The sequence below is a fragment of the Pleurodeles waltl genome, chromosome 1_1 (genome assembly GCF_031143425.1).
Source record: "Pleurodeles waltl isolate 20211129_DDA chromosome 1_1, aPleWal1.hap1.20221129, whole genome shotgun sequence".
NCBI classification, from domain to species: Eukaryota; Metazoa; Chordata; class Amphibia; order Caudata; family Salamandridae; genus Pleurodeles; species Pleurodeles waltl.
Window position 1 is genome coordinate 914,203,149 of NC_090436.1, and position 72,089 is coordinate 914,275,237.

Here is a 72,089-nt window from a genome sequence, read left to right on the forward strand (position 1 = left end):
ACAAAACTGGGCACCACATTTTTGGGTATACGAACCTTCTTTTCTCCAGCAGGTCCTGTCAGTATGCTGCCACCATTATTGCTGGATTCAGACTGTGTTGCCTTGATCTCCAGCTCCTTGAGACTCAGTTCATGAGCCAACAATAGTTTCTTTTCAGCCAAAGCTCTTTCAGCTTCCACCTGTTTGGCTGCTCTTTCAGCTTCCGCTTGTTTGGCTGCCCTTTCAGCTTCTGCTTGAATCTGTTTGGCTGTTCTTTCAGCTTCAATCTGTTTGGCTGCTCTTTCAGCCTCAGCTTGTTTGGCTTCTCTTTCTGCCCTTCTCTCCTCCTGTTGAGCCTCAATTTTCAGTTTTGCCATTTGCAATTGGAACTCCCTTTCTTCTCTCCTTTCCTCTGCGGTCAGGCTTTGCACAGAGACACTGCTCCCTGGTCTGGAAGGGTGCACAATTGCAGTGGTAACACCATCCACAGATAGTGACAATTCCTCTGAGGGGCCATTTTCTGGCTCCTCTTCCTCATCATCCTCTAAATGGGCTTCTGCCCAGGCCCTCAGCGCCACTTGAAAGTCCTCCTTTCTGGAGGCCCCTTGGGTGGGTACCCTCAATGCCCTGCAGAATCCTCTTAGTTGTTTGACCGTATATGTATCCAACTGGACTAGGTCAAAGTCCCCTGTCTGAGACCCAGTCAGAGACATGTTGAGTGAGGATTTAGTTTTTGAAAATTGTCAGGAAAAAAAACGGATTTGCAAAAAGAGATAAAAAACAAGTTGACCTTCAACTGTGGGTAGGTAGTGAAATACTTAGCTACTGTATGTCACTGCACAAATACAAGTCCTATCCTCACCGCTGATCACCAATGTTAGAAATGGGGTTTTTGGTTGGCAGTCAGGTTGCCCTCTGTCCAAGCAAGAACCATCACTCTAGTTGGGGTAAGTCACACACAATCCAAAATCAGCCTGTGCCCACCCTCTGGTAGCTTGGCACGAGCAGTCAGGCTTAACTTAGAAGGCAATGTGTAAAGTATTTGTGCAATAAATCATACAATACCACCATATAGCACCACAAAAATACACCACACAGTGTTTAGAAAAATATATAATATTTATCAGGATAATTGTAGGTCAAAAAGAATAAAGTTGCAATGGGAAATTGTAGAGATATCACTGAAAATGGATATGAAGGGGGTCATTCTGACCCCGGCAGGCGGCGGGAGCCGCCCGCCTGGAGGGAACAGCCAGAAGACTGTCCCGCGGTCAGAAGACCGCGGCGGTCATTCTGGGTTTCCCACTGGGCTGGCGGGCGACCGCCAAAAGGCCGCCCGCCAGCCCAGTGGGAAACACCGTTCCACGAGGAAGCCGGCTCCGAATGGAGCCGGCGGAGTGGAAGGTGTGCGATGGGTGCAGTGGCACCCGTCGCGAATTTCAGTGTCTGCTGAGCAGACACTGAAATTCAAAGTGGGGCCCTCTTACGGGGGCCCCTGCAGTGCCCATGCCATTGGCATGGGCACTGCAGGGGCCCCCAGGGGCCCCACGACACCCCATACCACCATCCTGTTCCTGGCGGCCGGAACCGCCAGGAACTGGATGGCGGTGAGGGGGTGGGAATCCCCATGGCGGCGCAGCATGCTGCGCCGCCATGGCGGATTCCCATGGGCAGCGGAAAGTCGGCGGTACACCGCCGGCTTTCCGCTTCTGGCCGCGGCTGTACCGCCGAGGTCAGAATGCCCGGCGGAGCACCGCCAGCCTGTTGGCGGTGCTACCGCCGACCCCGGCCCCAGCGGTTTTTACCGCCGGGGTCACAATGACCCCCAAAGTGTCTTAAGTCTTTAGAATATAAACAAAGTCTCTTTCAAGCACAAGTACCTGGTTTAGCGTGGAAAAATCTCCTCAGAGGGCCACAAAAGAAGAGGTGCGTGGAAAAAGGGTGTGTGCGTCGATTTCTCCTCAGCACACACAGACTTGCGCCGTTATTTTCCACGTGGGGAAGTCGTGCGTCGTTTTCTGGCGCGCGGACAGTCTCTTTTCGTGGATCGCGGGGATTACCAGATGTCCCGGGTCTGTGCGTGGATTTTCCTGCTTGTTTTCCGGCTGCGCGTCGTTCTGCGGGGCTGCGCGTCGAAATTACGATCTCACGGCAGGCGTCGCGTCGATTTCTCCTCTAGAGGTCGGGCGGCGTTGTCCTTGCAAAGCCGTGCGTCGGATTTTCGGTCGTCCCTAGAGCGTCGCGTCGATCAGCGTCGGTGTGCGGCGTTTTTCTTGCCGCGGAACAAGCTGTGCGTCGAAATTTTCGCCACACGGAGCGTCCAAGCGAAAGAGGGAAGTCTTTTTGGTCCTGAGACTTCAGAGAACAGGAGGCAAGCTCTATCCAAGCCCGTGGAGAGCACTTTTACAGCCAGACAAGAGTTCAGCAAGGCAGCAGGCCAACTGCAAGGCAGCAGTCCTTTGTAGAAAGCAGACAGGTGAGTCCTTTGAGCAGCCAGGCAGTTCTTCTTGGCAGGATGAAGTTTCTGGTTCAGGTTTCTTCTCCAGCAAGTGTCTGATGAGGTAGGGCAGAGGCCCTGTTTTATACCCAAATGTGCCTTTGAAGTGGGGGAGACTTCAAAGAGTGGCTAAGAAGTGCACCAGGTCCCCTTTCAGTTCAATCCTGTCTGCCAGGGTCCCAGTAGGGGGTGTAGCAGTCCTTTGTGTGAGAGCAGGCCCTCCACCCTCCCAGCCCAGGAAGACCCATTCAAAATGCAGATGTATGCAAGTGAGGCTGAGTACCCTGTGTTTGGGGTGTGTCTGAGTGAATGCACAAGGAGCTGTCAACCAAGCCCAGCCAGACGTGGATTGTAAGGCACAGAAGGATTTAAGTGCAAAGAAATGCTCACTTTCTAAAAGTGGCATTTCTAGAATAGTAATTTTAAATCCGACTTCACCAGTCAGCAGGATTTTGTATTACCATTCTGGCCATACTAAATATGACCTTCCTGCTCCTTTCAGATCAGCAGCTGCCACTTCAACAGTGTATGAGGGCAGCCCCAATGTTAGCCTATGAAGGGAGCAGGCCTCACAGTAGTGTAAAAACGAATTTAGGAGTTTTACACTACCAGGACATATAACTACACAGGTACATGTCCTGCCTTTTACCTACACAGCACCTTGCTCTAGGGGTTACCTAGGGCATACATTAAGGGTGACTTATATGTAGAAAAAGGGGAGTTCTAGGCTTGGCAAGTACTTTTAAATGCCAAGTCGAGGTGGCAGTGAAACTGCACACACAGGCCTTGCAATGGCAGGCCTGAGACAAGGAAAAGGGGCTACTTAAGTGGGTGGCACAACCAGTGCTGCTGGCCCACTAGTAGCATTTAATTTACCAGCCCTATGCACATAAATACACCTTACTAGGGACTTATAAGTAAATTAATAGTCCAATCAGGTATGATTCAAGGTTACCATGTTTTAAGGGAGAGAGCATATGCACTTTAGCACTGGTTAGCAGTGGTAAAGTGCGCAGAGTCTAAAATCCAGCAAAAATGAGGTCAGAAAAAGAAAAAGAGGAAGGCAAAAAGTTTGGGGATGACCCTGTCAAAAAGCCAGGTCCAACACATAGCCTATGCATGGCAATGTTATGATGTGATATGGATGTTGACATTGTTAATGTGTCCTGCTGATGTTGGGTAATGTGTGTTACATTGGATTGCCCTGATAGTCGTATCAGTGTCCTATTTCCTTCTCTGACTGTGCAGGTGTATTTCAGTGACCAGTTACATGTGTCCCCTCCTCAATGCTGTTGTCTGAGCAGTATGACATTTGTGATGTTGCCTTGTTACCCAGGCACAGGATGGACCCTGACATATGCAGCATGGGTGTGTCCTTAGTGCTGTGTCGCTCCTATTGTTGTTTACATTGGCTGATGTTTGTGACAACTATGGGCATTGACATTTGAGTGTACTGGGGCCTTTGTCTTGTTTCAGGAGATTATTGCAGATGTCATCATCACCCCCTAATTTAGGTATGTATGTTCCATGGGGAGGTTACTGCCATTGGCTACTTGAGCTGCACACAGATCAGAGGTGGTAGTGGCAACTGTTGTTGCAGTTACATTGCAGTTGTCGGTTTGGGCAGAGGATTGCTAATAGGGCCCTAGTTAATGTAGGAGGTATGTTGGCTGACGAGTGCCAGGATGTCATTTTGACGTAGTGGCCTTCCCTCCTGTTGTGGCTTTCCCTTTGCTCCATCGTTGGCATGACAGCATGCCCCCATGGGACTGTTGTTGGTGTTGTGTAATGGCGTGCCCCAGCTTATGTTTGTGCAGGCCATGCCCCCATGCCGTGCCCCTTTACCCATGCCACTCCATGTATATGATGACTTACATGCAATTTAGTAGGTATTTCCCCCCACCGGTTGCATTTGACATTATTGCATTTCAATTCCCCATGCGACTTACCCTGCATGTGCATTGTCTCCTGGTAATCTGCGCTGTCCTGTCCTTGAATCCCTGTGACGATCTCCTCAGGGATGACGGCTGCAACCATCTCCTCCATGTGCTCCAGGGCCTCCTGGCGTGCTGGACTCCCCCCTCCAGTCTGCAGTGCTGCCTTCCTGTTCCTGGCCATCTTTTCCTTGGTCCTGCGCTTGCAGTCATGCCAGCGTTTCTTGCACTCGATGACTGTTCTGCGTACTTCAGCCACACTGTTAATCTTGTCGACAATTTGTTGCCATATAGCCTCTCTCCTACTGATTGGCAACTTTGAGGTGACAAACAGTTGGTGCTGGTGTTCCGTCACCTCTTTAACCAGGATTTCCTGCTCCTCTGCACTGAAGCGACACTTTCTTTTCTTCTTAAAAGTGTCCTGGTTCTTGTGTGGGTCCTCCTGGCTGGTTCCTGGTCTGCTGTCATCTTCCTGGGGTCTGTAGTGGCATCTGGGATCCATTTTGGCTCTCCTCTGGTGAACTGCAGTGTTTGCAGGGTTTTTTGACGCTGTTGCGTCAAAAAACGGCGCATATCCGGTTGCGGTGTCGTAAATCGACCCACAGTCATTTCCGCCGCGTTAACGTCGTTTTCCTTTACGACTTGACGCCGCGGTGTGCGTCAAAAAGTATAAATATGGGCCTAAGTGTTATGTCTTCTATTTTGAAATACGGAAGATTGAATGCAACCCACCCAGTTCTAAAAATTGTTATTGTTAAAAGGAAAATGATACTGTATTGCCAAACTAGTTAATGTATCCCCATTCGTCTTGAAATGTCCATCACTCTGGTGCCTGTGTGAACCTGTCTGGGAGGTAAGCTGGAGACTTGAGCTTTCAAAGTTTTGCTCATGCAGGAGAGGACTAGGAGAAGGTCTGTCTATTGTAAAAAGCAGTAGCTGTATTATGCACTAAAGGAAAAGGACAAACAAAACCAAGATGAGCTTCTTGAGGAGTCAGGAGTATACCAAGAAGGCAGAGCAAGAACATTTCTAGATGTTGAGGTAGTCGCACTCTGAGTCCTTCCATCTTCATCCTCCAGATTCAGAGTAACTCCACCCCAGTCCCCCAACCGAGCAAGGTGGACCTGTGAAGTGCACTGCTGCTGAAGAACAAATAGAGAAACATTATTTTGTTGTGTAGATTTGTGTTTGGTAACAAAAGTGGCTGGTTTGTTATGAGGAATCAGAAAAAATGAGTAGACCATGCAGGCAAATTTCACTACTTGTGAAAGGCCAATCACTTTCAGGAACAAAAAGATCACCCATCAGCCCCAAACATTGCAAATCATCAGAAATAAGTTTGCAAAATTACTGAACTCCCTCCCTCACTGTCAACTACCACATACAACAGTCATGACTCACAACTTCACATTCAATCAATATATCACCACTCATTGGTGCAATAGTTACTTAGTAGTTACCTCTTCCAATCCAAGCATGGTTGTTGACCAAAATATCTTCAAATGTGTGCACACTTTGGAATAAGGCATTGGCACTGCCAGTCTTTTAATCAATGTCCTTCTATGGCAGCCCTGCTAAGTGATGTTAAAAATTAGGGTAGGCAATGGCATGTGAGGGAGGCAGGCATCATCTAAATGCACAGAAAAGTATGTGAGGGCTTCTTTACTGCACACTAGGCCAACAAAAATCTGGGCTGTATGTAACTATAAAATCAATGGTTTGGGCAGCATAAGTTCAACACAAACATAATGTTGCACTAGCATTTTTTTTCAAAAGAAGAAAGCTGAGCGAGAAATAACAAAAAAATTCTATGTTGGCACTGGCATACTCAATCCGGGAGGTAGAGTTCATACTCAAACTCTGGTGGTTCTCACACAAGTTGGTCAGCCAACATGCTTGCTTCTGACCAATCATCCTCTGCCTCCTCCTATGGTGTTTCAGGAACGGATTAATCAGGTGATATAAAAAGTTGGTTAATATTGATCATGGTCAGTCTCTCCACGTTTTGAGGCAAGAGACTGGTCCTTATCGCTGTAACAGTACACCAGCTGCAATGAACACACGTTCAGCAGACAAACTGGCTACAGGACAAGCCAGAAATGTTATTGCCAGACTTCTGAGCTCTGCCCGTTGGTGCATCTTCTCACACCATTACACCAATGGGTTTTGTTCCATATACACCTCTTTCGGGTCATCCAGGTGCTCCTGGAACATTCTCTTAAGGGTCATTGGTGCTGCCACCTGCTCAAACACGTTTTCCTTTTGCCTCTGTAATGGACTTATGACCTGCCACTTGAAACCATGCCAATGCAGTGGTTGGTTCTGATTCTTCTGTTGCTGTTCTCACAGTTCTTCTTGTTAGTGGTGTTGACAGATGAGAGACAAGACTGTCCTCATTGGAAGTTGAAGGTGGCACTCTAGTACTGCATAGTAGGACTTTACGTTCCAGACGTTCTTCCAGTTCCCCCGCTTGCTCAACAATCCACCTCTTGTATTGTGAAGCATCCCCTTCAGAACAAAGAATGACAGCAGAACAATATTTGGTAGCATGGACCAAGTAGACCGGCACAGATGTTCTCTTTGGATGAAATGATGTATTTTTGGAGCATTGCATTTCATGTCAAGCGATAGCTTAGGCTATTTATCAAGGAATGCGCTTCTGGCTTTTCATTCGCACCCCCCGAATGCGAACCTTTCAGACACCTTTTTAGCTGCTCCTTTAGCTTATGCAATAACAAGATAGTTTGGCTCATTGTACTGTCCTCTTTGCTAACTTCTCATGTGAAAACCTGAAAAGGGAGCAGCATCTTTGTGAGGAATTGTAACTAGCTACCCATTTGTCTGCATCCAGGGTCATAGCTTTCCACATTGCATCAGTTCCTTCTTGTCCTCTTTGAATGGCATAGGCATTGATCAGTTTATACTGCTCAAACGATGTTGCAAGCCCTGATACAGGATGAGTTCCAGCATGTTGGCACCTTCTGTATCAGGGCTTTAACTGGTACTCCATTATCACACTGAACAGTCTGCAACTGTTTCCATTCTTTAAAAGAATGGCTGAAATGAGTGCAGATGTGTCTGCAGGTGGGCAGTATGTTGCTAACTATGGCCCTGATTACAACTTTGGAGGAGGTGTTAATCCGTCCCAAAAGTGACGGTAAAGTGACGGATTTACCACCAGCCGTATTACGAGTCCATTATATCCTATGGAACTCGTAATACGGCTGGTGGTATATCTGTCACATTTGGGTCGGATTAACACCTCCTCCAAAGTTGTAATCAGGCCCTTTGTCTTCTTTTTGTAAGAAATTCTTGCACAACCAGGTTGATGAAATGCCCCAAGCACAGGTCCCTGAAATAGCCACAGTCTGCATAGCCTTGACTATGTTACTGCCATTGTCGGTGGCAACAAATCCAACTTGAAGACCTCTGGATCACAGAAATTCAGACAACTTTCTATTAAATTCCTCCAAGATGTTTGCAGCTGTGTGTGATTTCTCCATGGCAAACATAGCTACTATTGCATACTGCCGAACGCTCTTAGAAATGTCTTCTGGGCCAAGACCTGCAGATAGCTTTTGATCTACCCCACAAAAGAGATCCAGTGTGCAGTGATGCACATGCAATCAGTCGCCTGACATCTGGTCCACAAGTCTGTCATCAGGTGGATAGTATGAACAACACTTTTCTGCAAATCTTGTCCTACCAATTGCAGCACATAATGATGCAGAGCTGCAACAGCAAAGCTGGCAAAATAGGTCCAGATTGGAACCTTCTATTTAGAGCAGAGTGCTGCCACAAACTCTAAGAATCCCACTCCTTCCACAAAAGAAAAATGGAGGTGGCCCAGCGCTAACATTTTTGCCAGCTTCCATTGTACAATCATGCCATTGGGTGGCTGCGGTCATAGCGCCCCTCCTGCCTAAGCATTCCCATAATTGTAGCCTGGATTTTCTTCTTTTGTGGGGCCACTGTCACTGGCGACCTTTGAGATGTAGGTGGTGGTAGACTCAATGCTTGCCTTTGTGCAGTCAATGTATGCAGTTGTGTCTCCATCCGACTCTGAGTCCTCCTGGGCTATTGTGAGGTCGCTAAGGCAGGTGATTCTGGTGCACAGCTGGAGACAAGGATACTTTACATGAGGACTTCACCTTCTTCTTCCAAGACTTCCACTGTAATTTGACCAGTTGTGGCTGATGTTTCTTGGCCCTCGCCACCCGCAACCATATTGAGCCTAATTTTTAAGGTGCTCCTCCCACTGGATTGTGTGTGATGTTTTTTCACATGGCCTCCAATACCATAATGTGAAATTGGCTTACCTCACAGAACATCATCCTGGCAAATGGAGCATATGGCAATGTTCTCCTCCTGTTTGCTAATTGACAAAAAGTCTCACACTGGGGAGGAGTACTTTCTTATTGGGCCACTGCCAGTGCCAGAAGAAGAACTGGGTTTAGGTGAGTGTGATTGCCTCTCTGCAGTACATACTTCTACTGAGGTACAGGATAGTGCAGGTCTCTGCTGGGGCCTTACAAATATGGGAGCTGGCAGTGCTGCCTGTGAAACATCCCTTGGAAAAGGTTGGAGAGTAATGTTGTACTCCTACGTGCCAGCTTCCACAATGACTGGCTCGGCGTCATCATCCTCCTCATCATCATCCCCTTAAATGATTCTAGGGCTTTCTGGAACTCTTTTTTCCCTTGCCTCTTCTGGCATCCCCCAGACTCCATGTCCCTATCATCGTCATCAAAAGTGGTGCTTGGAGAAGATAGTGGAGTAGTACCCTTCTTTTTTCTTTCTAGGGATCAGCGAGTCAATTATTCTAAAAGAAGAGGTTCTTGCTCATCAGGAAGCTCGACCCCCTGTTCTGCTCCAACTTTGGGAAGATCTGGTTGCGGCTGCTGTCCATTTTGACTGTTTTCTGAAACAATTGGGTACTATTTTGTGAAAGGGACTAATCCAATTCAACATCACTACTCGTCAGCGTCGCCCAGCTGCAGTGACTGCCTCACTAACAGACATGGTCTTGAGCTTGAGTTTAGGTGGTGCTGTTGATGCGAAGTGCTGCACCCAGGTTCCTCACTGTGGCAGGCACACGTCTCCTGGAAAATGTTGCTGTAGGCATGCCACTGGCAGAAAGCGGCTTCTTCTAACTAGCCACTTTCTTGGGAACAAATTTATTTGGGGCCATCTTAAGCTCTAGGTTAGCAGTGGCACTAAGATGCACAGGCGCAAGAGTTTGGTGCCTGTGGACCAAAGTAACTGTATGGCCTTTTTGTCAGTACTACGGGTGTTGTGGGGTCTGTTAGCGCATCAGACCCTAATAAGTAAACTTGCAGGGGGACTCGAATAGGTTGATGAACCTTTTGATTCTAAGAAGTATTTACCATCGCTCTAGTACATAATCAATAATCAATACACAATAATTAACAATCAGTTGCAGTCAATAAGCAATGGAGTCAGTAATTATCACGCACCATGACCTTTCAGTCATGAATAACCACACCTTTATTAAAAGTTTAATACGTTTATTTCCCTACATTAACAATACTAAGGTCAGGTAGATTATTCTCAGAGTCAGGTAGATTAATCTCAGAATCAAATGGAATACATAGACAAACAGCACTGGTTGTCCAAGGCAGTGGAAGTTACGCAATCTAATCAAAGCTTGAACCACAACACATTCCAGAGCTACAGTGCAAATCAAAACCAGAGTCAGTTGCGACAAAAATATAACATACATGGGAATTCAGAAAGGTAATTCATCAATCATCAGTCCCTGTAATTGTCAGTCAATTGTGAGGGCCCTTAGCTAACATCAGAATAGCATCAGCATGCTCGACTTCATGCAAAACAATTTAGAAACACAAATTTGGAAAAACATCTAACTATGGTTCTATCAAAACAGCGCAGTTGGTACCTAGAAAGAAAAGCATAAAATGCATATCGGTCATGTTTCATCATATCTAACTATCCTCGGTATGGGTCAGCAAAGCAGAATCAGTCTTTGTCCTCAGGTCATCAGTCAAACAGCAAAGCATCAGGCTCTTGGTCAAGTAAGTGCCCAATGTCAGTATGAATATCAAATCTCTTGTTTAAAGTTTTTAATCTCTCTCTCTCTCTCCCTCTCTCTCTTTCTCTCTTTCTCTCTCTCTCTCTCTCTCCAATCGAAATTGGTCTCTCTAGCTCTCAAAATCAGGTCTGGATGATTCTCTGTCGCGTTGTTATATCAAAGTCACCTAAACTATCCCCTAATTCCCTATTGGTCAGTTAATTGTACGTTCATACTTTACCCAATAATATTTCTATACCAAATCAATAATTTCTAATATTTCACTCTTCACATTCAGTTGATTGGTCCACTTTACGACGTTCTCATCATCCGGCTAGTCAGGTAACAATATTGTTGCATCTTCAGCTCCAGTCAGTATCTTCATTGTTCTCGTCCTGGGAAAGTATGTCTCACACACATTACACATAAGTTGTTACACTAGTGGAAACATCATCTCATTACAGTCGGTTCTCACGAAAAGCTTCTGTTCAGCACTTTAAACAAGACAATGGACATTTAACAGTTTAATTCACTCTGCCAGCAATTTTTATTAACTGCTAATAAATACAGCTTCTGCATGAGGCCTGGCAAAATAGGCCAAGATACACGCTAAGTTAAGGCCTACAATTAATAAAGCTAGAGCATACTTCATAACCCTTAATATGACATATTACTGCACTAATCTACTACATTTTTTATATTAAGTATTAATCATTATTTAGTACATTTCGTGAATGCTGTTGGCCATTCTTCGAGGTCACATTTTCAAATGTGTGCATTCTTTTTTTCTACGTTATTCATTTTCTGCATCAACTCATTATTCTAAATACACAAACACTCATTAATAAACTTTATTAAAAACACCTGTGCTAGCAGGTCTCTTCTCTTGTGCACCTAAAAACAACCAAGAAAGAAAATCATGTAGTTAGTGAAGTGTGGCATTTTTGCAGGTTGAAATATTAGAGAGAAATACAATCTTAGTGAGGTTGGTTACCTCTGCAATATACCTATTTAGTCAAACATTGTAAAAGAAACCCACACCACATCATTAAAAAATGGCATTTCAAATCAGACAGCACAACAGGCAAATCTAGCTCTTTGCTTCATCTCCATCTGTTAAAAGGAGACACTTACGGTAGTCAGAGAGAGGTGCAAGGGTAAATGTAATAATCCTTTAAATATCCAAGGTGGTCCAGGGGAAATGGAATAATCATTAACAAAATGAATTATGCTTTTGATTTATCTGCCGTGCTCCACAGCCAGGGTGCCCTGGAGGGAACAGAATTACACCTAAAAAAAACAAATGCAGTAGTGCAGCTATACATCTTTGGTAGGTGGATGGATGGATGGAGAAATGGATCGCATGAATGTGGATGGATGTATCAAGATTAAATTAAGTATTAGATGAAATAAAAATAAAAATGTATTATTTTATTTTTAGATGACAATTAAAATAAAAAAACAATAAAAAAATAAAAATAAAAAATCGGAATAAAAAATAAAACAATAACAAAAATAAAAAATACTATAAAAAATAAAGATAAAATATACATTTTAAAATTAAAAAAATAAAAAAGGAAATGAAAAATGGCATCAAAATCAAAATTCAAAATAAACATTTAAAAATAAGAATGAAAAGAAATAAAAATTAGAAACTTAAAAAACAAATAATCAATAATTAATGATGTTTGTATGTAAGGCTATGTCAAAGAAACACTGGCTGCACATACAAAATGGCTGCCAGCCAGCTACACGATCAAATAAAAATAACAAGAGCAAGGAGGAGAATTTGAGAACAAAGAACACATGCATGTCTGTGGCAAGGGGCACTGGCTGGATGGATGAAATGTCTGCCAGCCAGCCAGCCAGCCACATGGTTAAACAACAACAAGGAGCAAGGAGTCGTGGGAAAAAAGAACACATGCAAGCCTATGGCAAAGGGGCATTGGCTGCATGCACAAAATGGCTGCCAGTCACATGATCAAACAACAACAGCAAGGAGGCATGGCAAACAAAGAATATATGCAAACCTGTGGCAAAGGGACACTGGCTGCATTTAGTTGTTGTTGGAGGTGGACAATGGTTATCTTTTGATGTTCTCAGTGGATGGGCATTGCGTTTGGTTGACATCATTTTTTCAATAGTCTTGGATACTTGTTGTGATTCACTAGTTTCTGCTATTTTTTGATTATTTTTTTCCAGGCTTATTTCCATTGTATATGTCTTGTGGCACTTGTTGTTACAATGGTAAAATATTTGATCCTCTTCACCCATCAGTTTCAAACTTTTGTGAACTTCGTCTTGCTGTATCTCTGAAGCATCTCAAACTCTCTTCTCTCCAGCTACAGTTGATGTTAGATTACTTTCAGATCAGTTTGGCATAGGACACATTTTCCTTTGTTGAAGGAGTCCTCAGATTTTATAGTTAGCAACACTCTTTCAGGAGGTAAAAATTATCTGCTACCACCTGCTTCGCTCTAGGTTACGATTTTGATTCAACCGAAAACTGGAAGCAAAAATAAATAAAAATAAATTACCAAAATGATGGCCCAAACACATCATTATACACCACCATTTTGGAAAATGGTAGAAAGGTTGCTCTGAGGAGTTATTTTCTGTCTCTATAAGACTACCTGACCCCCAAATGTTTTGGCATCAAAATGAAGTATATAGGTCCCATGGTTCCTGAAATATTCCATCATCATTGCAACACATTTGTCATTGTTAAAATTGTTGTCCAGAAAAAATTGTCTCAGATTAGCAATGTATACCCAAGCTAAATTATTTCTCTAATGATACAAACGCACAAATCAAAATGAAAATGCCTGGACAACCATTTTTTATGGAGGTATATCAAGGGGTCAGGATTAATCAGCCCGTTGTTCTTTTGAATACGGATCTAAAACTAAATGCTAAAACCCTGGCTATTTGTCTGGAGCACTTACTTTCAGAGTTGCTATATCCCGTTCAAGTGAGTTTTATTCCAGATGAACAAGGGGCAGAAAATATATGGTGGCTCGCTCATCGTGCAGAGAAAACCCGCAAGCAGAAAAAACTCACCCTTCTGATTCCTATGGACACAGAAAAAGATTTGATCAGGTGTATTGGGTCTTTCTAGTTCTCATGAAAATAGAGGCAGGCCAAAGGATGAAAAACAAAATTATGGTGGCTTACACGTCTCTAACAGCAGACATCAGGGTCAATGAGCAAAAAACAGAAATGATTCAACTTTAGAGAGGGAAAATACAGGGTTACCCACTCTCTCCCCTCCTCTTCGCATTGGTGGTAGAACCCTCAACAATAACCATTCAATAGACTGACCCCATCACAGGTATTCCATTTGGAGGCAGAAAACATAAAATCAGCCAGTTCATGGATGGTATCCTCCTTACTCTCACTGACTCACCAGGTTCATAAGTACTAACAGAAGTTGTAGACTGATTTGAGTGGTGTCAAGGGTTAAGATAAATAAATATAAATCAAGCATACTCCATCTTATAAGTAACATCCAGGCCATGCCAGCAGTGAGAGTGCAATCAAACTTTCAGTAGACCACCACATAGATAAGGTATCTCCAGGTTAGCCTCCACCTGGAGGACTGGACTAGGATAAACTGGGGTCCATGTTGCAAAGACATCTTGAAAGACCTCAGGAAATGGAGACCTCTATTTATAATGGTTAGAAAGGATCAACATTATAAAGGTGAACATGCTACCATGACTTCTCTGCCTCTTACAGTCACTACCCACACCCATCCAAACAGTAGGCATTGTCAGTGTGCAAACAATATTACTTTCCTTTGTGTGGAATGAAAGCATCCCTGTGTATTAACCAAACCCCTCATTCTCTCTAGGGACAAAGAGGGCCTTGTATGCCTGAACCTCCTTGATTGCTATTGGGCTGTCCACCTATGATTTATTTCAGAGTGAACTCAGAGAGAGTGAGTGACACTGGTTACAAATGGTGCGGGTAGTCGCCTGTGACTCCTGTAGGGCCCTGCTTGGCTGCTCCGGTCGGCACAGCCAAAGAGTGCTTATGCAGCCATATTCACGAGAACCATGCTGGATATTTATGACTACCTGACTACTAAGAAAGCCTTGCAACTTTCCATTCCCAAACATATTGATGCTTAAAATCCTGCATTCACTCCTGCCCTGGACCCTAGATCCTTCCCGAGCTGGGCAGCGGGAGAAAGTTGAACACGAGACCTATTCCAGGGCAGCAGTATTAAGACATTCGAACAGTGCAAATGGGAGTATCACATTCCATTCTATGCTACCAGCTCAGATAGTAGGCCCTACACCCCACCAACACCCAAGCAGCAGTTTGCAAACTAACAGTTTTTAAATTCATGATACAAAGCTATTCAGGGAGGAAGGGCTTAACCTTCAGAACCTACTAAGTGTTACAGGCCTCAGACCTCCTTATGGAGTATCACCCAGACAGAGTCAGCTTCTAAAAGGATGCTCCAATATTACTTTACCCCAGTGTGCCTGCATAAAATGTTCCCCAAAATCTCAAGGAGATGTGGGCGATATGGACAGGGAGAGGGAATTTCTTTCCATATCTGGTGGGAATGGTCACTTAAACAGATGTTCTATAAGGACATACTTGGCCACATCAAAGCCACTTTTGGGTACCCCATCCAAGCACAAACACTCATGACCCTCCTAGGAATCATGTCTTCCTGTAGGAAAAGAATAACAGGGGCAGACAAAACTCTCATATGGCACATGGTGGGGGGGCTAAGGAATTTATTGTACACTTGTTCGATAAGAAAGAGGCTGCATTAATAGCGCTCTGGACTAATAAAATGTAGCTAGTTCTTGCCATAGACCAGATTGCACACACATTAGTATACTCAGACTAAAAGTTTACACATGTATGGTAGCCCCTCTTGAACCATCTGACAGGGCTTGAATATTGGTGCTTCAAGCTGCAACAGTTGCAAGCCCTACAGCTTTTCGACTAAGGTCACAAAGACTAAACACCCCAACACCCCATCCATCTGCTGCATACATACATCTAACCAGGGTAGAGGCAGGGATTCCCCCAGGGTGCTATAGATATAACGACGAACCGCGAACATCTTGGTTGCCTTCACTACAAGGCCATAGAACCAGTATGGTGTTCTCATCCTCTCCTGCCGGCAGCATCAAAGAGCAAATTCACTAGCAATAATGGCCTTCCGTCTAATCCCCCAACACTGTATTACACATGCAAGGGGCTTAACCCATTCCCCTTGCCTCCCATGCACCCCCTCCCAGTTCCAGTTTCCTCTGTTGGGGGTTTTCTCCAGTTGGGTCCTCACACAGGCCAGAGGTGGCATTACCATGTATGTCTTTTTTTGTGTTGGTGCTCACTGCCAGAGCTGGCACATACATTATGATGTTCTCATATGCCATTGTTCCTATACTTGGGAAAACTAATAAAAATATATTTTTTAAATTTACTAGTTCACTCACTGAGTGCACGGTTTGGCATCTGCGCTGGTTTTTAACACACTCCCCGCCCACGTGCCGGGGAGCAGTTCAGTGTCGGGCCAGGCCATTCAGAAGCTGCACCTTTGTGATCCAACTCATAGCAATTGCGACCGTGCATGTGCGTTCAATTTTGGGATTTAGCATTGTTTTGCCTTAATGAGTTGTCTCGAGAAGCAAGATTATGGTACTAAATACCTATAACAATAAGAAGGATACTGCTCTAGTGCATCTCTTTCCTGTATGGCTGGCAAGAAGGCACAATAAAAGCAGCATAGCATTGAGCTGCAACTTGAAAAGGAGGAGTTTTTGAGCTCACCAAGGTAGATCTTCAGTTTTTGATCAAGGGAAGTATTGAATCAGCAGTGGCAGAACCCGGAAAAATAAATTCTAAAGATAAAGATGAGGGGGGTTATTCTCAATATACGATTGTTGAAGCAGATGACCTGCCTCTCCATGATGTCATAAAGGACATTTTATGTAAAGAGTGGAAAAATGGTTAAACTTTCTGTTGGAGGCGTTATTACCTCAAAGGACGGGACAGGGAGGATGCATATAAGGAGATATTGTAGACTAACTGAACAGAAATGTGAAAAAAACAACTGTTGGAATTATGCTAATTCTCAGATGATAACATGATTTCTCCAATAATGCCTACCTCAAAGAGGCGTTATTTGTTAAAGCAAATCTCACTGGCCATTGTTAGTAGACAAGGCTTTCTTTCACCATCCATAGGCATTTTAGCGTGGGAAACCCTATGTACTACCCATGAGACAATCTTTTAAGACAAACTAGCGCAAAGTAGTGACTAAGCAGTGGAAGGGACCCCTCCAGTACAATCCCATGCTAGGCATTAAGCACGCATTTGTGTACAATCGTGGAACGGGCTGCATGGTGCTAGTAGCCAGTTTGTACAGTAGCACAGGGGATGACATTCGCAGTCCCATTTCTTCGTAGATATTGCTCGGTGCATAATTCCATTCTTGTGCAACACAGCAAAGCACAGCAATTTTGCTTGATGTGCTGAGTTGTACAACGTTGTAATAAATCTTTTTATTTAAGGCTACTTATCTACTGTGTTTAAAAGTAAATACTTTATCAAAACTTTTGCTGCATTGCTGCAAATGTTATTAATACAGGCAAAGATGGTGGAAAATGTGTGGAAAAGTGTAAACATTGCTGTCATTACTATTTGCAACATGCCTAATGTGCAATTGAGCAAGCAGTGTAGTGGTGTCAACAGCAAAGTGAAACCTAGAGACTACCATGTACCATACTAGTGAAAGTGGGGACCAACCTAATAGTTGGAAATCATAGACCAATATGTGTGCCCTACTTTATGTTGAGTACTGCTGCTATGACAGCATGGGTTAGAACACTGATTATCATTGGTTAGGATCTGGATGCACTAAAGGAGGATTCATGGTTTAGAGGATGACTTGTCACTAAAAAATGAAGAGGATGTGACCTAAATACAAATAATGTAAACACAGTTGCATCTCTCTAAAGGATGCCAGTTAGTGGCCTGAGGAGGAGGGACGTGCCTGCTATGCACTCCATGATGTTCAAAGTTCTATTTCAGTGTCGTTTTGACGGTATAGATCTTGAGACGTTCTTTATAATATTGCTGTGTTTTTTGAGGTGGAAATATTTGGTGGTACTTGCATACTTCATTTAGCATTTGCACCTGCTCTGAAACTAATGCAAAGAGTCATGTAGCATTGAACCTGTCCTGTACTTGCCACTATTGGCAATTTTTGGTACTAATGCTGTTCCAAGACATTGCTTCATAATGCCCAATATCAACGTCATCTTGAACTAAATAAAGTGTTTTTCTTGTTCTTCTAACGTTGCTGCCAACTGATAGTAGTTACCACTTTCTTGACATGAGTCAGCTAATGTGCAGAAACGAATAAGTGCAAATTTTACTTTTACTTACTGCCACATGTTAATAAATCAGGTGGGCAGACACATGACCAAACTTCGGACTGCCCTTATTCTGTCAGGCCATCGGAGTGATATGTAGGCTGTGGAGACAGAGTAGTCTCAGCTGTCTACATAGAGAAGGTCCGCCCATCTGTAAATCAGGTGGGGGGGTCCATCAGTTTGGTGGAGAGAGTACTGTGTCTCAAAGGTGACACAGTATTCTCTCTGCCAAACTCTAAATTAGCCCATTTTTTTTTTTTTTTTACTATGAAAATTAAAGTTTGCAGTGTTATGCCGTCATGTTGTTGGAGCCGCACAGCACACTTTCAATCATTTACTGGAACCGACATGACAGAGAATATCTCTAAATTTGGTGGGCTGAGTAACCTCGCAAAGATGGCAGTAAAGTACTCCTACATGGCCAAAATTCTGACACTGTCTGCCAAACTCTAAATTAGGCCCTAAGTTCTGTCGCTAAAGTATGCGGGAAAGCCTTTTATAGTGAAGTTTATAAAGTCGAATTTAAGTCCTTCACATGTTGTTTAAGAGGGTGTTGCTAAGAAAATTACAGTGCTAGAGGCGTTTGCAAAATGAATCTAAATCTTAAACAGAAGCAGGATGTCAAAATCCAAGAATTAGGTCAGGAGCAAAGTCAAAAGCACTATAACGTGTACAAGGTGATCAGATTATCTGTATGGGGTTGGAAATTGATTGCGTTAGGAATTGCAGCAAACGACTTAGAAATCACATCTGCTCTTTTTATTTCATTAGAAAAAGGCTGTCAATGTCCATTGTAATAGAAAATACGTTAAGTGAAGGGAGTTCTGCAACAAATTGACTTTCTGCCTTGAACGTGTTTTATCCAAACTTTAAAGGTATCACTATCTCACAGTAGGAGGAAACACTATGTTGGAAATCTTTGTAAAGCAACAAAGCACAATTCTTGCACGACCCCATTTATGAACAACTGAGACACATTGCTTGATAACAGTATATGGAAAAACACTGACAAGGCCAATGGGTTCATGTAAGAAAATACATTTTTTGCTATGTTCCTTATTTCTCCCACCTTGTTTATGCTCTGTACATCAGGGGTTGGATTAAAGATATTAAAGCACACTGTTCAACTCTGTGTGGCTCACACTTAAGTCTGTAAGTTGTGTGCAGACTGGAGAAGTGCTGTTTGTCACAGAAAATTTGCTGTTGCCAATTTGGGTGTGCAGGACAGCTCCACTGTTTCAGAGGCTGCAGATAAAGATGTAGGAAAGAAGGTTGTATTGTTACATGCCTAACTCCCCTATATGCAGCAAATTATGTGTGTGGATATGATATATTCACTGAAAAAACAAAGGTTATAAGGGCATTATAGTTAGGAAATATAATTTTTTTTAAACCTTAGAAATGTACTTAAAAAACAAAGGTTACAGGAGCATTTTTTTTAGTTTCTGAATTTACTCTCTTGGCAAGGGTATGAGTTATAGTTACCTTAGGCCGCAAGTTACAGTTATTTGAAATGTCTCTAACTATAACTGCTGAAATTCTCTGGTTTGGTGCCAGTAAATTCAGGAAGTAACTATAACGTCCCTGTAACCTTTGGTTTTTTTAAATGATTTTCTAAGGTTTTTTAATTACATTTCCTAACTATAACGTCCCTTTAACATGTGTTTTTTTCAGCGAAGTTCTATGTTTTCTTCATCGTAAGCAATTTTCATTAACATACATTAATCCAACCACCACATGCACGGTGGGGTTGGTTGCAGGGCCTGGCCTGCGGCTAGTGCCTGCCGCCAACCCCCTTAGTTATCCTACCCCAAGCTGCACACTGCCATTGGCCATGTGCAGCAGGAGTTGACTGCAGGGACTGTCTCTCTGGGTGAGAGGGTCTCTCTGGGTGAGAGAGTGGTTGGGAGAGTGTCTGTTTGTGTGTAATTGTGGGTGTGAGAGGGTCTATGTGGGTGTGAGAGTGGGTGTGAGAGTGTCTGCCTGCTCTCCAATAGATTAAAGATGCATTCACCTTCACAAAGGATTTAGATAATTTTTCAATATGGAATTGTAGAGTGAACACAACTGGGGCACCTGCTACATTTATATTTGTAAGGGCTTACTGTTGAGGTTTAATTTCTGTGACATGAGCATCATGGCCAGAACTTAAGCTCACCTGCTTCTTTATCCAACAAGAGGCCACAGTTTGCACAAAATATCTATCCAACTGGAGCACTTTCTACTGGTTAGTTTGTATGTGCTACCTCATTGGGTAAATGTGCAGTGTGAGGTAAAGGGGCCTCACGGCCCCTATTCCTTGGCCGATTTCACCTCTGGGGACCCCATCCTCTGGGGCCCAGCACAATTCCATGGGAGGGCCATACGGCCCCCCAACCTCCCCTGGCCCATTTCGACCCTGGGGACCAATCCCAGGGTCATCTGTCCTAGGTGCTGCACAGGGCAACCAGTGTGCAATGGGACTGTGGAAGGAGCCTCAAGGCCCTCACTGTCCAAACCAGCTCCCTGCCTCCTGTGGGAGCCGGCCTTGCTGTCACAGACAGGGAGCTGCTAAACATGCAGGTTCATGTCTGTGAGAGCAATTGTTTCCTCTGTTTCCCTGCCTGCCTGTTTCCAACAAGTGAGAAGTGTTTGACAGCTCTTGCTTGCTGAGTGTTTGCTCTCACTTGGCGGGAGCTGTCAAAGCTCCTGCCAAGTCAGAGCAAACAGTTGTGTACCAGCGGTGGGCACATCAGGACACAGCAGGAGTTGGCCCTGGGTGGTGAATGGTCCCTAGGGCCATTATTGGCTCCATGAGGGAGGCCGCATTGCCCCCTCCAACATTTAAGTTATCCTCGGGGAGGTGGTGGTCCCCGGGGCTGGGGATCCTCAACAGACCCCTTCATTATTATTTTTTAGCCCCAGGGAGGTGGAGGTTCCCAGGCTGAAGAGGGAGCCCTGCGGCCACCCCTTAATGTGAAATTAATTGCCCTAATGAGGTGCCAGTTCCTGTGTCTGAGATGGGTTGTGCAGCCCTGTATTAATTTTAAGCATTTGCCCTGGGGAGGTTGCGGTCTCGGGGGGGTGCAGGGAGGCCGCTCTGCCCCCTGCATAATTGAATATAAGCCACAGGGAGGTGGCAGTCCCTGGGGTATAACAAGCCCAGGAGGGAGTCCCCGAACATTCCCTCCTTCATTCTTTATATACCCCTGGGACCTGGTCCATCTGGGGGCTTCACTAAAACAAATTCAAAAGACCATGGCCCATATTTATACTTTTTGACGCTAAACTGCGCTAACGCAGTTTAGCGTCAAAAAATTTAGCGCCGTCTAACGCCATTCTGAAGCGCCATGCGGGCGCCGTATTTATGGAATGGCGTTAGCCGGCGCAAGCAGACCGGCGCTGCCTGGTGTGCGTGGAAAAAAAACACGTAGACCAGGCAGCGCCGGCATTGGGAAAAAATGACGTTAGGGCGTCTTAAAATGGGGCAAGTCAGGTTGAGGCAAAAAAATCGCCTCAACCCGATTTGCGCCATTTTTTTACGACGCCCAGACGCCATTTCATGACTCCTGTCTTAGTAAAGACAGGAGTCATGCCCCCTTGCCCAATGGCCATGCCCAGGGGACTTGTGTCCCCTGGGCATGGTCATTGGGCATAGTGGCATGTAGGGGGGCACAAATAAGGCCCCCCTATGCCACCCAAAAAAAATTAAAAAATATAAAAAATTATACTTACCTGAACTTACCTGAATGTCCCTGGGGTGGGTCCCTCCATCCTTGGGTGTCCTCCTGGGGTGGGCAGGGGTGGCAGGGGGGGTCCCTGGGGTCAGGGGAGGGCACCTGTGGGCTCATTTTGAGCCCACAGGCCCCTTAACGCCTACCCTGACCCAGGCGTTAAATAGTGGCGCAAATGCGGGGTTTTTTGACCCGCCAACTCCCGGGCGTGATTTTTGCCCGGGAGTATAAATACGACGCATTTGCGTCGCCGTCATTTTTTTAGACGGGAACGCCTTCCTTGCATCTCATTAACGCAAGGAAGGCGTTCACGCAAAAAAATGACGCTATTTGCCAATACTTTGGCGCTAGACGCGTCTAACGCCAAAGTATAAATATGGCGTTAGTTTGAATTTGCGTCGAAAAAAACGACGCTAATTCGGCGCAAACGGAGTATAAATACGGGCCCATGTTTTTTTTTTTTTGCTTTGGATTAAGACCCCATCTCAAATTTGCAGCAACATTTTTTTTAAAGTACTTTTTTGCCCTGGAGAGGTCCCTCTGGGACCCCAGCACCATTGCTAAGGGGTCACGGTGTCCCTTCCCTGGCCCTTTTTCTTATTTTGTAATTTTTTATTCTGGGACTCGACTAAAGCTAAGTCCCAAGATGGCTGTCAACATGTCCTGGTTGAAGTGTTGGCAGCCAATCAGATCTGAGCACAGGGGAGGGTTTGCAGAGCTGTCACATACCTATATATAGTAATTTGTATTTTCTTTAATATCCCCAAAACTACTGAACAGATTTACACCAGATAACAAAAAGGACTCTTTCTGGACCAAGAGCTATGTTTCATATTTGGTGTAATTTCATCCAGTTGTAGTCTTTTTCAAAATCCCTATAGAAAAATGCATGGGGAACATGTGTTTTGGTACTCCACTTTTTCTCAGCCCCCACTTGACGGATCACCATGAAACTTTACAGACAGCAGCTGAAGTGAGCGTCGTACTTTTTTGGGAAATTTCATGAAGATTCATCAAATGGTGTCAATCATATAGGCAAGTCAAAAAACTATTATTCCATCTATCAAAATGTTTTAGTGCTCTGCAGGTGCAGGGGGAGGTTGTTCCAGGCCCTGGCTGCCAGTTGCGAGAAGGAGCATCCTCTTCTATTGGCTCAACAGGCCTGTGGTGTGTCTGCGAGGGAAAAGAAAGCTGATCGTAGCTGTCTAATCGGTTGGTTGAGGTCAGGCATTTGTTGATGTATTCTAGTCCTTCGGTGAGTAGGGCCTTGTAGGTGAGGGCCAGCATCTTGAACTGGCATCTCTTCTGAATCGGGAGCCAGTGTAGTTTTTGGAGATGGGGTGTGATGTGGGTCCTTCTGAGGTCATCAAGTACGAGTCTTACTGCTGAGTTCTTTATTCTCTGGAGTCTCTTCAGGAGGCATGCTTTGATTCCTACGTAGCGCTTATTTCTGTAGTTCAGTCTGCTCGTGATGAGGACCTGCGTGATGGTCCTTCTGGTGTCTGCTGGGAGCCACCTAAAGATCTGAGGATCATGCAAAGGATGTGGAAGCAGGCATATGAGACTGTGTTGACTTGTTTCTTCATGGATAACTTGCTATCGAGAGTGATACCAAGGTTGTGGCATGGTCTGTTGGGGTGAGGAGGTGCCGAGCTCTGTGGGCCACCATGTGTCAGTCTATGGTAAGGTGTTGATCCCAAAGATGAGGGCTTCTGTGTTTTTCAGTGTTGAGTTTGAAACAATTGTCCTTCATCATGCATCTGTCTAAGTTAGCTTTTGTGGTGGAGGGATCTTCGGACAGTGAGAGAATGAGTTGGGTGTCATTGGCATAGATAATGTTGATTCCGTGTGCTCTGACAGTGACGGCCAGGGGGGGCAGGTAGGTTTTGAAGAGGGTCAGGCTGAGGGACAATACTTGGGTGACTCCACAGATGTTCTTTTTGGGCTCTGAGATGAACGATGGAAGACGGATCCTTTGGGTTCTGCCTCTGAGGTACGAGGTGGTCTAATTGAGGACATTTCTTTAAATCCTGAAGTTTTAGAGACTGTTGATCTGGATGTGATGGGAGACGGTGTCAAACACGACGGACAGGTCCAGGAGGGTGAGGGATGCTGTTTCCCCATGGTCCACAAGGGCTAAGATGTCATCTGTAGCTGCAATCATGGCTGCCTCCGCCCTGTGGTTAGCTTGAAATCCAGATTAGGAGGAGTCCAGGAGGTTATGGTGTTGGGTGAGTTTCTGATTGATCGCTTTGTCAAGGACTTTTGCTGATATGGGGAGCAGAGAGATGGGCCAGTTGTTGTTCAATTTGGCTGTGTTGGTGGATGTTGTTTTCAGAAGAGGCCCACTTCAGGGTGCTTCCAGACCTCCCAGAAGGAGGCCATGGTGATTGAGGTATTCAGGCCCTTTTTGAACTCATCACCAATTGTATTGCTTCCTAAGGTGAAGAGGTGGGGGGCTAGGATCTATGGGTGCTCCCGAGTGTATGGAGTTTATGATGGAGATAATGTCTTGCATGGTGAGGCGCTCCCAGTGAGTGAGAAGGTGTTTGGGATTTGTGTTTGTGCATGTGAGCTGGTTGATGCTGCCTGCAGCGGAGGGATGTCATTCAGCGTTTTTGTAGATTACCGAGATCTTGTCATGGAAGAAGTCTGCATGGTTGTTGCCCAGTTCCTAGGATGGAGTGATGTTGTTCTCAGTGGCTGTGGGATTGATGAACTCCTTCACAATGGCAAATAATTCTTTGAGGTGGTTTGTGCTGGCATTGATGTGGTCTGCTAGTGCATTCTTCTTGGTTTCTTTCAGGGGTGGTGGTAATGGCTGAGGGTGGTCCTGAAGGTGGTACGCTCTTCTATTTTTTTTTGTTGATGTGCCACTTCCTTTCAAGTTGTCAGCAGTTTCATTAGGAGGAGTGCAGTTCCTCAGTGTAGGAGGCTGGACTGGCTTGTAGTGAGTACCAAGGGGTACTTACACCTTGCACCAGGCCCAGGTATCCCTTATTAGTGTATAGGGTGTCTAGCAGCTTCGGCTGATAGATAATGGTAGCTTAGCAGAGAAGCTTAGGTTGAACTAGGAGACGAGTGAAGCTCCTACAGCACCACTAGTGTCATATGCACAATATCATAAGAAAACACAATACACAAATATACTAAAAATAAAGGTACTTTATTTTTATGACAATATGCCAAAAGTATCTCAGTGAGTACCCTCAGTATGAGGATAGCAAATATACACAAGATATATGTACACAATACCAAAAATATGCAGTATAGTATTAGAAGACAGTGCAAACAATGTAGAGTTACAATAGGATGCAATGGGGACACATAGGGATAGGGGCAACACAAACCATATACTCCAAAAGTAGAATGCGAACCACGAATGGACCCCAAACCTATGTGACCTTGTAGAGGGTCGCTGGGACTGTAAGAAAACAGTGAGGGTTAGAAAAATAGCCCACCCCAAGACCCTGAAAAGTGAGTGCAAAGTGCACTAAAGTTCCCCAAAGAGCACAGAAGTCGTGATAGGGGAATTCTGCATGAAAGACCAAAACCAGCAATGCAACAACGATGGATTTCCAGACGAGGGTACCTGTGGAACAAGGGGACCAAGTCCAAAAGTCACGATCAAGTCGAGAGTGGGCAGATGCCCAGGAAATGCCAGCTGTGGGTGCAAAGAAGCTGCTACTGGACAGTAGAAGCTGAGGATTCTGCAGGAACGACAAGGGCTAGAAACTTCCTCTTTGGAGGATGGATGTCCCACGTCGTGAAAAGTTGTGCAGAAGTATTTTCCCGCCGAAAGACTGCAAACAAGCCTTTCTAGCTGCAAGCTTGCAGTTTAGGGTTTTTGGATGCTGCTGTGGCCCAGGAGGGACCAGGATATTGCAAATTGCGTGAGGGAACAGAGGGAGCATCCAGCATGACAAGGAGCCCTCTCAGAAGCAAGCAGCACCCAGAGAAGTGCCAGAACAGGCACTACAAAGTGGAGTGAAACAGTGCTCACCCGAAGTTGCACAAGAGAGTCCTACGCCACCGGAGGACAACTCAGGAGGTCGTGCAATGCAGGTTAGAGTGCCGTGGACCCAGGCTTGGCTGTGCACAAAGGATTCCCTCGGCAAGTGCACAGGAGCCGGAGTAGCTGCAAAAGACGCGGTTCCCAGCAATGCAGTCTGGCGTGGGGAGGCAAATACTTACCTCCACCAAACTTGGACTGAAGAGTCACTGGACTGTGAAAGTCACTTGGACAGAGTTGCTGGATTCAAGGGACCTCGCTCGTCATGCTGAGAGGAGACCCAGGGGACCGGTGATGCAGTTCTTTGGTGCCTGCGGTTGCAGGGGGAAGATTCCGTCGACCCACGGGAGATTTCTTCGGAGCTTCTAGTGCAGAGAGGAGGCAGACTACCCCCACAGCATGCACCACCAGGAAAACAGTTGAGAAGGCGGCAGGATCAGCGTTACAGAGTTGCAGTAGTCGTCTTCGCTACTTTGTTGCAGTTTTGCAGGCTTCCAGCGCGGTCAGCATTTGATTCCTTGGCAGAAGGTGAAGAGAGAGATGCAGAGGAACTCTGATGAGCTCTTGCATTCGTTATCTAAGGAATTCCCCAAAGCAGAGACCCTAAATAGCCAGAAAAGAGGGTTTGGCTACTTAGGAGAGAGGATAGGCTAGCAACACCTGAAGGAGCCTATCAGAAGGAGTCTCTGATGTCACCTGCTGGCCCTGGCCACTCAGAGCAGTCCAGTGTGCCAGTAGCACCTCTGTTTCCAAGATGGCAGAGGTCTGGAGCACACTGGAGGAGCTCTGGGAACCTCCCAAGGGATGTGCAGGTCAGGGGAGTGGTCACTCCCCTTTCCTTTGTCCAGTTTCACACCCGAGCAGGGTTGAGGGGTCCCTGAACCGGTGTAGACTGGCTTATGCAGAAATGGGCACCATCTGTGCCCATGAAAGCATTTCCAGAGGCTGGTGGAGGCTACTCCTCCCCTGCCTTAACACCTTTTGCAAAGGGAGAGGGTGTAACACCCTCTCTCTGAGGAAGTCCCTTGTTCTGCCATCCTGGGCCAAGCCTGGCGGGACCCCAGGAGGGCAGAAACCTGTCTGAGGGGTTGGCAGCAGCAGCAGCTGCAGTGAAACCCCTGAAAAGGCAGTTTGGCAGTACCCGGGTCTGTGCTACAGACCCGTGGGATCATGGGATTGTGCCAACAATGCCAGGATGGCATAGAGGGGGCAATTCCATGATCATAGACATGTTACATGGCCATATTCGGAGTTACCATTGTGAAGCTACACATAGGTAGTGACCTATATGTAGTGCACACGTGTAATGGTGTCCCCGCACTCACAAAGTCCGGGGAATTGGCCCTGAACAATGTGGGGGCACCTTGGCTAGTGCCAGGGTGCCCACACACTAAGTAACTTAGCACCCAACCTTTACTAGGTAAAGGTTAGACATATAGGTGACTTATAAGTTACTTAAGTGCAGTGTAAAATGGCTGTGAAAGAACGTGGATGTTATTTCACTCAGGCTGCAGTGGCAGGCCTGTGTAAGAATTGTCAGAGCTCCCTATGGATGGCAAAAGAAATGCTGCAGCCCATAGGGATCTCCTGGAACCCCAATACCCTGGGTACCTCAGTACCATATACTAGGGAATTATAAGGGTGTTCCAATATGCCAATGTAAATTGGTAAAATTGGTCACTAGCCTGTTAGTGACAATTTGTACAGAGAGAGCATAACCACTGAGGTTCTGGTTAGCAGAGCCTCAGTGAGACAGTTAGGCATCACACAGGGAACACATACATATAGGTCACAAACTTATGAGCACTGGGGTCCTGACTAGCAGGGTCCCAGTGACACATAACAAACATACTGAAAACATAGGGGGTCATTCGGTGTTTCCCGCTGGGCTGGCGGGCGGACTTTCGGCGGCCACGCGGTTCCCGCCGAAAGACCGCGGCGGTCATTCTGGCTTTCCCACTGGGCTGGCGGGCGACCGCCGAAAGTCCGCCCGCCAGCCCAGCGGGAAACACCCTTCCCACGAGGACGCCGGCTCAGAATTGAGCCGGCGGTGTGGGAAGGTGCGACGGGTGCAGTTGCACCCGTCGTGAATTTCAGTGTCTGCTAGGCAGACACTGAAATTCTTTTTGGGGCCCTCTTACGGGGGCCCCTGCAGTGCCCATGCCATTGGCATGGGCACTGCAGGGGCCCCCAGGGGCCCCGCGGCACCCCCTACTGCCATCCTGTTCCCGGCGGGAGAACCGCCAGGAACTGGATGGCGGTAGGGGGTGTCAGAATCCCCATGGCGGCAGAGCGCGCTCCGCCGCCATGGAGGATTCTCAAGGGCAGCGGAAAGTCGGCGGGACACCGCCGACTTTCCGTTTCTGGCCGCGGCTGAACCGCCGCGGTCAGAATGCCCAGCGGTGCACCGCCAGCCTGTTGGCGGTGCTACTGCCGACCTCCGCCATGGCGGTAATTACCGCCAGGGTCAGAATGACCCCCATAGTGTCTTCACTATGAGCACTGCGCCCTGGCTAGCAGGATCCCAGTGAGACAGTGAAAACACCCTGACAGACACTCACAAACAGGCCAAAAGTGGGGGTAACAAGGCTAGAAAGAGGCTACTTTCTCACACTCGGTGAACCACTTTGCTCTTTTGCTTTGTTCTTTGACCTTGGCTGTCTTCACAGGAGCAATGGTGTTGGTGCATTCTGTGGTCCACTTGGAGAAGCTTGTTGCTGTTTGTTCAGGGTCACGTGTGGAGTCTGGAAGGTGGGAACAAAGAGTTTTATTCCACCGGTCCTCTGATACCTTTTTTCAGTTTCTTTCTATGGACCTGAGGGGCACTGTGCTGGGGTATGTGCGTCCGGTGATGGTGAAGCGTACGCAGTGGTGGTCGGACAAGGTGAATTGTGTGGGGTGGATGTACCTGACTGTGTCATTGGAGGTAAAGATGGGGTTGAGTGTGAGTCCTGCGATGTGGGTAGAGTCAGTGACGAGCTGCTTGAGGCCAATGTTGCTCAAGCTTTCAAGGAGGTCAGTGGAGTTGGGGTCCGGGGTGATGGAGGAGATCATGTCCCAAACCTTGGTGGATGTTTAACTAGTGAATGTACGTTGAGTAGGATGTACTAGAGTTGTGTCGTGGTGGTCTCGGTTGGTGTGTTCGGGTTCGTTGGTTGCTTCGGTGCTGAAGGTGAGGTGGCAGTGTCAGCAGGAGAATGGTCCTCCTACTAGTTCATAAGTGTAACTACCTAGAAGTGACTGCCACTAAGTGATATATATATATATATATATATATATATACACATATATATATATATATATATATATTCACAATAAAAACTAAGGTTATAGGAATGTTACAGTTGGGAAATAGAATTTAAAAAAACATAGAAATTCACAGAAAAAAACAAAGGTTACAAGGACGTTATGGTTAGCCTCTGAATTTACTGGTACAAAACTGTAGAAATTCAGCTAACTATAATTCTCCCCACGGTCTCTATTATAAAAAAATATATATATTTTTAAAACAGTGCCCTTACAGGTTACCTGGCACAGTGGGTGAAGCCTTAAGGCTTCCCCTCCACTGCTGATGCTTCAACAAGACAGAGATGAAACTTTGGATTTTGACAGCAGGACCTGCTTTAAAGGTCCCGCTGTCAAAATCTGAAGTGTTTGTTGTGGCTTGGCTTGGCTGCAGAGCTGCAGCCAAGCCTTAGCAAACAGATATGTCCCAGGGGTGGGAAAACCGGGATATAGCAGGATCCGGCCCTGGGGGGTGGCGGTCTCAAGGGCCAGCAGAAGCTCCTCAGAGAGGGTCACGTGGTACCCCTCCAATGAGATCTAATCCCCGGGGTTGGTGGTTCCCCGAAAGCAGAGGTCCCATAGGGACCTCGTTTATTTTTTAAAACATTTGTCAGGGGCTTGGTGGTCCCCGGTGCACAGGGGCCATGCGGTCCCCCCACTCCAACTACAGTCTTGCCCCGGGGGTGGTACCCAGGGCAGCAGGGGCACAGGACCCCTCCACATCTAAACAAAATCAGCCCCAGGGAGGTGGTGGCCCCTGGGATAGCAGGAGGGGGCCAAGAGACCCCCACTTTAAAAAAAAAAGAAAAAAAGCCCCTGGGACTTGGCCCACCAACAGGCATTAGACTAACAAAGCACTTTGTTTTTTATTTTTTATTTTGCGAGCGGATTCGCGGACCACCACGGCTCCACTGGTAAAATAAAATAAAAATGCTTTTCAACCCTGGAGGTGTCCCTTTGGGACCCCACCACTGGAGCTAAGAGATCAGGGTGTTCATACCGGGACCCTTTTGTTTTGTTTTGACTTTTATTTTTTGACTCAGCTGAAGCCGAGTCCCCACATGGCTGACAACACTTCAACAGCTTCTGGTGTTGCAGCATTATCAGCCAATCAGATCTCAGCATGAGGTGGTTAGGGGTCGCAAATCCTTTGCATCCCTAGGTTTACAAATTTGTTTATTCCTAATTTCTCAAAAACTACTGAACGGAATGACACCAAAACAAAAAACACTCTTTCTGGACCAGGACCTACCTTCCTGCCAAATTTGGTGTAATTTTGTCAAGCAGTTTTTGCGCTATTGCTGTTCAAAATCCCTATGGAAACATTTCTCGCCACCCCCGGAAGGAGCACCCCGAAACTTTCCAGGCAGCAGCTGACAGAACTGGCAATTTTTTGGGAAAGTTTTGTGAAGATTCGTTCAGTGGTGCCAAAGATATAGACAAGTAAAAAAACACTTCTTGTATAGAAACGTGGTCCTATTATAGAGACCGCCTTGAGGTAATATATATTTAAAAAATATATATATATATATCTATATATATATATATATATATATATAGATATATATATATATAAATATATATATAATTACGTAAAATCTAATAAAATCTTAAACCTTGACTTTACAACAGAGGAACTATCAAAATCTAAATTACATTTAGGAGCAATCACTGGAATTATGTGATGTGGCTTAAACTAAACCATGGACAGGGTTGATGTAAAAATTCTGCAAAGAAAGCCAAATGATGTACATATATCTATATATATATATATATATATATATATATATATATATATAGTTTTTACGTTTTTTGGTGGGAAGGTAAAATTAAAACTGAACCACTTACTTAACAGATAGAAAATCTTGGAGCATTTTTTGACAAGGTTTTAAGGCTTTTGTCTTTGAGAAAAGCTTCCAAGTGTAAAGGTAAAACCTCTCATCAGGACCAGCAACACACATTTTATGGAGCAACATGCACCACCAAGTCCACCACCACAGGGGATGCCTCAGTCTTAAGCTATCGCTTAGAAATCAATTTTGAAGTCATTTGGAGTTTGACGGGGCATACCTCACAAACCTTATGACTTCCGTGTCTTGTTTAGATTTAGGATAACTGCAGGTGACTGCCACTTCTAACGTTTGTAAGTCAATTAATTGTGTTGATTCCTTACAGGGACGCCTCCTTAGAAACATCGAGAGGTTAGCCCTATTTAGCGCAGCCCACCCGACACATACTTAGCATTTTAACGGACACTACCTGGGCGGGGAAAATATACAATGTCCTGCACTGGACAAATTGAGAAAACTCACTGCATATCAGGGTCATTATGTTTTAATCTTCACAAAAAAACGACATTTTATTTCTTTGTCAAAAATATTGATGCAGAGCAAGCGGCAAGAACACTTTGTTCCCCTAGGCGCTTCATGTTGCGAAAACTGCATCTTTTACACCAGTAAATGCACTTTCAGCAGTAAGGACCATTACCAGACAGGTGGGCCACTTATCAAACTCTAAAATATCTTGCTTGAAAGTTTTTTCTAATGTTCGTATTTTGTAATGCTTCATTCTTTCGCAATACATATTTTCATAACTTTTTGTCTTTAGATCCCTTTTAGACATGGGCACAGACAGCTATAAATATTGCAGGTTCTTTTTTCTCCCCGAACCACAGTACACAACACACAATGACACACGCTAGACAACATACCATGCACATACTGAAAACTTCTTTGTGGTATCCGATTTTATTTTCTATTACACAGCATTTTGTGTATAAGTACAGTTTTTAGCATTTACAGCTTAAAACAGTGCTCTTCCCATCAATGAGTGCCTGGCAGAACCTATCATGCTACCTTCACTGCAGCTTTCTTGCCCTGCAGACCCACTCTTACCATGTGCAAGGGCCCAGCGGGGCCCATCACACTGCTACTCTAATCTCCCTCAAAGCTGCCCTCATCGTGACTAGCGCCCAGAATGATCAATCACGCTGCCACTGCTTGTCCTCTCGTCCCCCCTCGACCTGCTCTCACCAAATACGAATTCCCTAGAGGTAACCTCACTGGGTTGCTGGCACACCACATGTTGCCCTCACTGTTCCTTGTTTCCTCTGGCGGGCTTATTTGTTCTACTTATCGTTTTAGGAACAGGAACACATCAGTTAAATAAATGTTAGTTAACAATCAGACATATACTTTATTTAAAGGCATATGTTATAAGAATAGGTTTGTATGTTCAGACTACGGATAGGTAAACAAAATGTTCCGTGAGCAACTTGAAGGCAAACAAGCCCTGTTGTTTAAAATAATTGCCAAATACAAGCTCTAATAAAGTTTTATGCCTTAACAAAAGTCCTTCGTTAAAGCAGCCAATCCAATTGCCTGTTTACAAATGATGATTATAGCCATGTAGAAAATATTGTGATTTCATACCTTACTTTTGAGAGTATTTATGTATTTATTTATTTTTCTTTAGTGCTCCATCACTCTGGATAATGTGGATACTGTATGCATACTACAACAGATTACATGTATCAGTTTTAGTGTTACTAACAGCACTTACAAAGGTAATCTAACTCAAACGTATATCAGGGAGAGGAAGCTAATACTAAAGGAAGAAAAGCAGTCTTCATCTGAATACGAGAGGAAAGCAATCAACAAGTATACCTGATGGGATAACATCAGAACAACTACTCATTAGGAAGATACATTCTGAAAAGGCAAGTGTTAGACCTAGCAGCTTTTGGCATGTCTTCCCTGTCTTTTTGCTTCCTGACCTCCTAATTTTATGGTATACTGGACTCTGTTTTTGCTGATTTATTTTCTCAGCGCACTTTACCACTGCTGATCACTGCTAAAGTGCAAGTGCTCTTTATGTAAATTGTATTGGCGATTGGTTTATCCACGATTGGCATATTTGATTTACTAACAAGTCCCTAGTAAAGTGTACTATGTGTGCCGCGGGCCTGCAAATCAAATGCTAGTAGTGGACCTTCAGCACCGATTGTGCCACCCACATAAATAGCCCTGGAAACATGTCTCAGACCTGCCACTCCAATGTCCGTGTATGCAGCCTTGCACTGCCAATTCAACCTGGCAGGTGTACCCACTTGCAAGGCACAAACCTTTCCTTTTTATACATGTGGCGGCTGTGTTGGGGTCTGGCATCCCACCTCCTGGGACCCAACACAGCCGCCACCAACCTACACCGCTGGATAGAAGACTGCGCCAACACCCTCGCACCACTCAAAAAAAAAAAAAACACCTCCCACAGAATCAAGGCCAGCTGGTTCACACCAGAACTACAGGAATCCAATCGGCTATGTCGCAGAATGGAAAAGACCTGGCACTTTGACCCTACCAACTACAACCATATTGCTTTCAAGGATGCCCTATGCAAACTTCACCAATTGATCTGCACCACAAAAATGACCCACTTCAAAAACCGCATTGACGCCAATGCTCACAATAGTAAAGAGCTTTTCAGCATCATCAATGAACTCTCCACCCCCAGGACCTCCTCCAACGAACCCCCGCCATCACAAGAATTCTGCAACTCACTGGCAACCCACTTCCATCGAAAGATAGAAGAAATTCATAATAGCTTCAAACCCCAGACCCACCAGCTGACTACAAACACCCAAGAACCTAACGCTACAAGCAACACCCACCTCCTCCACTCCTGGACCCCCGTCAACATAGAGGACACCGCCACCACAATGGCCTCCATCCACTCTGGATCACCTTCGGACCCATGCCCACACCATATCTTCAACAAGGAAAATATCATCATCGCCCCCCACATCTTCAAAACCATCAACAGCTCCTTCGAGTCAGCCACCTTCCCAGAAAGATGGAAGCATGCAGAAATCAACGCCCTGCTGAAGAAACCAAAGGCAGACCCAGACGACCCCAAGAACTAACGGACAATCTCCCTCCTCCCTTTCCCAGCCAAGGTCATCGAAAAAATCGTGAACAGCCAACTATTCCGGTTCCTGGAAGACAGCAAGGAGCTCAAAACCTCCCAATCTGGATTCCGCAGAAACCAAAGCACCGAGACCGTGCTCATCGCTGCCGCAGACGACATTAGGACCATGCTCGACGAAGGAGAAACAGCAGCACTCATCCTCCTGGACCTCTCCGCTGCTTTCGACACAGTATTTCATCACACTCTCCGCACACGCCTCCACAATGCTGGAATCCACGACAAGGCACTCAACTGGATCTCGTCATTTTTCTCAGGCAGAACCCAAAGAGTCCACCTCCCACCGTTCCTGTCAGAAGCCTCCAGAATCATCTGTGGCGTCCCCCAAGGATCTTCCTCAGCCCCTCACTCTTCAATGTTTACAAGGCCCCCTCGCCAACATCGCACGAACCCACTACATCAACATAGTTTCCTACGCAGATGACACTCAGCTCATCCTCTCCCTCATGAAAGACCCTATAACTGCAAAGAACAACCTCAACAATGGACTTCACGCCATTGCCAGCTGGATGGAATCAAGCCACCTCAGGTTAAACACAGACAAGACAGAAATCCTCATCTTTGGCACCAACCCCTGAGCTTGGAATGATTCCTGGTGGCACACCTCCCTAGGATCCGCACCCTCACCCACCACCCACGCACGCAACTTGGGCTTCATCCTGGACTCCACACTCAGCATGACTCAGCGAGTCAATGCCATCTCCTCTTGCTGCTACAACACTCTCCGTATGCTTCGCAAAATCATTAAATGGATTCCCGTCGAAACCAGGAAAACTGTCATCCACGCCCTGGTCAGCAGCCGATTGGACTAAGGAAACGCCGTATCTGCAGGAATATCAACCAAACTTCTAACAAAGCTGCAAAGAATCCAGAACGCATCCACCCGCCTCATTCTGGACGTCCCATGCCCGACCACATTTCCCCCCACCTCAGAGACCTACACTGGCTACCAGTATCAAAGAGGATCACCTTCAAACTCCTCATCCATGCACACAAGGCCCTCCACAACACAGGCCCTGCCTACCTCAACGACAGACTCAGCTTCCACACCCCCACCCGCAATCTTCACCCCACATCCGCCGCACCACCGCCAGAGGAAGATCCTTCTCTCACCTAACTGCCAGGACCTGGAACTCCCCACTGTTCCACCTTCCCAAGACCTCTTGACATTCAGGAAACGCCTCAAGACATGGCTCTACGACCAGAAGCTCCCCCCCAGAGCCTTGAGAATCTAACGGGTGACTAGTGCGCTCTATAAATCCTTGATTGATTGATTGATTGATGTAAGGCACCCCTAAGATAGACCCTAGACCCACAGGCAGGTGCAGTTCATGTTAAAGGTGGGACATGCACTGATGTGTTTTACATGTCCTGAAAGTGAAATACTGCCAAATCCAGTTTTCACTGTTGCAGGTCCTGTCCCTCTCATAGGTTAACATGGGGGCTGCCTTTAAATAATATTAAAATGTAGATTCCGTTTGAGAGCAGATAGAAATGCAGAGTTTGGGGTCTCTAAACTCACAATTTAAAAATACATCTGTTAGTGAAGTTGGTTTTTAGATTGTTAGTTTGAAAATGCCACTTTCAGGGATTAGGCATTTTCTTGCTCAAACCAATCTGTTCCTCTGCCTGTTTGTGGATTCCCTGCCTGGGTCAGTTTGACAGTTGGACTGTTTGTGAATCCCCTCTAGACAGTGAGACAAAGGGAGCTGGGGTGTAGCCTGCATATCCTGATTGGCCATCTGTGCTTGAGTGGAGGGAGGAGTGGTCACTTACACCTGAAAGGGCTGTGCCTTCCCTCACACAATGCAGTCTCTGACCCCCTGGTGTGTGTCTGGGGCCAGGCCTGGACAAGGTACCATCTTGTTAACAACAGAGACTTTCCTTTGAAATTTGCCCACTTCAAAGGTAGAACTGGGTATAAGTAGTGGACCCAAAACCCCAGACTTGGAGAATCTTTCTGGAATCAAGAGGAATCTCTGCCAAGGAGAAGAGCTGAAGAGCTGGAGGAGGAGTAATGCCCCTTTGCTGTGTTGCTTTGCTGGGTTGGCCTGCAGTTTTTGTTTCTGCTTTAAAAGAGAGCAAAGGGTGAACTTTGCTGTGTATTCTCCTTGACAAAGATCTCCAAGGGCTTGGAGTAGAGCTTGCCTCCGGTTGGAAGTCTCAGGGATATCAAAGACTCCAGTTTCATCTGCCTACAGCACCTGAAACTGTGTGTTTTGTGCTGTTCAAAAAGAAAAACCACTGCAACACCGCAATCAATGTTGCTGGGCTGTACTGTGACCTGCCAACTCCACTTGTAGTTGCACTGCCCTGCTTCGCACTGCAACCCTGGTCTCACCCACGCCACCATCTGATGCTGCCACCAAGCCTCTGCTTGCACCGCGAACTGTGAGACCCGCACTCCAGCATTGCCATGTTCACACCGTAGCCTAGGCATCCCCGACAACGACACTCCTGCTGACACTTGCACAGCTGCCTGCACTGTGGCCTGTGGGCAATGCTTGTGGGGTACACGAGGCACTGTCCCATCCCGCACTGCAGCTCCAGCCCACTGATGCCAGCATCATTGACTCCAATGTCATCAACAGATGTGCCTGTCTGTACTGCGCCCTGTGGGTGCCGCACGGAGCCCCACATGTGCTATACACCACTGACTTGAGCCTACCGACAACAGGGCTTTAGCAACAACAACGCCGCTGCCTGCACCGTGACCTGGTGACACTACACATCACACCGCCCCATTTCACACAGAGCCCTGGTCTAACTGATGCCGATGGATGCCGTCACCGAGCCACTGCCTGCGCCGTGACCTGTGGGCATCGCACGTCGCATTGTCCTGCTTTGCACCACAGCTCCGAAGCCATCCACGCCAGAGCTCCTGACTTCATCAGCCCGGAGTTTGATCCACAAAGCATGTGACTTGAAGGGCCCAATGACCACCTCACTGACTTCGGAACAAACATTGCGACACCAGCAACGCCACACTCCAGATCTCATCGCAAGGATCACAATGCCCTGCAATTCCAATGATACTGTTTGCAGGTCTTTCCAACACCGTAGCTGGCCTATGACGCTGCAGCCAGCCTGAACTGTTGGTTTTGTTGACCATGATGCCATGATAGCCCCAGGTGGGGCTATCAACTTCAAGGAACTGTATTTTAAAGTTAATTCTTGCAAAGTTCATATCTCTATTACTATATTTTGGGTTTTTCTCATTTTGGTCTTGTTTAATATTGGTAAATACTGGCTATTTTTCTAAAACCGGTGAGGTGTTCTTTTGTAGTGTTTTGACTTATTACTGTACTATGTGTAAATGCTTTACACATTGCTTCTGAGATAAGCTGACTGCTCGTGCCAAGCTACCAAGGGGATATCCTTATCCTGAGTAGAGTGAGGGTCCCTACTTGTACAGGGTGCAAACTGACTGCCAACTAGAAACCCCATTTCTAACTGTAAGTCTTTAATTTTCTGCAGAAAGACATAAGACTGTGGTTTTGTCTGAAACTGCTCAGTGAAGAGTTCTGGAAGTTGGCAGTGTACCTGAGAATCTTTTTAAAATTAAGTTTATTGGGCAGGGATACAGCATGGACTATTTTCCTTCACATGCATGAAGGGGGAGCCCTCAGTGAGCGCTAGTTTAGTGAAAAATGCTCAGAATGGGGTGAGAGGAGTAAGGCCCATATTTATACTTTTTAGCGCCTCCTCTGTGTTGTTTTTTGACGCAAAATTGGCGCAAACTTACAAAATACAAGTGTATTTTGTACGTTTGCGCTGCTTTTGCGTCAAAAAATGACGCAAATGCGGCGCTAAAAAAGTATAAATATGGGCCTAAGTGAGTCTGGCAGTCAGGCACTTGCAGCTAGATTACATGGAGCAATATTTCAAGTGAAGACTTTCACTTTCAGAAATATGCACTTTTCTGGAAGTCAAAGAGGTTCAGAAGAACAAAGCCATCTTGGGTTGGTGATAGACCCCAGTAAACTTCTTGTGTAATTCTTTTAGCGGAATGCGGCAATGAGGCTATTTGACCATGTTTTTTCATGACGGAAGGCAAAAGTATAAGACATTGAAATGTTTTTTAGAGTTTTCTAGTCAGAAATTAGAACCCGTTGTATCTGCTATCTTTTTCCTTTCTTTCATTATAGAATGCATGCAATAGTCTTTGCTTTTTTCCAAAGGAGCAATTGTGATGTATGGCGCATGATTGGCAGGTGGTAATGGAATTGTAAACCTCCTTCAGTTAGTAGGAGCACTCTCCATTTCATACATAGCTCATTTCACTTCATTTGAAAAAGATCTAATGTGGAAGCCTGGACACGGAGGTTATTGGTCGCATGCCATGCTCATCTGACCACAGCCTTCCAACATTTTGTTAACCCTTTTCATGTACTGAGTCATTTTGGAACTGCTGTTCAGCAAATATTTCACTGCCTCCTGAAGATTTTCTGAGAATGCTCTCACATCCCTCTCAAACAAGATTTAGGGCCATATTTATACTTTTTGACGCCAAACTGTGCTAACGCAGTTTTGCGTCAAAAAAATTAGCGCCGGCTAACGCCATTCTGAATCGCCATGCGGGTGCCGTATTTAATTAATGACGTTAGCCGACGTTAGCCGGCGTTAGCCGGCGGCGCTGCCTGGTGTGCGTGGAAAAAAACGATGTACACCAGGCAGCGCCGGCGTAGGGGGATATGGGGCTTGGGCGTCAAAAAATGGGGCAAGTCAGGTTGAGGCAAATTTTTCGCCTCAACCCGATTTGCGCCATTTTTTCCGACTCCCAACCCCCATAGAAATGACTCCTGTCTTAGCAAAGACAGGAGTCATGCCCCCTTGCCCAATGGCCATGCCCAGGGGACTTCTGTCCCCTGGGCATGGTCATTGAGCATAGTGGCATGTAGGGGGGCACAAATCAGGCCCCCCTATGCCACAACAAAAAAACAAAAAAAATGACTTACCTTAATGTCCCTGGGATGGGTCCCTCCAGCCTTGGGTGTCCTCCTGGGGTGGGCAAGGGTGACAGGGGTGGTCCCTGGGGGCATGGGAGGGCACCTCTGGGCTCCTTCAGACCCCACAGGTCCCTTAACGCCTGCCTTTTGCAGGCGCTAAAAAACGGCGCAAAAGCGGGCATACGTAATTTTTTTTGACCCGCCCACTCCCGGGCGTGAATTTTGCCCGGGAGTGTAAATACGGCGCACATGCCGCGGAGTCACATTTTTAGACGGGAACGCCTACCTTGCATATAATTAACGCAAAGTAGGTGTCCACGCTAAAAAAGGACGCAAACTCCATGGACTTTGGCGCTAGACGCGTCTAACGCCAAAGTATAAATATGGAGTTACTTTTGCATCGGAATTGCGTAAAGAAATACGACGCAATTCCGGCGCAAACGGAGTATAAATATGCCCCTTAATGACATATAACAGAGAGGTACGTAGGCGAAATGTATGACCGTGTTTGTTACCGTTCGTATATTTCACCTATGTAGGACAAGAACCGATCAAACAGTGGTATGATCAAAAGGATCCTAAGTGTGCTTGTAAAAAGACCTTGAGTGACATGATAGGGGCAGTGAGAGTCTTTTTACAAGTATATTTATATGACACTCCAAATCTGTGCAAATGAATTATCTATGTAAAGTTCAGACTTCTTAGTACCCTGCAGAGTTTGAACACTTTCCCACAGAGATTTGAATTTTTCAAAAGTAGTCCCAGATTTTGTATCTTTTCCCAAACGTCAGCTCAGAGTTAAGCATGCAGAACTGTCAGAAATGAAAGAGAGGTCACTGGGGCGTAGAGGACATAATCGCAACGCCAGCTATTAACACAGAATAGAAGCTATTCAAATACTCACTGAGGCACTAATTCTTTTTAATAACAGCTCAGCTAAAATTAAGACTGGACTGATCAGTGCGCAGCTATTTAATGGTCATCACCATGACAGTCGTTCAGTCCAAGTCATTCACGAATCCAGTCAAGGTATTTCTACAGTTGCCTATTGCTTAATGCAGCAATCATATATGCACAGTAATGTGCATAGGCCTAAAAGGGGCTCGCGGGAAAGGTGTGAAAGGCTGCAGATATCATGGTGTCAGAATACAGAATAGCTGCTGAAAGATGTATGTCGGGAAAGGCATGAAAAGTAGATTTAGAATTTGCTCTCAAAACCCATTAAGGGCAGGTGAAAATAGATGTGTGTGAGGTTACACTGATATTACATATCTAGGTTATGTTGCTTTGTCAATATTCAACATACAGTTGCACGTAAGTGCAGTTTGATGTACTAGTTTAGTTATGATTGATATTGAATGCACATTAATACGATTTTCATCATAATTTCCGCATATTTCTTATGTTTCCCATCTGGATTTTACCTCTTGTCACACCAGATGCTGTAAGTGTCCTCAAGGGGTAACGTTATGGGGCATCTAGCAGTAGGGTCTGCACCTATCTAAATTAATCTGCTCTCTAATGACATCTTAAGGGACAAGGGCCCAAAATATCTAGATGCTTTTCAAATATTAGCCACTCCAAAGTGAGTTAAATCAGGACTGCCATTGTCTTTCCATCATATACCCCTCCGTCTTGTAAAGTCATGCATGATCCACAGAACCCCTTTTTTACTTCCATGTGTGGCCACTTAGATTACTAGCCTTCTGCGAGCCTTCATAAAATCAAGCTCTCTAAACAGAAGTACTTTTAAAGACGAATAAGTTAACAACCTGTGACAGTAAAAAACACTAACCTTTTAGTGGCTGTATTCTTAAAGTCTTTAGACTCACTGCCGAGAATCCAACACAAGCTTTCCCTCCATGGATGTCTATTTTTCGGTATCCACTGTGGCACCGTCGGTAATAGTAAATCATTCAGAAGTGCAAAGATCACTGTCAGTGAGAGGCAAACATTTATCTTTCTCTCAAGATGACCAGTGAGGTCTACTCAGGTCCTCCTTTAGAACATTAATGATTTTATAAAACTGCCATTGCAATAACTGCCTTTTCATGGCCTGGTTCGTAACTGGATCACACCCAAGGCAGTCCAGTGCTAATGTCCACGTTCAGATAAATCCCAGTTTAAACAGGCAGCAAAGCAAGGGCTAGGCGTCACCTCTCGGCCTACTATGAAAATGAAAGGTTATCTTTACCTCTTACTCCCATCTGGACCACCTTGAACACCAAACCTCACTCAAGTTACACATTAATTATTTTTTTTAATATTTCTTTTTTAGTGAACCCACCAGTTGAAGATTCATTTGTAAAATTTGAATCCCTCCTCTTAAAGCTGACTGAATCCAAATACACATTGTCTAACTTGGATACCTTGCAGGTACATACTTTCTGGGAAAGCCTCTTCTTTTTGCCCTAGGTGTCCTCAGACTTTATTTCCTAGTCACATTTTGTATCCTTTTGGAACTCTCTTCTCTCTATCTTCATCTTCACTTTGTTTAGAATGGAAGGAGACACATCCTCACTACCTGTGATCTTTCTGTGAGACTTTCTGGATACTCAATTACTAATATACTAGTCAACCAAACACTGAAGTTAGTATGGAAAACAGTTTCTCGATAAGTGTTTTCTTCAAACCACGTTACAGAAGTTGCATGGCTCAATCTAGATGGTTAGCAGCTTTAATGCAGTGCTCACCCAAGCATCTCTGGAACATTGGTCTATCTTTGAAACTGTTCTGATATTTGTGGCATGGTTTCTGTATTTGGTTTTATATTGTTACAATTAGTGCAGACTATTGCTGTATGTTGTAATGAGGAGTGTAAGGCACACAAAATGCTTGCTGGAGGGATGCTGAAATATGGAATTCTGGACTCAGGATTGATTTCATAAAGGGTACACTAGGGAAATCTTACATTACTTACCATATACTTAGATATAGAATTACAAATGGGTAACAGTGAATTATTGGAATGTTTTTACTCGAGGGGTTCTGAGTAACATCAAATATACAATGAGAGCGAAGCTCAGGTTTTATTTGATGTCACTCAGAACTCTGAGATAGAAAAAAAAGATCCTCATAATGCACTTTATACCCATCTATAACTTTATGCTATGTATTCCCCCAAAATCATCTATCCCTTCCTTCAAACACTGGGCAGGGGCAGACGATAATGGTAAAGCTATACATAACATGCCCTCTCCTTGACACAAATGTAAAAAATGAATTTCTTACCTGCCATCCTTAAGCAAAACCCACTGGCTTATTTGCCTTCTTCCCTCTTCTGAAGCTATAGTTTCTGCTTTCAATCAAAGCAGACAAGCAGAGCTGCACTTACAGGCTCTCAGACCGACCTGTCTGCCTGAACTAGAAAGCCTTTCTGACATCACAACAGTTGACCAGTTTTACTATCAATTGTTGTGATGTCATAGCAAGGAGTAATGACATTCAGCAACAGACATAAACGATAGAGGTGCTCTATGAGAGAGATACATAACAAACTAATAAAACCACACTTTTAAACAGCCAATTATAACTAATAAAGATAAGACTTATTGATGAGGGATGTGTGATGAAATATGAATGGGGCATATCTAACTTTTACCCTAACGTATCTATTACTTGATGAGGTTTTCATAGTAATTGAAATCATTCTCATTCATATAATGTGTAGTTGAATATGTTTAATAAATAATCATAAACTATAACATACCAGTACGGTGTGTTTGTACTTATTTCGGGGATTGCGGTGGGGTTTTATCATATCACCAGCAGACAGATTCTCTGACAAGTTGTTTCTGACACGTAACATTCTTACCTATATGAACTTAATTTGTCAGGGAAGAGTATGAGACATATGCCTGTTCCCCATGTCAGTTCTTATCCTCAAGTAATATTCAAGTAATATTCACTACTAACCATTACTTTCCCTATTACTACCCCACACTTCTCCGATGCTCTTGCCCCAATTGGTGAAACTGAAATGTCCCCAATCAGTTATAAACATCAGCATGAAAGGCATACCCAACCACTACCTCTTTGGGGAGTTTAGGACTGGATTTAGCCATGGCTGAAAGCCTCAACCAGGAGAACTGGGTAATGGATATTCTGTATCACCTCTATAACAGTGCTTTTGATCAATGGTCATTTGAACCTAAGCCTTTTGTCCAGTCAGCAGTCCACCTTCAGAATCTCGAATCTCATTTATTTATTGCGGAGATTCGGCTTTTGGTACCAGATGGCATTCACTATGAGTGGAGGCTTTTGGCGTCCTCCTTGAAAGTATTATCCACATCCAGCCATGCTCAATGTACCCCTCCTTACGATGCACCTTCCATTGCCTGACCTCCTAACAACTGCTAAAGGACTTCCCCAACTCCAGTTTCTTCTTAGGACTATAAAGCAGAAACGTCTTTCAATATATCTTCCTCAGGCATGGCTTTCTTGGCTAGCTAGACAGAAATTATAAGTAAAATGTTCATCTTTTTCAAAATATTAAAAATTGTAAATAAAAAAACGCAAATTCAACAACAATTTTAAGTTGTGACCCCTAAAGAATGTTGTATCGTTAATTCCTAAGACTGTTAGTAGTTGTTAAACAGATCAGTACATGCATGTTATGTGTAAAATGTACATACCATTCACATTCAGCGCAGCAGCTGCTTTTGCGTTCTGGTTATCACAAAATGTCACAACACTGGAGTTGCATTTGAAAAATATATCACAAATAACTAAGATATTGTAAGATAATTGTCAAAAGTAAATAGCCTCTACGGAGTTATGGAAGTATTTGACAAATAAGGATATTCCACTAATTCTAAATTATGTCACTCTAATAGAAATAGTCCAAAAAGTACACGATGAACTCAAAGCAGTGCAATTTATATGTCAAAGATTTAATTATCATCGTCAACTTCTAATTAGGTAGGGCACGAAGTGACTTTACATGCGATCCCTGAATGCAGCTTTTCCTGAAACAAGCACAGTTTTGAGCAGATTTTTGACATATGGAAAAGTGTTCTTTTCCCAAAAAGGGCTGAATTCAATAGAACAATGTCTTCCCTGGGAAGAAGGGAAAGGTGATTAATTTAAACTAATGTTTATGTGCCTGAGAGGAATCATGTCTGTAAATATTGTACAAAGGCTTCTCCCAACAAAAGGGATGCTCTTTTCATGAGTTATAAAAGGATTACCCCACCTGCCAGAAGGGTGTCGATGAGGCTGTTACTGCTGTTCTTTTCACAAGCGGGGGCGCATCCGAGACTTCTTTCCTTTTACTCAAGAATGATGGCTAGTTTCGTTCACAGGCCATCGACCTGAAAAATATATTTCTGTTGTTTTTTTGTTTAATTTGGTAGCTACTACTTCTCCACAGAGGAACAGCGTGCGTTAATTAGATTTTCCTATCCCTTTCAGCTTCTGTGCACTCATGGACTATAAATCCGGAGTGAAAATTCCTGTGAAATGCCGCCCTCTGGCCTAAACTTATTATTTTTGGTAGTGCGTGTATTGTACGAAACTTGTTTGGAGTCCAATGGCTTATTATTTATTTATCAATTCCGGAGCCATTTTTTTCTGTTTTATTGTTTCTGTATTTCAAATACTCCCCCGTATTCATCAATTTAATAGGTGCCACAAAATTGTAATTTGTATGCGTATATTTTTCATTGTTGTTTTATCTTTCATGATAAACCATCATGATTTATTTATTTCGGTATTCTATCTTTTTACACATTGCCAATACTTACTGTCTTTGAGGATTGCCTTGTTTCCTATGCCAACTCACCAAAGATGACTATAGATTATCTTCATTGAAGCGTGGGTAGCTTCGTTAGAAATCCCAGTGAGCAGTTTAGGTGGAAAAGGCAAGCTTTGAACAGGACGAGACAATGTAATTATCCAACAAGGCACCACATTGGCCAGATGGGTATTCCTGCCTCCCCTGATCGTCTGCAAATCATACACTTTCACTGTTTAGAGTAGTGGGATGTAGCTTCTGTTGGATGGGTGTTCAGAGTGGCATCAAAACATTTTACTGTTCTCCAGCATCATCATAAGGCATCCAGGCCAGGCCCGCATCACTGGCACAGTAGGCTGATTTAGAGAACAAAGTTAAACCGTTTTAGCAGTTCACTTGTGACTTAGGCCAGTTCATCAGGCTTCCGTGCGCAGTAGCAGTCAATATCCCAGAGCCCTGAAATGAATGAAAACAAGGTAAAGACTCTAAATAGGTGACATTTCTTACTGTTATGTCACTGTCACTGTCATTGTATTGTTTCAGCACTTTTCAATTCAAACGCCTGTGTCTTCATGAAGTAACTGAGTTCAGATTTGGATAAACATAAATATGATCAACTAACTGATGAGCACTGTAAAGATACCTTTGAAAGCCAAGCATTTTTTTTTGTGACCACACTTGACAGGTATTGATATATAGACTTTCCGAACAATGTCTGCCATTATTCTCATTTCTGTATTGACTAGTGCCTTTACTATGAGTAAAGTTAGACTTTTGGTCTAAGTTTAAACTTTTGGTCTAAAGTTAGTCCAAATGTCTAACTTTACTATAAGTAAAGTTAGACCTTAGGACTAAACTTAGACTTTTGGTCTAAGTTCACCTTTGTGAATCAGGCCCTATGTAACTAAATTAAAAATATATACTATTTTTATATTTTTCAACATTATATTATATTTATTTATATTTTAACTGTTTAGATGAATTTATTTTAATGTAACATTTTTTCACATGGGATTCTATCTCAAGTCCTTAACTTCGGTGATCCCTGTGGGAGAGTGCTGCAGTAACAGTGACTAGCCATGTGAGGTTCTGTGCTTACTTCAGCTCTGAGCTCGAGATCTCCACATATAGGAGAGGAGGAGGCATTAACTCTGAACACAGACGTGTGAATAGTATATTGTAGTAGTACTACTGCAAAACCTATAACAAAATGCAGTTTGTGAATCGGCTCATTCAAATTCAGCACATTACCCTGCGCTCCATATTGAGCATATCTGTAAATACCAGACCATTTTTCATTGGATACATTTCGGAAGGCTTAACCTGTGGTAATCAACCTGTGGAAAATTGCAGAAGTGAGATGCTTCTTGTATTGTATTGTAGTGTATTGTATTGGTTTATTTATAGAGCGCATTCCGGCGAGAGCATGGAAGTGCTAATCAAACCAATGGCACAGGGAAAAAGCACAAGCTACCCGCAAGAAAGTCTAATTTGCAAAAAGCCAGGTTTTAAGGCTTTTCCTAAAGGATAAATGAGTCGTGATTTGACGGAGCGTAAGAGGCAGGGCATTCCTGAGCCTAGCCGCTTCCACCGTAAAAACCCGGTCTCCCCATCTGGCCTTGTTAGAACGAGGCACCTTGATCATAAATTTGGAAGAAGATCTCAGATATCTCGATGGTTGGTAAAGTTGCAGAGTGGACTTCATATAGTCACAACCCTCTGACTGTAATGCTTTGTGAGTAAGACAGAGTGTTTTTAAAATAATTCTCTTCTTAATCGGTAACGAGTGTAGGGATGACACACATCTGCTGGCTGATGTAGACTGAGGGAGATTCAAGGTTAAGCGTGCTGCCGTGTTCTGAATTGACTGTAATTTGTCTAGAGATGCTTTATTCGCATTGAGCAGCAATGCTTTACAGTAGTCAAGTCCAGAGGAGACTAACGCCAGCACAACCGCCCGCCTTAAGTCATCCTCTAAAAGATGTAGAATTTTTGTAGGTGTTTTTAATATCCAAAAGCAGACCTTGACTATATGATTAATCTGTAGCTTAAAAGAGAAGGTGTCATCAAAAATGATGCCTAATTTTTTAGCGGCGGGCACGGGTGACGGACAACCCCCACAAGCTGGGGGCCAGCAACTGTTGTCCTGAGGGGAGGTGTTGCGCCCAAAGAACATAATCACCGTCTTGTCCCCGTTAAGTTTAAGCCAATTACTGGCCATCCAAAAAATCTTGCATCACTAATTCACTACATATAGGGAAAAACTGCTTTGGTGGGTATCCGGTCCTTGGAAACTAAGAGTTAGCAAAGGGATTAATTCATACCCACTTATACATTCGGGGTCCACTGCTTTTTCTAGCAGTTGGACGGCACAGAAGATTACCTACTTTACAAAGACCGGATGTGAGTTAATCTGGGTTCAATCAAAACCTCTTTCAAATCTTCTTGTATTTCGTGCAATATACAATTAATAATCCAAATAAATTACCACTTTTCTCTGTAAACTTGTTTCACCAACCCAGGAAAATGCTACAAAATGTATATTGACAAAATTTTATGTACGGGTCTGAATGCAAAGATAAAGCCAACCAGAGCAACCAGGGCACACATAGGAGGAACGCTGCCATTTCATTATTGTACTTTTGCCCACAAACAGCTTGACATTCGATGTTAACATGTGCCAGTAATTTCCTTGCCAATTCAGAGTGTCAGAACACCATCGGGATGATAACATGCAAATTAATTGAAGGTTGTTTAGCAGATCCCTGGCTGCGACATTACGTCAATTGTATAAACGCTTCTTCGTATAATGAATCATGAAAGTGAAATGCAAGATAAAAATCACCTGAATTGTTTTTTATGGTTGCATCCCTGCCTTCTTTATTTTCAACATTTTATAGCACCAGAGCAGCTAACATTGGGATCACACCTAAACAGCTAACATTATCAGAGGCAATCATACAAATATATTTGGGATTACATGTATTTGCGTATATTTCTGATGTTGAGCGCAGGGAATTTTTTTTAAGTACAAAGCACTTATCAAGCACGCAACAACACGAGTGCAGTTTGGAGTCTTGGCGGTGATTTAAGTACTACTTATTTATTAAGCTGGATTTTGTTTGCAGTCACAAAATGAGTGAAACATTTGAGAGTTGATGGATGACTAAACGGCTATTCAGCCGGGCCTAAAATAAATATCATGAAGCATGTTCCCTTTTGGTGAGCTCTTCAGCACCACTCCAAATAAAACAATTGTTTAATCCTGGAGTTTTCACAGTAAGACGTTTATTTAATTTGTGAAATCTAATATAAAAGTGCCAAGTTCTACCCCGCCACGGTGCCCAAATTAAGAACACAGTATGGTTTTTGATGAAAAGTAAACTTAGAGTTGATTTCTCACCCTTTCTTTATAAAGAAAAAGCCAAAGGTTTTCATAGTGTTTGGGAAAGGCAAATTAACTAGGATAACGTTGATATTCCCATTCCAGCAGCCCACTTCGGATTCAAATGTTTACACATTTTTTAAAAAAAGTCGAATATTTCGTGGTTGCATGCCAAACCACTGTTTTCAGGTCGCCTCACAGATAGCTTTACCTTTCTTGCGATAACTATTGTCACCTCACACCACACACAATACAATACACATCACACAACATTCAACATTAAAATACAGAAACAGGCTTTTTGACAGCCCCAGGAGAGGCTCCTTCACAATGGCGAAGGAGCGTTGTCCCCTCGCTAAGCCTGTAACTGAAAGGTAAAACGATATTTAATTATCATTTTATCTTTCAGCTGCCGGCTCAGCCAGCAGCATGTTCAGGGGTGGGAGAGCCTGGGCCACAGGAGAGGTGAGAGGGGAGGGGGCGGAGGAGAGAGTGCACCCAAGTGTGCATGTTTGTTTGGCTGGCTGTTTCAGGCTGGCAAACACCCATGCGCACTTAGGTTTCTCCAGCCCTGCCTTGTTGAACAGCCAGGCTGGAGAAACTGCACAGACCCCAGGGTTGTGTCTTAGCAGCAGCCCAAGCCGCTCAGACCAATCGTTATGCTGCTTTCATGGTGGCTTTAGCATGAAAGCAGTGCCAGGATTGCTGGGGAGCCTGTGCTGGTGTCCCAGTGACTGCTGGGACACCAGAAGAAGAAGAGCGACGAGCGAGCCAGCCGGAGCCGGCAGTGACGGGAAGAGGTACTATTTAAAAAAAACCTTTTTTTAAAAAATTCCGTCCCACCCCCATCCCTCTTCCCTTGAGATTTGCGGTGGCCATAGCTGCATTTCAAACATTACTATAGTGGTTCAGCTGGCTTTTAGCAATGGATCTCATTGTAGTCTATCAGCCTAAAGCATTTCCGTTTCACAAATGTGAACTCTGGAACAGCACTCACCTGCTGCATTGTTGTGACACATACTATCAGGGGTCCATCCCACTAGCATGACACAGACCCCTATCTGTCCTTCCTGTTTTCATTTATTGGAAAATTATTTTCCAGTAGCGTCTTTCTTTTTCCAATGTCCCTTGTGAGAATGGGGAATATGAGTGTGCTTTCGCACATTTGCTGAACCACGTACTCTAGAACTGTTAAAATAATAATTTGTAAGATATAGACAGTGCCAAAAAGACATTGGAAATGTCTGATCTACTCACAATGTTATGACGTTGTGGGGCTCAGCTCATCTCTTAATCACCTGTAGATATTGCACCAACTGTAGATTTTATCAATGTGTAAGCATACCGCAAACAAAAATAATATTGTGATTGGTTCCCTTAAGCTCCACAGATCTCTGCTTTCCCAATTTTCTAATATTTCCCATGGCTTTAAGATTTGAGGTACTGGTGTAGGCAGCGAGGTTAACATCTTATCATATTGCCAGTGGAGGTTAGTTTTAGTGTACCTGGTAGAGCCAGATTGGAGTGATCTACTGACCCAATTAGGAGTTGCTGGACTCTCCCCTGGCACAATATTCACCTACTCATCGAGTTTGAGTTGAACTGAATGGCAAAAGCAAGAAGTAAGGATTGCCACCTGAGCTTGCAATATAAGGGACCTGGCAAGGTTATGTTTATAAACTCCTAATTATGGCATCTGCAGGATAGTAAAGCAAGACTGTATTTATGCAGAAGCATTTCTTAAGAACTTTCTATCTTGAAAAGTGCATGGAACATTGCATTAACAATTAGGAAGAAACTCAGAATGAAAGAAACCAATGACAAAATCATTGCCATAACCATATTCCTAAGCCTTCATCTTTCAATGTTCAAAAGCTAAAACTCATAATTAGAGACGTTTTTGGCCCTTTTATATCTGTTTCCCAAAGTTATTGTTAGAAATTGAGTTTCTGGGTAACAGGGGCATGCACCCTGACTACACAAGAACTAAATCATAATAAGGATGCCAGACATAACCTAAATTAACCTGTGCTTACCCTCCAGTAGCTTGGCACAAAGCAGTCAGGTCTAACTTAGAGGCATGTTTAAAGTATTTGTGCAACACATTGTGAAAGTGTTTTTTAAATACAAAAAAATAATGCAAATAATATGTAGAAATGACATATAGACCTTAGAAGAAAAGTCACATTTTAAAAAGAAGCGAGAGCACTAGGCTTACTTGTATTGTTTGAATAGCTGCAGAATGCATTTTTTGTTTTTTGCAAATGCTAACCTAAGTCGGGAAAGTGACATTCTAAACCTTCCAATGACACACGTGCTGAGAATAGATTGATTTAATGGAAAATGTTGGATTTTGACCTTCCCATAGATTTGGTTGTCATTGACTTTAATAATGTATTAAAATGTTTAGTTAAGTTCCACAGAATGTTTCTGTATTAACAATAGTCTTATTAGTTAGACTGGGTGAGAAACCCATGATCTGATAGAGCGATGCAGAGGCCCAACCATGAACTGTGCTTTTCTTATAGCAATGCTAATGGTGGAAACCCTCCTGAGTTTCTACAAAATGCTTCACAAATTGTTTCAGTTAAATGTGGATATCTGTAAGCTACTGTCTTTTGAATGTTTAAACAACTGATGCTTTCCTGTTCCCATGATGACAATGGAAGGTGATTGGATGAGACGACTGAAGATGGAAACTATTGAATATTGACATGAAACCTTAAATAAATGCATACTCCTAGAGTAGCGGCACAAATTATCTTTGAGGTCCCTCTTTGCAGACCCTTTCCAGACTCTCTGCACAGCTCTTTTCAGACACTCTGCAGATTCATTCTGACAGACCCTTTTAAATTCCCTGCCTGAATCTATGCTGCTTTGAGACTCTACTGAGTTCCTTGAACCTCTCTTTACAGGAAGCTCTGGTTTGTGATTTGTGATTTGATATCAAATGCATCATGCTTTCACCCCTTGATTTAGAGCTCTTATGGGTTTTAACAGATGCTTTTCTCTCATTTTCTAAGCTTAAACCGGATGTTAATTGACTATACTGATTATAAACTGATTTATTATTCTGCTACTGATCAATAAAGACTTACTTGCTAAAAGTTTTTAACTGAAGGTTTGAAACTCACACCAACTCTCATCATTGACTCCCAAAACATTGAAATTGAAACTGTGTGATTTGGTTTGCAGCTCCTTATTCATTCTCACTTATGTCTAAGGTCTGTTGGCCTGGCCCAGTAACAAGAGGGGACTGCTGACTTAATGAGTTGGTAAGATTATGCCATAAACCAAGTATTTATTTAAAGGTCACCACTCTGCCAAAGTTGGTAGAGAGAGGACAGTTTGCGCAATAAGAAAGAGGAGCTGTAGTTATTAGAAATTGCCCTAAGATAGATAGGTGCTAGTGTCCCATTTCCCAAAGCCCAAGCTTGAAGATTGACAGAGTGCAGTTCTCTAAGGATGTTGCAGAATTGAATGTACGAGTATCAATAGGGTTAAGCATCAAAATTGATAATTGATTGTTGTGGATTTACTCAAGTATTGGTGTATGTGTGTTGAATGAAATGTTCAAGCTTAGGACTTGCTGATGCTTATTCGCTTTTGTCAAAGAAGAAGATAATCAGGTTATCAGACTAAGAAGTTGTCTAAGATCTTGGGACAGATAAATAAAGATTTTAATTATGGTTTTCTTGTCTGCTAATGATTTGTGGTAGAGCTCATGAGACATCATCAACTGGAGTTTTGAGACAGGGACAGTATCAATTTGTTGTGATTGAACTAATATTGATCAGTGTTAGTGGAACCTGATGTGCAAAGGTGACACTGCATTAATTCAGATGATTTCCTGCTGGTCGAAATTTCATTGGTGTGCGTCAATATCTTTCTGTATGAGAAAAAGTCAGAGGCTGTAAAAACCTGAATATTCCATTTGTTAAATTGTTCTTTTGTTTTCATTAGAAGGGAAAGATAAAACAGATATGTTATGTTGCATAGATTAGTAGAATTGTAGGTGTGTGTGACTACAAAGAAACTGTAAAGGAGGGTGGGTCGCTGCAAGCAGCAGGTTGTTGTATCCTCTTGTGCTGTGCTGGTATTGGCTGGTTGGTGTGAAACGCTTCACTGAGATTGGTTGAGCTGTGCAAAGAGCTGTGCGGTAATTGGTATCACATTGAAATTAGGAGATGGGTTTAGTGAAAATTTACGTATACAGAAAATAATCAAAACATTGAAGATTATATTTTATTGCTTGCCATTTGTTAATATAAATTAAAACTCATTAAAAAGTACAAAGCTATTAGAGGTTTATTAAGTGGTGTTGTGACTATTGCAGTATGGCAAGGTGAAGATGCACCTACTAAGTGTATGCCTAATTCTCATATGATGATTGAGGAAGGGTTACATACATGTGTATTGCTTTGCCAATGGTGGAAGATCAATGGGAAAGAGGCTCCATTAAGCACATGTACATGTAGTTTGAGAATTATAGACAGACTATGAAAAACACTTTGGGCCAGATGTATGAAAACATTTTGCACTCGCAAACGGTGTGAATCGCAAAATTTGGCCATTTGCGAGTGCAAAAAAGTGGTCTGCGATGCATGAAAGGCATTCGCAGACCACAAATAAGAAATCGCCAAAATTGCGATTTCTTGCATTGCAACCTGGTTTTGCGAGTCGCAATTTGCGATTCGCTAAATCCACATCGCAAGGCAATGCTTTTCACAGAATGGCATTTTGCACATGCAAAATACCATGACATGAAACCAGGTGGTAACCTGGTGCAAAATTTTAAAATGCATTTAAAATTCATTTTTAAATTGAACATGTAAAGCACACATGCCCTTTTGGCATGTGTGCACCTTACATGTCCCCCAAAACATTTTTGGGGTGCAGCAAAGGGGGCCTTAGGCCCCCAGCACCCTGGGCTTTTGCATTTCCAAAATTGCGATTTCTGGTTCAGAAATCGCAATTTTGGAAATGCAAAAAATTTGCAGCTATGGGCCAACAGGCCCATAGCTGCGAATGGGGCCGGTATAGCAATTTGCGATTTGGTAATAGCATTTGCGATTTTTAGGAAATCGCTATTACCAAATCGCAAATGTGATACATGGCACTTTGCGAGTCGGAAATAGCGATTTCTTAAAAATCGCTATTTCCGACTCGCAAAGGGCTGTGATGATACATCTGGCCCTTTGTGACTTGAAGTCTCCTCCTAGACCCATACAATTTAAACCAGTAAGTGCTTGGGAGAAGATGGTTCATACTATGGAAAACATAAATATCAGAGACAAACAAAAAAAGCTATGAAAAATTATACAGATGCAGTAAGGGATAAGCAAAAACAGAAGTGGAGAAAGAATATAGTGGAGGGAATTCAATTATATTCTGTCATTACTAAAGAAAAATCTGAGAAAACTGAGAAACCAAAAAAGTGAAAAAATAAGAAGGATGAAAATGAAAAAAGATAATGAAAATAAATTTGATTCTGATGGTGATTCCTGAGATGAGCTATTGGATGAATTACTGGCTGCACATCCACCAGCTCATGTGGCTCCTCTGACAAGTACTGAGGTATTTTAACTAATAATGCAACAGTGGCTACAACCCCTATTGTTCCAAATGCTTCTTAGATTGAGAGACAGATGACAGAGGCTGTTGAACAACCTGTTATACCAAATAATGTGCCAGCCCAAGTTGGCACTGTACAGGCAGTGATGTCTACAGGTGTTACTGCTTCTATTGTGACTGTACAAGCACTTATTGCTAGGGTTAGCACACCACAATAATTAGAGATGTACACAACAAATGCTTCAAATGATGCTGTCCCAAATGCAGTAGTTCAAGGAGCTGTTAAAAGGGCACCTGTGATAGGGTTTGCCCCGAACGCAGACATCACAGATTGTTGTATGGACACCACCACAGACTATTCAATCACTAGGGGAAAGAAGGAGACTTGTCTTTACAACACAGACAACACAAGGTGAAACAAATTTGCTTGAAGATGGGATTTCATCCCCATGGCTTAAGGAAGCTACCATGAAAAGTGCAAAGACAGAGAATGCAGGAAGCCTAGATTCTAGTCAGAATGCAGAAAGGGAAAGACCATTGAATGTCCCGAGATTAAAAATAGGATAGTTAGGGGATGTTTAGAGTTAAAACATGTGAATCAATACCAAGAAAAAAGCTGATTTATCTGTGCGAAGATACTACTAGGCAAGCTGCAACTGTACAGGGCAAAGTGACTGAATTAGCAAATATGAAGTCAATTTCTTAAAAAGCATCCAAATGCAGAAAAGTTTCAGGATGAACCAATTGAGACAATGCGTTCTTCAGGAATGCAATTGCACATAATTGATTTTGTGAAATGTGTCAGCAGATGGAGTGCATGTGAGAACCTTAGAAAGCAAATTGGCAAAACAACATGAAGAAATGAACCATTTGAGGCTGCTGAAGTAAAGAGAAAGCCACCTCCAGGCCCCACAGATGATAGAGAGGCTTTGGCTTATCCATTAGGAAAAATACCAGGTGTTTGTGTGCCTTGGAGTAGGGGAGATATTGCAGCATTTACAAACAATTTCCTCAAGTTGAGAGAAAATCCCATGCAGTGGTACACACAGCCTGAAAGATTTGTTAAGACTTCATAAGTGTTGTAGACTGATTTGAATAAATTCTTGGATGTTGTTCCAAATGATTTGTGGACTGGATGTAAAATTTCTGTACATTCGCCAAAATCAGAGCCATTGAGAGATTCTGGCACTAATGCACCATCTCCTATTGTGATGGATAAGTACAATGAGGTGATTACTTTCCTGGAAGGTAGAAGGCAGAGTTCCTCCCAAATATTTGGATTATATGAGGTTGAGCAGGATTCAGCAGGAGGTGAGTCTGTTCATGACCATAATGAGATGTTGGTAAAAGCATTTCATCAGCATATAGGTTAAATGTGTATTGAACAGAATGATAGGGGATTCTTTAATTTACAGTTTGTTCTCTGATTGAGACCTGAAATCTGTCAGCATATACAGCAGGCTATGATTTGTTGACAGACAAATTTGTTGGATGAGATTCTGAAATATGCAAAGCAGTGTAGTGATGACCAGGAGATAAAACAAAAGTAGATTAGGGAGAAGATCATGCTGGCACAGGCGAAGATGGCTCTGAAAGGTTTTCAGAATCTGTCATTTGCAGGTAATGATGGTGCAATGCAATGTGTTGGTTTTCAGGACGCCATGCAGGGAGTTGGGGTTCAAGCTGGATTGCAAGGTGTTTTTAGGAGGCATGATTGGTGCACAGGGTAGAGGTCGAGGAGTTCCGTTTGGTCAGAATTTAGGTGTAGATGTTGCAACATTGAAAAAAATGACTCCTTGTGACTTCTGTAACAAGATCAGGCATTAGAAGAGAGAGCGTAGACTGAATCCAGATATAATGAGAAACAATAATCAAATGCAACAAAATAATCAGGTGCAAATGCAAAATGTGCCAGTTCAAAAAATGCAAGTCCCCATGCAAACTCAAGTTCCAGTGATGAATGTTCCTCAAGCTCCTGTGGTTTAACCGAATGTGGGAAAAACTATAATTAACATGTAAAAGATGCTGGAGTAAACAAGAGAACATTTCAGATTCTGAACCAAAACGCCTTCTAATAGTTCCCCATACTACGCAATGAGTGATTTTGCTCTAGTGAGTCCCAATTATGGTGCCTGAAGGGGGAGGAAGATTGCGTTCTTGGTGCGGTCCTAGCGGTAGAAAAGACAGGACCATTTGTAGAAGGTGAGGTCAACGGCCACCAAGTGTCATTTCTTATGGACTTCTTCGGTACCCGCTCCACTGCTAGAAAAACAGAATTTCCAGACCTATCCCTCTTGAGAAAGAAGATCCAAGTTGTAAGCCTTAACAAATAAAGAGATTATCAATCCAATTTGAGGTTCCTGTAAAAATAGGTTCATATGAAAAGAAGCACACGTTTTTTGTGTGTGATTCGAGTCCTGTAAACCTGCTAGGGCATGATTTACTGTGTGAGTTAAATTGCATGATCCATTGTACTCAAGGTGGAGTAGCTTTCCAAACCCATGATGAACATGTGGAATTCAAGGTACCTCAACAAGATGTTGTACGGCTTTATCCAATTAGAACTATTGAGTAATTCTGCCCTGATTTGATATAGACTGTGAATCCATGAGTATGTGATCTTACAGGAAACAAAATCAGACTACTCAATGCTGTGAAACCAGTGCGTATCACAGTAAGGCCAAATGCAATTTTCCTGAGGGCACCTCCTTATTACATGGCCCCAGATATAGTGGTAAGAATAACACTAATAATTGAGAATATTTTGAAGAAAGGGATCTTGCAAGAAATATTTGGGAGTCCTTGCAACTTATTGAATATGGATTTACAGAAGCCCAATGGGTGGTTTAGAATAGTTCAATATTTGCAAAAGATCAACATTATCACTTCCCATGTCATCCCGTGGTGCTGAATCCAGCCACCATACTCTATCAGATTCTGTGCATAGCAGAATGGTTCATGCTGTGGATCTCTGCCAGGTTTTCTTTTTGATTCCATTGCATGAGGACAGCCAGTTCCTGTTCCTGTTCTCATTTGTGTTTTGAGAGAGAGTTTTGGTATGGTTCCACAAGGGTACACAGAAAGTCCTTAAATTTTTAATCAAATTCAAAAGAAAAATCTGGAGACTCTGAAAATGCCTTGTAATTGAGTTCTTGTGCTGGATATTGATGACATGCTTGTGGCATCGAGCACAAGAGAAGCTTGTAAACAGGATACCATTGCACTCCTAAATCACATACCTGAGAATGGACATAAAGTGCCTCTGAGCAAGTTACAATACTGTAAAAAAATGTCCAAGGCTCATCATTAAAAAGGGAATGAGAAAGGTGTCACAAGAAAGAGTGGAGGCCATTTCGAGGAAGTCTCCTTTGAAAACGCAAAGAGAAGCAGAATCTTTCTGGAAATGGTTGGCTACTATGGACAGTGGAAACCAAACCTTTCCTTGTGGTTAAGCCTTTATTGAGGCTGACACACAAAATGTTCCTGATCCACTTCCATTGGACAACAAATGCATGGAAGCTTTCCTAGAGCTGAGAGAAGGTATGCTGTTCCCTGGCACTAGGAATGCCAGATTACAATAAGATGTTCACTTTGTTTTGCAGTGAGAGAGGGGCTGAGGTCTCTCGGATGCATTGTGTTGGAAGAAGGCCAGTGGCTTATTTTTCCGGTACTCTTGTTTCCATCACCACAGGGCTACACGGTTCTCTGAAATCATTAGTGGCTGTGAGTAGAAGTCTTGAGAGGTGTGAAAGCATATTAACTGTTATGGTACCTTCCTCTGTAGAAACCTTGCTCACCAGAACAGAAACCTAATACATAACTTGCTCCTGACTTACCAATTATAAGCTCTTTGCTGCAGTTACCTGAAAGCGATGCATCTAATGATTTTGAGCATGACTGCCTTGATGTCACCAACGTGTTTACATCAAGACAAGGACTGACATAAAAGATGAGCCTTTGATTAGACCTGATTATGTGCTTACTGTTGATGCCTCGTGTTTGAGAACAAATGATGGTTCCCTGAGAGCAGTGTACGCTGTTTGTGCAATCCAAGATGTTGTGGAAGCCTCGTGGGTTCAAAGAATCAGCTAACCATAATATGCAGAAATATTTGCCCCTACCAGAGCTTATAGTTTAACAGCCCTAATGAGAGTAACTATGTCTAGAGATAGCATGGATTTGGTGTGCCTGATGCTTTGCCTTTGTGTTGATGAGCCTTCAAAGTACACCTTACAGGTAGGCAAGTTTAGCTCCACATTAAATTATAATTGGAAAAGTCATGAGAATGACTCCTGCACTACAAATGCACTTGTGAATATAAAAGATGACATGGTACTCGATTACTGCGAAGGATTGGATGATGTAGTTCATTCTGTTTCTCTGCAGTTTGAAGCTATCACTGCAAATCCGCATCAAGAACAGTGCCTCATACCCTGCCCCAGTGATTGAGTGCTGATAAAGAAGAGCGTGTGAAAGCCCTGTCTGGAGCCAAGGTAGAAAGGCCCCTACGAGGTAAGCTTCATCAGGAACGCTCCTGTTAAATGTTTTAGAGTAACAACTGGGTTCATGCTTCACATACCCAGAGAACAAGAGATCCCTATGAACAAATAATGTTCTATAAGCCAGAACCGAGAACATTGGTGACTACCACCGCAGAGTTGCACAAGTACAAGAATCAAAACCGTAAGGTGCACAACAGCAAGAAGCAAGGGGTTAAGGTCTGAAGACTGGTGAAAAAATCCAATTCATAGATGTCTCACAGAGTGGCATTGAAGCTTTTGATGTAGAAGAAGAAATAAGAAATCAAACTGAAGTTACAGTTGAGACATATTGATAGCAACACGAAATCGAGGAGAAGGAACAAGTAATGAATCAAGATGATACACCGACAATGCTGAATGGCCAAGAACCTATAGTTGAAACCATGCCATCCACACCTGCTCAGGAGACAAAGTCTAGCAGTATAAATGACACAGAAGGAGATCAATAAACACTCAGAAGATCCAACAGAGAAAAAGAGCAAGTTTCTGGTCAGAGGGTTTCTGCACCTGAATGTACTTACTATATGAGCCATGTGCTAGATGTCCCAATATCAGATTTGCTTGACTGGAGCAAAGAACTACCTGAGCCACCTTGAAGTTGTTTGAATTTAGTTTAGGGAAACGTTACTGAAAAGGGATTTCTGAAATAAACAAAACCTGTTGAAAACTCATTGAATGAACTGTGCTAATAGACTGAGATAAAAACTGACAAGTTGCTAAGCAAAGAGAATTAAGAAGGTATACCTAGGCCCAAGGCTGCAGTAGAGGAGTAGGGATAGTACGTTAGAAGATCACAAAGTAGGGTGAAGGAAGACTATATGAAGATTGCTGTAAATAAAGATGCATGAAACTAGCTAACTTAGAAAAGAAGACAAATAAACTAAGTAACTTTGGTAGCAAATAATTTAACACTTGCTGCTACACATATCGTTTGAATAGTTCTGATTTTCAACTAACATGTGCACCCTAACCAAAGGTAGATGCAATGTTATTATGGGTATTACAATTTTGTGCTAGTGTTAGTAGCTATAGCATTATTAGTAGTGATACGCTTTACGCCAAAGGAGAACTCTGTATTTTCACATACTAACACAACATCTTTACCTGACATAGAGGAGGATGAGTTAAACCTCATTTCTAGATTACATTAAATAAAAATATTCAACAAACGTTTATTCTTGATACGTTCAAGAGTATATCCCAGCTATAGATGGAAAGGGTTGTTAGGTATGTGCTCACTTACCTTCATTGGCTGATGAGGAGGTAACATGCCATCACATTACTCTTTCAGACACAACTATTTGCAGTATTTTACTTAGTTTAGTTTATAGACAACAACATTTAGAATGTATTATTCTAAATTTGGCATGATTCTTTAATAAATACATTTACTAAAAAGCATGAATTTATATCCACAGGCAAAAGAAATGGAGACTGCTTGGTATTATGTTAGACCTTTCCATCCTATAGACACTGTTAAGGAATATAAAAATAATCTAACTTTCTTTATGAGTCCATTAGAGATAACATTTATTATGATATTAGATGAAAGGAGAACACACATTCTACACAGTACTAACCAATAATGAAGGTGTTTTGACGAATGTCTGGAAAATAAAATAAGATGACTACAGAAGAAGTATATTTTATCCAAAATTAAAAATTTAAATATATACAAAAGGGAAAAGTATTCATTTTTAGAAGAGGAAATCACCTTAGAAAGAGACCGGTAGGGAATAATAATTGTGGGCAGACATCTGAATTATCAGGAGATTAATGGCAAATTTTGCAGGGAGATTATCCAACTATACCTGACTTTTTTTTTTTTTTGGATTGTATGCATACTTCAAGTTACCTGCTGTTTAGGAGCAGATTTGTTATTTAGGTTTGTTAATCCCAAAGATGTATCATGTACATAGTTTAGATGCTTTAACAATGATACCTGCAGACAGATATGCCTGCAGCACTATCAAAAGAACACAGCTATTGGGAGACATATGTGGAGCATTTATTCCAGCATTAGGAGTTACAATAAATGTTGAAAAGATTAGACAACTTTCAAAAGTAGAGGACAAGCTGGGAACTAGTATATCTGAAACTGTTTTAGTTACAAACACACAATTAGTAGTAATTAGATCAGTGGTTTTACAAGACAGGTATGTTTGAGACATTTTACTCACAAAAAAGGCAGAGTCTGCGAGATATTAAAAATTGAACATTGTTGCACATGCGTTTTTGATGAGAATTGGAAAAACATAGAATCTCCAAAGAACATTTCTGACATAAAACCTGATTTAGAACCATTAGAAACCACTAGCATTGTAAAACATTTCACAAAGGTAGTTTCTTCAATATGTAATTGCAGTGCAACACCAGGAGGAGGAATCCTCAAATAAATTAGTACCTTTATTAATTGTTATTGTCTGTTTCCTGACTTCATTAGGCATATACAAAGCTATTAAAAGTATATTGAAAAATAAAAAGAACAGAGAAAGAAACACACATTTAAAGAAAGATTTTGAATTAGATGACCACATTAACAAAAAATACAGTACCCTAAAAGTACATTTAAAAAGAAAGTGAAAAGACTCAACTGAAGATGAGAGTGAGCTATCGTATTATCTGTGAATGCAATTTTGTAACGGTAAGAAACTGTAAAGTGGGAGATTGTCAAAGCATTTTTAAATATTGAAAATGAATGCAATTAACATGTAGAAATAACATGTAGACCTTAGACGAAAAGCCATATTATAAAAGCAAGTGAGATCACCAGGCTTTCACATTGATATGTATTTAGTTTCAATTGCTGCAGAATACATTTTTTTTCAAATTCTAACATAGGTCAGGATTGTGAAATGGTAAAATTTTCAATGGCAGAAATGTGCTGAGAATAGAATGACTTAATAGAAAATGTTAGATTTTAACCTTCCCATAGGCTTTGTTTTCATAGAATATAATTATGTAGTAAATTGTTAAGTTACTTTCTGCAGGAGTTCTGTAATAGCAATCGTATTATTAGCTAGAATGGGTAAAAAAACATGATCTTGAGGCTTAACCATGAACTTTACTTTCTTTTATGGCTAATGGCTAGATCTCTCCTGAGTTTCTACAAAATGTTTCACAAAATGTTTGAGTTGAATTTGGATATCAGTAATCTATTGTCTTTTGACTGCTTAGATCACAGAAGCTTTCCTGTCCATGTGAAGCCAATGCAAACTGATTGGAGGAGGGGACTGTAGATGGAAACAACTTGTACTGAAACCTTACATAAATGCACGTTCCTAGATTAGAGACACACACACTCTTTGAGATCTCTCTTTGTAGACCCTTTCCAGACTCTCTGCAGAACCCTTTGCAGACACTTCCCAGATTTATTTTGAGAGACCCTTTTATTTTCCATGCCCAAATCTATGCGCTCTGAGACTCTACTGCGTTTCCTGAACCTCTCTTTATGTGACGTTCTGCTTTATGTTTTGAGATTTGATGCTAAAAGCTTTTTAATAATAATAACTTTTATTCAGTATGAAAAAATTCATCCATTTCAACAAATAATCACCAATACATTTGTTAAAAATAGCAATAAAACCATATATAATAAAAACACCCATCAAGAATATAAACATATAAAACCACATTCATAGAAAGCAATAAAATAGAAAAGTTCATTCTAAAAACTCAACATTATTACGCCAAGTAATAGCTCCCTTCAGGAATGATCCCAGGCCCTTCCACACCAATACATCTGAGGCCATTTGCAACCACATAAAAGCAGGACGATATTGCACAAAACCCTTGGGCTTCAGGAGAGGTAATAAAAATCGAGTTCTAAATGGTGCATAAAAAACACAAAACAATGTAAAATGGGACAAGGTCTGTTGGGACACCCCATCACAGGGGCAGGGTCTAATACATTTGTCCCCATACTGACCTAACGGGAAACACAGATTACTTCTGATGATCCCCAAACGGAATCGGGTTATAAGAGACCTTTCCCTCACATCCTTTATCTCTAAGAGATAGCGCTCAGGACCTACCCACATCTTTAACATGACGAAATCCCTGGTCGATTTTTTCCCTAAGGCCTCCCCCTCCCTCCTGGTCCCCTGGATTCTTAAAAAATTATCCTTTACCCATTTCTTATCACCACTAGTCAGGCCCTCAGGATAGTCAAACAATTCAGGCCGCCCCAAATCATGAGCCATCTTCCTTATGTGCATCAGCCAGGGAATATTCTTTACATTGTCGCAAGCCAAACAATCCCTTAAGATGTCCCTATTAAGAGTGGCATGTTCATTACTCCAAATTGAGATCCATAGCAGAAGGGGAGCCAACTGGATAGTGTCCTGCACAAACTCAAGCTCCAGTTCCAGATGAAGGATAAAACCAGGGATATTTTGTCCAACTCCCAATAGCCTTCTACAGAACCGATTTTCTTCCACCGTAAGGGCTCGGGTGTCCCTATACCCCCAAAGTGCAGCACCATACAGCAGGACAGGGAGGCATTTCCGCCTATAGATTTCAAGCAAAGGCTTGATAGGTTTACTACCTGCCCTTACAGCAAAGTCAAAAGTCGCACCAACTGTTGCATGAAAAAGCGCACCCCTTCTGGCAATACAGGGCTTCCAAGATCCTTTCTCATCAAAAATAATCCCTAAGTATGGAAACTCATGGACCCTACTGATAATTTGATCCTCCACCCTTAGCTCCCCCACCCTGCTCAAGGGTCTTCCACAAACCATAAAATTTGATTTCTAAAAATTGACCTCTAAACCCAAAGCTGACATAAAGAAGGCATAAGCTCTAACTATTTCCCGGAGACCATTCATAGTGCGGGCCATGAGGAACGCGCCGTCCGCATACGTCAACACAGGGATATCAGTACCATTCACCTTTGGGACATCCCTACAATGTTCCATCAGAAAGTCAGACAATCCATTTGTATATAGAAGGAACAAAGTAGGAGCCAGAACACACCCCTGGCGCACACCCCTTGAAAGCTTAAAAGCCTCTGAGCATTCCCCATTAGACCCCACCCTCACATTTGCAACCGTCCCCGAATGGAGATATCGGAGCAGCTCTTCAATATTAGGATCCAACCCTAACTGATTTAACCTCTTCCATAATATAGACTGGTTCACCTTATCGAAGGCACAGCTAAGGTCCATAAAAGCAAGATAGAGCGTACCTTTGCTGGCCTGCGTGTATTTGCCGATCATCATCAGTAGGTTGAAACATTGATCTCGCGTACGGAGGCCTTCCCTAAAATCATACTGGTCCCGGCTTAAAATATCATTCCCTATCATCCAGGCCTCCAGACGCCTTAAAATAATCCGGCCCAGAATCTTCACAGAAGAGTCCAGGAGAGAAATAGGACGATAAGACTTAGGATCATTTTGATCGCCCTTTTTAAACACTGGGACAATACATGCCAGTCTCCAAGAGGCAGGAATACCCACAGTAACTGCTGCATTGAGGACATTTAAGAGAATAGGTGCCCATAACTGGGGGTTAGCTTTATACAAGTCCATAGGAATCGAATCCGGGTCCGGAGCTTTATTACTCGCACTACTCTGTATCGCATCCATGACCTCCTGGAGCGAAAACCTAATTGCTAGGTTGGGAGCCATATCATACTCGTTCTCCCGGTTATTTCTTAGGGGAGTACCCTCAAAAATTCTACAAAAGTGAATTACCCAGGCCTCCGGGGCGATGTTACAGCCAAGGCCCTCAGATGTATCTGTTCCAAAGGAACCTCTATTTACCACCTTCCAGAACAAGCCAGGATCCTTCAGAGCTATGGCACGCTCTAACTCTTCCCAGGCTTTATCTTTATATTTTATCTTGCTGTACCTCAGGGCCCTTTTATACTTCATTCTAGCTTCTTTTACGAGGACCCAATCTCTAGGATGTTTCTTAGTGGCCATCTTCAGGTTTGCCCTTTCAGCATAGCAGGTCTTGTCATACCAACCACATTTACGTTTACTAGGTTGGCTGCCTACTGAAAAAAGGCAGTCTCTTACTGCTGCATTTACTACTGTTATTGCATCCATAACAGTCTTAGAATTAAGAGCCTCTATCAAGAGTGTGTCCATAAATAAATGTAAATTTTCCCCCACCACCCTTTCTACAACTTTTTGGGAATCCACTTGCTTCCACCCAAGCCGCCTACCCTGGTCCTTTATCTCCACTACTACAGGCCTACCTCGTCCTAATTTACGTAGGGCCCCATGGAGTTTAAAGGATATTATAAGGGGATTATGATCACTGAAACACTCCCCCAGCACCTCACCCCAAATCACTAGGTCATTCATAGGTGGAGACACAAAAATATAGTCAATAGTGGATTCAGATCCTCTTCCCACATAGGTTGGGAGTTGATGAGTGCCTACGGCTTCTATATCACAAAAATTCAGAAGGCCCATCTTCCTGAGTTCCTTAATTAGGATCCTGCCTCTGGAGTCCTGCAGACCATCCACTAAATAATCCTCGCAGTCACAGATAAAGGGATTAACCACAGTACTGAGCCTCCCCAATTTAGCATTAAAATCTCCAGAGACAATAGCACAGAATTCTAGCCCCACCTCCTCCATTCTGTGTTTCAGAACCTGAAGAACGGAGAACAGGGTCCCAATTTGACACCCCACATCCCACACAGTGTTATAGAAGTTTACCAGCAAAATATTAAAGTTATTAGAGAAAATTACCCATACCAGCAATATACCTTGGTGATTGCAGTTAATTTGAAAAGCACCAACTATCTTAGAGAGGCGAATTAGGGTAACCAGGCCACCTTTTGAGCGGCCACCAAGAGATTGCACAGCAGGAATTGCAAATCTGTCATACCCGTCCCACACAGACAACCCCTCCGACCAGGTTTCCTGAAGCATGATCACATCATACTAGTCACACACCTAATCCACGCCTGATCAGATAACTTTGCATCATAGCCCGCAATATTCCATGAAATAAGCTTACACTGTGGGGGCACCTCTTCCCATATAACCAGGGTCTCGGCGCATTGTCAGTCCACCCCTTCCAAGGATAAATTACTGTTAGTGACAGTTCTTCTTCTGGTTACCTGGAGGCTATTCTGACCCAGGGGGTGATTCCTACCAGAGCCAAGAGACACCCCAGTACTCAGTCGCATGTGGTCATAAAAATAGCCCAGAGGGGCCATACCTATTGTACCAGCTCTAAGAACAGCCGGACGATAAGTAGAAAGGAGCCTTTGACTAATGGCTGGATATCTAACATTTATAATAATACAATCTTCGTTACCCACCTTACTTTTGGGCCCGACCCAGCCAATTCTTCTGGCAAACAGAATACCCTTGAAATCCTTACATGAAAAATCACAGTTCTTACTCAACCAATATCCAACCTTATTTGTGAGTTGGGCCGTGGACTCAGTTAACCCAGGAGCAAGAGCAGGTACATTCGTCAACACCACCACATAAGGGGCACAAGCTGGGGAGATCCAAACAGGCCAATGAAGGCCTAGCCGTCGGCGGATTCAAATTATTGTTCCCAACCAGCTGTTGGCCGACCCCCCCAGCTGCCACAGAATCAGGATCAGGCTGCCTACTACAGCTAAGCCTATTGACAGTCCTATCCGCCCTTAATATAGAAGTCGGTGCAGCCGGAGCAATCTCAACACGAGCGCCCTGACCCCCAGAATTTCCAGAATTAACCAATAGCTGAGATGATTTTCTCAGAGGCCCCAAAGACCCCGCAGCTTCCTCCGGCAGGAGCAACTCCTCACTGGGATGGGATCGCCTGGTCGGGCCACACATCAACCTACACAGTGCCTCCCCTGACTTCCTTGCACAGGTATCAGAGAAACTGCCTTTTCTATGGCCGATAATTTCGCCACAACGGGGGATAAAATCTCCTGGATCATTTCGCGAAGTTTTGACAATAAAATAGTAACATCACAGCCCAGATGCTGGCAAGGTGCAGGGTCACTGCTCGTACCCCTAGGAAGTTCCAAGAGAGATGTTTTCGACTTGGGCATCGATTTCTTTAAGACATTTTTTTTCCTCAGGGGAGGGCTACATTTATCCATGGAGCAGGCCGGGGGAGAAGATAATAAAAGTCTTTTGCTTCTTCTGGAGGGGCCTTGGCCACCAGAACCCTCTATTGTCTCTGTTAGTTCAAATTGAGCAGGCTCAACAGCAGCCATTACAGTACCTTGGTCTCCCCCCCGGATAAGACACCTCCAAATCCACAACCTCACGAGGACCACTATCTATTGGGGCCTGACGCCAGTCCTCCAGTTCCATGGATAACCTCCTCTCTGCCAGATCAATCTCCTTCGTTACAACCCCGACAGCTCTTGCGAGGAAGGAATCCAATGTGGTGGTGCCACTTCCCTGTCTACTACTGCCACCACCACCCCCCAAAGGACCAGTTAACGGACCTCTTTTCCTGCCCATTTTTACAGTAAAAAGGTTTCAACCGCAAAACAACTAGCAAAACAGCCTAATAAGTAAGAGTTAAAAAAACTATTAAAAACCCACTGTAAAGCTCCAAGATATACTGCCAAGTATTAGCAAATAAATATAGTCACCCTCCACTGGAAACGAAAGAGGGGTGGCCCAGCCCAGCCTCTTGCGGGCGATGACGGGCGCAAGACGGGCCCGCCCTTGGCCCGGGCTTTGCCCGGGCGCGTCTCGCGGTAGCGGTAGCGCAAAGTTGCTTTTAAAGGGCTCCTGCCCTGAAACAAACAGGCGTCGACTCCTCCGGGTCCCAAACGCACTTCCCGTGGTAGCGGGAGCGCGAAGTTGATTTTTAAAGGGCTCCTGCCCTGAAACAAACAGGCACCGCCTCCTCCGGGTCACAAACGCGCTTCCCGCGGTAGCGGGAGCGCGAAGTTGCTTTTAAAGGGCTCCTGCCCTGAAACAAAGAGGCGTCGCCTCCTCCGGGTCCCAAACGCGCTTCCAGCAGTAGCGGGAGCGCGAAGTTGCTTTTAAAGGGCTCCTGCCCTAAAACAAACAGGAGCCGCCTCCTCCGGGTCCCAAACGCGCTTTTTGCTTTCACCTCTTGATTTAGAGCTCGTAATGGGTTCTAACTGATGTTTTCCTCTTATTTTCCAAGCTTAGAAAATGAACTTTCCCTTTATGGAACACGATTTATGCATTTGCTCTGATGTTAATGAATGATATTGATTATCAACTGATTGATTATTTCTGATACTGATCAATAAAGATTTACTTACTAAAAGATTTTAAATAAAGCTCTGAAACTCACTCCAACTCACATTATTGACTCCTATTAGATTGTAGTTGAAACTATGATAACTAGTTGATTTAATCTGTTCTTTTTTAGTGCTCACTTATGTCCAACGCCTGTTGGCCTGGCCCAGTAACCACCAGGAACTGCTGATTTGATGATTTGGTAAGATTATGCTGTAAACCAAACATTTATTTAAGGGTCCCTGCTCCACAAACTTCAAACAGTAAAACAGTGAAAACACCACACAAAATGATACCGCACCTGGTCAGAAATATAGAACCTAATTCAGTACATAAAGCACGGCCAAAATGACAAAAATCCAATAAGTAGAACTTGAGTCACGAGGTTTTAAAGATTAAACTATAAAATAGCACTCAGAAGCAAGAAGTGCCAACCACGGAAATCTGGTTGAGCCCGACAGAGACAAATTCAAAAGTTCAGGCTGACCGTAATAGAGCGTGGCCCTGGTACATGGACCCAGTGAGGCCCACTGAACAAAAATACCATAATCCTGGTTGTATGGATGACGAAGATGCGGGAGCAGCTGAAATTATGTGCCAGTGTTGATCACCGCAATGGACGAGATGTGTTGATTTTCCCCATGCAGTAGAGGAGATGCATCAATTTTCCCCAAGCAGCAACATTGATGAATTGGTTCTGAAGTGTGGTGGATCCAAATGCACTGGTTCTGTTCCTGCAACAGTGGCGATGCATAAAAGGTAATCCTGGCAGCAGAAGCGATGTGTCCCAATCCACACAAAGCAGGTGATGCGTCAGTTCCCATCTGTGCTGCAATGGAGGATACATTGGTTTGGCTGCAGCAAAGACTTTAGGCCCACGTCTAAGGTTCCAGGACTGGGGTGCCACCACTTGTCAGGGCAGGCACACAGATGGCACAAAGGTAGGATTGTTGGAAGTCTTTTATGTCCCAGAGACTTCAGATCAGAAGATTAGTCAGTTTGCCCTTGAAGTCACTCTGGTTCTGGGTTGGAGAGATGCAGCTCTAGTCTTTCTCACTCCTAGGCAAGAGGGCAGCTCTTCCAGATTGCGAATTACACTTATAAGATTCCAATGTTTTCCCATAGAAGAGATAAGCCTTGCTGTAGTGAAAGAAAACCTTGGGAGATGTCCGCTGCTAGGACATGAAAAACTAAAAGGTATATGCCTTGCCTTTTAAATACATTGCACCCTGCCCTCTGGGTTGTCTAGGGACAACCTCATGGGTGACTTAGATGTATGGATAGTGAAAGTTTTGGCCTGACAAAAGAGTTGTTTTGCCAGGTCAACATGGCAGAGTAAACTGCACCCACAGGTTCTGCAATGGCAGGCCGGCTACATGTTGAAGGGCTACTTATGTGGGTGGCATAATGGATGCTTCAGGACCACAAGTAGCATTTAATTTACAGGCCTCAGGCCCATGCTGTGCACCTTACTAAGAACTTATAAGTAATGAAATGCCAATGGGAAAAAGCCAAAGTTACCATGCTTAGGGTTATGGAGCGCAGCACTTTAGCACTGGTTAGCAGTGTTAAAGTGCGTAGAGTCCTAATGCCACCAAAAACAAAGTCAGAGAAGTGGAGGAATTAGGCAAAAAGCTGGGAGGGAGACCACCCTAAGGCTGTCAGGTCTAACAGCTACAAATACCAAATTTGCTGGTAACTCGGAGTTAAATTAACAGGGATTACAAATGAAACCTGAAGTTCCAAGAGAAATGAGAAGTGACTAAAATAATTGTAATTCTGCTTCCAATTTCTCTAACAGTTCCACATTTCCCCCACAGATTTGCTTGGAGTTTGTAGCTACTTCCTGCAGCCAAGCTAACTCTGGGTGAAGTTGAACAGAAGAGACTAAAAATAACAATAAGGACTTGATGAATCGTACTCCACCACAAATGTAACCAATACTGGATACAATGCTTTTGTAATAAGGCGGAGAGGATGTACATCACATTTCTGATCAAGCCCAATGTCTAAATTTAAGTCTAACCCAAAGTCAACCCTGTAACACTGCCCTTAATAGAACCTCAACCATAAAGTTAAAAAAAAAAAACACCTACAGTTAATATTCCCTTAAACTTAATGGTAACCAAAACCGTAACCACCATTCTAGTTGTAAAATTTACCCTACCCCTACCCAAATGCCAGCCCTAAATCTCAATCTAACCTGACCATTTAACACAATTTCAACAACTACAATCCTATCCCTAACTAGGCCTGGGCATAGAGCTCTGCTCCTCAGGGAGAGTTTGCGGGGTTCTGGAACTTTGCGCTACTCAGAGTAGCATGGATCGGAGTTTCCAAATTCCACTCTCTGTCATGGAGCGAAGTTTGTTTGTGCTTGCAAGATTGGGTTTTGGAGCTCTCCCATAAGCACAATTCTCCTGGACCACTAGCAAGTTCACGCGAGACCTAATGTTCTCTTGCATTGCTTCCAGCAAAGCTGGCAGCCAAAACGGGCCTCTTGCAAGCACACACTCACTTCTAAAGTACATTTACTACTCCAGGGACACTAAACCCGATTGAGAAGGTTTTTTTTGGAACAGGAAGGAATTGTGTCAAAGACTTCAACTTCCTTTTCCTGTTCAGCAGACTCCTCCTAGCGCTTTGTCCATCGCCAGGTCACTTTCCACTTATGTTTCAAAGTGAAAGGATCATTCTCTTTGTCTCCTAGATATACCTTTGGATTTAAAGAAAAGTAAGTTCTAAAACAATATTGAATAAGTGTGTTGCTGATTGTTTGCTTGGACACACACCAGTATTTCTTTGTACTTTATTTGATTTAAAAAATGTATAGTGATGTGGGACCGGAGTTTAAATTTGTGGCTAGTTATTACTAATTTTGCATTTCAACGATGTTTCACCTTTTGTAAAGGAACATTGTCGCACAGCTCAGTACCTTTCCTACATGTTTCCTTTTGCAATATTATTTTAGTATGTGGCCTAGATTCGCACATTCCAAATCTAAAATATTGGATATTGTTTACATTTCATTTGTTTTCAAAAAGTGTGTATATTTTTGGGTAATGAAATGTGATGGCATAGGAGGATGTGTTGTTTGACCATGTGGCTTGGCTGCCTGGCAGCCATTTTGCGCATGCAGCCTGTGTTCCTTTGTCATAGGCTTGCATGTGTTCTTTGTTTGCCATGCCACCTTGCTCCTTGTTATTGTTTGACTAAGTGGCTGGCTAGCAGCCATTTTGTGCGTTCACTTTGCAGCAAATGTGTCTTTGACATAGGCTTACATAGAAACATTGTTAATTATTGATCATTTGTTTTTTAAGTTTCAATTTTTATTTTGTTTCTATTTTATTTTTTACATTTTGTAATTTTAATTTAATTTTTATGCCATGTTTTATTTAATCCGCTTAATTATTTTTTTATTTTAATTGTTATATTTTTATTTTACTTTTTAAACATTTTTTAATTTGTTTTATTTCAATTTTTTAATTTCTTTTGCATTTTTTATAAACGTTTTTAATCAGTTTTTATTTTTCTGTACTAATTTTCTTTTTTGTTTTCATTTTTTCTTTTTTCTTTTTTTCTTGTTATATTTTATTTTTTATAATTTTTTATTTTTATTTTAATTTTGATTTATTTCTGCATTTTGCCTTGATCTAATTTATCCGATCTACTCCATTCCTACATTTATCCATCCATCCATCCACCAAAGATGCACAGTGGCACTACACCATTCAGATTCTTAAGAATAATTCAATTTCCTCCAGGACACCCTGGCTGTGGAGCATGACAGACAAATCCACAGCATAATTCATTTTGTTAGTGATTATTCCATTATCCCTGGACCACCTTGCCACCATAGTTTATTTGAAGGTTTATTGCATTTACACATGCACCTTTCTCTGGCTACCACAGGTGTCTTCTAAAACAAATGGAAATAAAGCAAAGAGATAGATATGCCTGTTGTGCTGTCTTGATTTGAAATTTATTTTTTTATGGTGTGGTTTGCCTTTACAATGTTTGATTAATTACTAGGTATATTACATAAGTAACCAACCACACTAAAATTGCATTTCTCTGTACTATTTTCAACCTGCTGCAAAAATGCCACATTTCATTAACTACATGTGCTCCTTGGTTGGGTATTTTTAGGTGTACAAGAGAGGAGACCGCACATCACTCGCAGTACTGCCAAAAAGAAGGCCTTACAGTTACTTTAGTTCACAGGCATGAGACTCTTTTGATTGTGCATTTAGTGCTACTGCCAACCTAGAGCTAGTTAAGATGGCCCCCAAAGAAAGTTGCTCCCCAGAATGTGGCCAGTGAGAAGAAGCAGTTTTCCGCCAGGGGCGTGCCAACCGCAACCTTTTTTGGGAGACGTGTGCCTGCTGCCACACCAGCCTCCGGGGAGGAACCTTGGAGCACTCCCACATGAACAGCACCACCCCACCCCAACCCATGCCCAAGACCATGTCTGTCAGTGAGGCAGCCACTGCAATTATGGCAACGCCGATGAGCAGTGATGTTGAATTGGATTTGTCCCTCTTGCAAAGTAGTACCCAATCATTTCAGGAAACAGAACAAAGTGAACAGCAGCCATAGCCACATCTTCCTGAAGTTGGAACAGAACAGATGGTCGAGCTTTCTGTCAAGCAAGATCCTCCTCTTTTAGATACAAGGGCTCCCAGATCTCCAGCAAGAAAAAGAAAGGGCACTACTCCGCTATCTTCTCCAAGCATCACTTCTGATGACAGTGATAGGAACATGGAGGGGACCCTGGCAGAGTCCAGGAGACACCAGGCGAGGCAAGGGAAAATAAACGTTCCAGAAAGCCTTAGAATCATGGGGGGGATG